The sequence below is a fragment of the Carassius gibelio genome, chromosome B8 (genome assembly GCF_023724105.1).
Source record: "Carassius gibelio isolate Cgi1373 ecotype wild population from Czech Republic chromosome B8, carGib1.2-hapl.c, whole genome shotgun sequence".
Classification (NCBI taxonomy): Eukaryota; Metazoa; Chordata; class Actinopteri; order Cypriniformes; family Cyprinidae; genus Carassius; species Carassius gibelio.
Genome location: NC_068403.1, coordinates 10,193,136 through 10,254,083, shown reverse-complemented (window position 1 = coordinate 10,254,083; position 60,948 = coordinate 10,193,136). Strand labels below are relative to the sequence as shown.

Here is a 60,948-nt window from a genome sequence, read left to right as displayed (position 1 = left end):
GTGAAGCCTGCCATAATGGGTATCAAGAAGGATACAAGAAGCAGCGGTGTTAACAAGCCATACATCAGTGTCAGTCTTGGAGGATACTGTTGTCTTTTTATGCACACCTGGTAGACTGCTTGACTGCACGCCAACTGCCACAGCAGGTGCTGCTGGGTTATAGAGAGAAATTCAAAATGATGTTTATTGCAGCAGCTTGTTATTGCGCTGCTCACAGCACCAGAGATTCACAATATGAAGATACTGCATGATTAAGAATATTATAAACCACGTACACCAAACGGCTTCTGTTCTGTGGTATTGATATTTTTCAGGTGAGGTACTAGCCAAAATAAGAAATGTACCTAATTTTTATAAACTGCTCATCCAGGATGCATTTATTTGATGAACACACAGTAAACCAGTAATATTTTGAAATATGATTAATATTTAAAATAAATATAATTTATTCCTTTGATGGAAAAGCAGATTTTTTTTAGCATCTTTAGAAGTTTTCAATGTCACATGATCCTTCAGAAATCATTCTATAATATGCTGAATGATTTGCTGGTCAATAAACTTTTCTTATTATTATCAGTGTAGACAACACTTGTGCTGCCTAATATTTTTGTGGAAGTTTTTTTTAATAGAAATTTTTTTTCAAAAAGTTACTGACCTTAAACTTTTAAATGGTAGTGTCTTGTATAATAAAAACGTATATTTCATGCTTTTTTTTCTTTTGCCTCATAGATACAGTCACCAGTACACTGCAAAGAAGATCTGTTGCGCAGGAAAAATATAATACCACTACAAATGTCTGGCCTTCTCTATGATTGAATCAGTATACGGAAACACCCAGCAGCCCCCCCCCCCACCTTTTCTCCTTCTCGTCCCCCTTCTCTCTTTCCCTTCCTTGAAAGAGGCTGTAATCAGAAGTAAGTCAAGCACGACAGAGAAACATTTAAGAGGAGTAATGAAAGGAGATTGGGGAGCCATTGAAGAATAACACCCAGGCTGCTTTGCCACTGTCAAATTGCATCAGACTCTTGGTAATAGATTCTCCAGCAGACACTCAATTTCATTCAAAGGGGAGCCCTCTTTATCCCAGTGCATCAAATATTTAAACACTTGTATTAGAGACAGTGTCAGTTCCTCAACTCTGAGCCCAGGCCACTGATCCCCCCGCCACCTCAGTTCTTTTTCACTTGATGTCACCCATTCTCAAGGTGTTATCTCTCGCTCCGGAGCTGCATATATAGGCTTTCATTTCATTCCCGACACTTAAAACGGTATTAGTCCCTTTTTTCGATATTACAGTCTTTGTTGCTGCCTTGACTTTTCGATTTCTTGGCGAACGGCTTAAGGATCTCTGGAGAAAAGGAGATTGAGGAGTCAGGGTGGAAGAGGAGGAGGAGAAGAGAGAGATTGGCAGCAGCGGAGCGTTTGACCAACGCTGTTCAGACTCAGTCTAGCTTGTCAAATCTTTGGACACAAAATGAATTGGCATATCTGCACCCTGCATAGAGATATCTTTCACAGAGGCTGATGCTGCCGAATCGTGGCATGTGAACCGTTAGGGTAAGTGCTGGATAGTCTGAAGTGTCTTCGGCCTAACATTTATCATTTCGGGGATTCGACTCTCTCAAGAAAGTTATTCATTCACCCTCTTAAATCACATCAGATTGAATCTCTCAGCATCAGGAGCTTTCCACTCTCCTATACATTAGAGCCTGCAAATTAGGAGAAGGTGCTAGACGACCCTCTCCTCTTTTCCATCTCCCTCTCTTTTACCACTCCCCCTTCTCATTTCCTCTCCTCATCCTCCTCCTCCCCCACGCCTCTCCATCTCATCTCCATCTCTCCCAGCTCCGTCTCCTTCGCCGAGGCCCCCATTAGTTTAGTGACCAACGTTGTATGAAAGCCAGCAGTAATACTGTCCCAATCCTCAGCCGACTGTGACAGCCCGAGGTAATGCCGTCCCCCCGGCTGAGTGGATGGAGCTCTTCCATTAACGCCTCTAACATGGTGACACCTAACCCAGCCTGATATTACGCTCACACACTGATTAGGGGCCGGGAATAGAGCCGGCGGAGGTCCTGGGCGACGGTAGACTAGCCGAGTGTGGCTTTAACAGAGCCAGACCTGTCTCCGCTGCCCCCGCCAGTCACTCACACAGCCGGAATTGTTTAATTGGGACAGTGGGCGTGGGAGAGTAGAGAGGGGGAATTTGAGTTTTAAAGGGATATTTCACTTAAAAATGAAAATTCTGTCATATTTTGCTCATCCCATATGTCGTTCTAAAATTGTTTGGCTTTCTGTTGGTGTTTGTGTTGTGTTGTCATATATGATTTGTATACATAAGGTATGAGGTATACATTTGATTTGATTTGATTCGACTTGACGAGAGTGAATGAAGAGGTCAGTTTCAGTCTTTTCATCACACAAAATGATCATGTCACTCAGAAGACATAATACAGGCTACAAGTCATGTATAATATGAATATATGGAAAAAACAACTTTTTTCAAAATATCTTCCTTTGTCAAATTCATTTGAGTTTGGAACATGAGAGTGAGGAAATGTTGTCCCTATTGTATTTTATTTTATTTACTCCATACATAATTCTCATTTTGTCAAAACATTAAAAGTGAAAGTAATTTTTGAGTTTTTTTTTTTTGTAGTTTTGTTATGTACTTTTGTATTTATATTATTTTTTAAATATTACATTTTTGCTGTTATTTATTTTTACTTATGTTTTAAAGCAATTTTACCTTCAAAACTAATTAAAACTTATTTCATTTACCACTTGTTTTTTTTTTAAGTTGTAGTTTTTCATCAAATATTTATATTTTATCTTGGCTTCATTTCTGTTAACAGAAACACATTTTATCAGTTAGCATCAACACCAAATGGAACTGCAAACATAATTTGTTTTCAAACTAGTTTTTCCTGTCTTCCATTGGTCTGACAAACAGGAAGTCTCTCCAAACTCGCTCTATTGGTTGAGCCAATGTTGACACAGTATGCTACACTGATCAGGATGCTCAAACAGTGCATGCTTTGTTAGCAAGTATTTAACATTGAAAATATTACATCACCTTTATGCTTTGATATTTTTTTTAGCTCTTCAATGACAAACTGTCCATTCAAGTCATAGACAGAAATTTACACAGCACTGAAAATCTGAAAATAAAGCCCCACGACACATGCACAAAAACCCTAAGGGGCATTAGCATGTGATAAAAATCATTTGTGTTTGATTTAAGAGTGCTGTCCTCGGGCAAGACAGTAAGGTGTTTCTATCACACAGGCTACACCTCATTGCCTGTGATTATTCAACTCTAGGAGAGGCCCCCTCTGCCCCAACACTTTCAGCCCCAAAATAATATCTCATATATGCATTATCCAGCCCCCACGGCAGCCCCCTCATTACTAAGGATCATTCTGGAATTAGATTCCATCCTTCCAATATTGGTTCCAAGAGCTGGTTCCTTTGTACTGTAGTCAAAGGTTAAAATACCAATCACGATAGCCTCGACTGATGGAGCCAGACATTTTAATATTCGCTTAGCTTGGTAATTGTGGAGGGACGTAATATAGTTTTTTCTCCTTCTCTGTGTCCTAAAGGTAACATGCAGTAACGTCAGAGAACAGAAGTGCGGCCTGGTGTGTCTGTAGGGCTTTCGAAGACATGAATATGGGTGAGGATAATGACTTTTCCCACACGCTTCTCCTACATTTGTGTTATAAAGCAATATATAGTCTGTATTTTTGCTTCCGGTAACTGTATGAACACAATGGCCCAGTATAAGAAAATTGATCACAAATTTGTTCAATGCATTCCACCTTCAACTTCAGACCATTGTTAGGTGTTTCTGTCTGTAGTAATGCAGGGGTCTTTGTTAATCACTGCTGACAGTGTGAGGAAGGCAGAAGACCGTTTGCGCTTGGGCAAGGAGTGTTTGTTGATCATTATTTTGGGAGTGTCATGTCAATGTCAGCCCTGTGGCGAGGAGAGACAGAGCTTACAGAGGGAGGCAGGGAGGAGGAGGCAGTGGGTTTGGGGGTCTCAGCCTGTCATTGCCTTTCACTGTTACTCACTTCACAGCCCATACACTCCTGTTCAGCCCCCTAAGCTCTGTGCGCCCGCCTGGACTTGACCAAAAAGACATGAGGATCTGCTGCATGTCCTTGTCTGTTTTAGAAACCCTCATGCATGTTAAATTATTTCAGCATGGAGAGAAAGACAGTTTTTTCTGCTGCATTTCTTGATTAGAAAATACTTTATGATGCTGGATTTTAAGACTGTATTGTTTGCATTCTGTTGTGGTTGCGGGATACTCTGAGTGAAAGAGAATGTGACTATGAATTTGTAAACAGAGGTGCTGCTGGGACACTGAGGGGGAGAGAACAGGGGAGTATCATATTTTAACCTTTTGTTTCCTGGTAGCAGGCGCCAAGACTCCTGGGAGGAAGCGATCAATGATGGACATCATAATGCGTCTCGCTGTATTCCTTGTCACACTCAAGCCTTCTGCCTGTGTTGGGAGTTCTTGGGTTCACACGCACACATATGCACAGATGGTGAGGCAGCGCAGACAGCTCATCACTTTGACACTTACTACAGTTCTCCATCCTGAGTCTGCCAACAATGTCTTCCTCTATATTTATGTATATTTGGAGAGAAAATAGCATTTTATTTCTATCTCCTCCAGAACTAAATATATGCAATTTATATAAAGCTTTCTGCCAGTGCATGACATTATTTGAAGCATCTTTACCTGCGACCGAAAGACGCTGCTCTCTTGCTTGTCCCGAAAACTTACAAACAGCAATTAAACTCCAATTAGGTTCATGGCTTTGCAGAATTAACTGAAGTAATTTGATTCACCACTGAATAAATGAATTTCAAAAAGAAGAGTACGACTCAATATTCAAAAACATGCCTTCTAGCATACAAATTTATTCGTTTATTTTCATTTAAGGACTTGGATTATGATGCAAGAGACTTAAAACACTTTGTTAATGATCTTGGAAGTCATAATTAGCGGGTCTGAAACCTCTATTAAACTGTGATTTAATTTACTCAAGCTAATACCTTAGTTCTTTATGAGGGAGTAACTTTATTTTGTGTTCTCTCTCTCTCTATACGAACAGTTTCTCATTATGAGACAGGATGGCCAAAGTCTTCAGTAAATGTATGCGTATGTTTGTTTTTATTTATGCTCAAAGTGTTTATAGCATTAATACTCGCCTGTTGACTTTAAGACTGCATTCATGTTTTTTTTTTTTTTTTATATATATATAATAAAATACTAAATGAAAATTCTGTAAATAGGCTAAATGAGATTCAAAACAGATTCAATTTATCGTTCAACTATGTTTGATAACAGGGAAAAGAAGAAGCATTAATCTTACAGTCAATAAGCCACGTTTTGTCACCGTTTTATATTTATGGTAGCTACTGTTTACACTTACACTGTTTGTAATATAATGATTTTCTCTAAAGGATGGCAGATTAAGTGAATTGAATGCCCCGCTAAAGGTGCTATATGTTGTTTAACCAGCAGATGGACACCAGTGGTTGTGTATTGAGTCCTTACTCACTTATACACATAAAAATGGTATGTTTGAGGCATTGGAAATGTTTGGTGTTTATTTATATGCTTCAGATAAATTGACATTCCCTATAGAGGCGCGGGATGGAGGTCTACATTTGACAAAACATCCGAGTCGGACAGAGAGGTAGAAGATGATGAATTTAAAGTTAACAGAGCGGGACGGGCTGAGAGGAGAGAGAGAGCGAGTACAGTGAGCCAGTCGCCAGCATTAACAGAAGTGCGCGCGGATCGGATGTTGACACATCGCGCGCATCTGCATAATCTACATCACAGCGGTGGCACGCGCTAAACAGCTCAACTCTTTAAACATCCATAGTTCTTTTCAAAACCGTGAAAAAGCTTTTCTAAGACGTCTTTTCGCGGTTTTTCTTTTAGTTATTACCGAACTCTTTTGACTGACATCATCTGGTTTCGAGTTGGATAAAGTAACAGTTTGATTTCCGACTGAGATAAAGATGTTTGACTACAATATTGTGAGTACTACAAGAAGTCCTGAATTTATTTATTATAATTTTTTATACTATATTTTACTAATGTGATATTTGCTGGACAATATGTTTTTGCAAGTCTTTCTTGTGTTATGCTACATGTTTAGTTTTTAAATGATCATTTAGTTTTACGTTTTGTTGTTGTCGCATGTTGTGAGTGAACTTTTCCGGAGTGCACTAAAACTTTGAATGCAAGAACGTTGTATGATATTACATTTTTGTGAAAGCCGCATAATTACATCTAACGGAATAAAACCTGTGACATAATCAACTTATAACACCTTAAAATCTGAAAGTTTAAGTTTAAATGTAACATCTGGCAGCAACCGAATGCTACTATTTATATCGAATTTAGTCTAAAGCAGATTTCAGATTCAGTATCATCTCTTAAAGGCAATATTTAAAAGTTTGTTCACCGACAATCAATCACACACACCGCTTATGCGAACTCGTAAAAATAGTAAGATTTTACTTGTTTTATTTTTATTATAAAAACAATTACTCTATATGTATAATTAATTAGCTTTTTGTTTAAGTTTTACAATTTGTATTATTTAGAATTGATTTATTTATTTATTATTACAAATAATAATTAATATGATGGGCTATTGTTGTGCTGTTGTTGTTGTCTTTAGATACGTAATTATTTCCAAATGATCGAGAGTGTATATAAATAACTTGTTATTTAAAACAATATATTCAGTATTAATTTTTTTTATAAAAATGTCTAGTTAAATATTTGATCCATTTAAAATTTGCAATACAAAAAGTTAGATATTTCAAGTGGGATTGACAAAAATAAAATTAAGAGTAATAATAGAGCTTTGATTAAATTTAGCTTCATTAAAAAACTAAAACAAAGGTAAGTGTAGAGCCGTTTAGAATTGATAAAGGCAGATTAATGCAGAACAACAGCACCAGCACCATGAGACAGGTAGTCTAAACAAGAATAAATTAAACTAATCATTTTATATAGTGATTTATTTATTTATTTTTATGAAAATGCATTTCATTATTTAGCTCAACCTTTGTTTAACTTTGTTTAACATAAAGGCTGTATTAAAAGACAAATTTCTGATAATAGCACCTTGTTGTTTAAATTCACACAATAATGTTCATCCTGCACGCATTATTAGGCATTTCCTTAAGGTCTCATTTGTGGTCTAAATATTTTAGCCACTTAATGTTTATGTTTTTTAAAGAAAGAAAATGACTGCATGAAAATATAGACTTTAAGGAATTGCTGCCTGTTTTCTTAAATAACGGCTGTTTTTTGTCCACCAGAAGTTGACTCATAATTGTGACTTGCATTGTTTTTTGTTTGTTTTACAGATTTCCGTCAGAGAATGACTGATCTGTAAGACTTAAGTCTATAAGCATTGAGTCGGGTGCTCTTCAGACCTCTTCATCACATTACACTGAGTTTGAGTGGACACTTCATTGCTCAAATGGACCTCCATCGGACTGCCTTTAAGATGGAGAACTCCTCCTACATGCCCAGCCCGCTGACCTCCCCTGCCCTCATGGTTTTGGCATCAACAGCTGAGGCTGGACGAGATGCCTCTGTACCCTGCCAGCCCCCTCGGCCGTTTGGAGTGCCGGTCACTCTTGAAAAGGACATGCACCTCCCGTTCCCCAGCGGCTCATACACCTTTGCCTCTATGTATCATCGGCAAGGAGGCTTTCCCACTCGCGACTTTCCAACCCCTCTGCTCCACCTTCACCCACAGTTTGCCCCACCCAATCTTGACTGCTCACCACTGGGTATGCTCAACCACGGAGCGGTGGGGGCCTTCCGGCCGTTCTCCTCCCCACCCGAGGAGCGTGATGCAGGGGCTTACCAGTCTGCCTTCCTCCCTGCCAAGCGCTTGAAGGGCTGTCTGGAACCAGAGGCATCACCCCACCTCCGCTACAGAGATGTGGAGGGAAAAGATTTTGACTTTGGGGGTGCTCATGTTCCTACTGGTTCACCACACACCCTAAAGGTAGCTGAGGATGCTGGGAAGAAGCTCTTTGGCTTGTCTGGGCTGTTGGTAGAGGGTTCATCTAGCCCAGAGGAGCACAAAGAACCAAGTAAGTATCTAATATCACATGATATTCTGTGTATTAAAATGTAAAAAAAAAAAAAAAAAAAAAAAAAAATATATATATATATATATATATATATATATATATATATATATATATATATTGGGTTGTTTTGATTAATAATAATAACTAAAAACATATAGCTAACACAGTAAAAACATAACACACCAACAAAACAAAAATTTAAGAAAAAATTAATAAATAGTTATGTTTTTGCAAATAAACTCTCTCAAAATATATAAACTTAGAGAGAGCACAAAGACAAAAAAAGCTCCTCTAAATATGTAAAAGTGTAAAATTACTGTTTTATTAGTGTAATGTATTATTATCAGTTTCAAATATATATAAATTAAGTATATTGTATATACGTTTATACATCATACAATATTTAAATATTAAACATTATTGTTTAACATTAATATTAAACTAAAAAATTTTATATATTATTTTCGAGGTCTTTTGCCCTTATTAATAGGAAAGTAGTGTGCATATAGATAAGCTGACGTGAGAGAATGGGATTTGGACAGCAGCCTAGAGCTATTATACATCCTAAGCATGTGCAAATCCCACTGCTTCACATCTATACATATCTACTTTATGATTTATATATTATTAAATAATTATCGCTGCTATTGGAATGTGTTATAAACAATGGACACATTAATATAGGTCGACCTTGGTGGGTGTAATTACACCAAGTACAACATATTCCTGGATCAACATCCATGTTGATCCTGGAACAACATTCCAATCAACCAATCAGAATTGAGATATAACTTTTCAGATTATATCTGTTTTAGGCTTCTGATCAGGGTTCGGTTTAATCAGCTATCATTTCCCACTGATTTTAGGAATAAATTATGGCTAGGGTTAGGTTTAGGGGTAGGGATTGGATATTTTTGGACAATGATGCCGATCCAGGACATAGAACATAGAGGATAGGCAAAATCACGGCGACCGTCTACCTTAGAGGACACTAAGATCTGCGACTATTTCTTGCGTGACTTTCAGAAAACTAAGTTTTGTTTGTGTGTGTTAAGTGTAACTTACAGCTCCTGATTTTGTTATATAAGTCCCATGCAGTCCACATATAAATGCCAAAAGTAGAACTAGTCTACCCGAGTAGGCTATAACCGTTAGGCTATGCACAAAATAAGTACCGAATCACGCACAAATGATCTAGAGATGACAAAGGCGAAGGATTCGCAAATCTCTCAGCTCCAGACAACTTGTCAATGATAACGAGCAGGAGATGCTGCTCGGCAACCGCGTCTCTGAGTGCGACACCTCCAACTCAATATCGCCCCCACGCCATCCATCCTGATTTGTTGACAAATGAGTGGGAGAGAGTGTCAATCTGGGCTGTAAGGAGAACGTGGCTGCTCATTACCTTGCTCTGTAATTGGCCGCCGTGGCGAAGGACCCCACGTTCGTGCGCCGCGGCGGGACGGGGAAAAAAGACGCGCAGGTTTAAATTCGTAGGACATCAGAACTCCTTGTGGGGGCGGAGGGGTAGAACCTGCAACATGAAAGCCACGACAGAGGGGGCTGATGAGCCACGCTATATCAGAGACGAATGTCAATAGGAAAATAATGACTGACTTTGACAGGTAGAAGAGATATTGCAGGGAAAAAGAGCCCCACATCAAGGCTCTTTTAGAAAAGTTTTCGCCTTATCTAGAAGTGGGTTACCGACATGCTCTTTTTTGAGACAGAGGATTGGGTGCATCCATACACTTCAATATGCCAAATTATACTTGGTTGTGTATGTGAGTGTGTGTATGTGTATGCTTGCATATTGGGCCATATTGTCCTTTCATGTTTATATATAGTGTGTGTGTGTGTATGTATACATACATATATAAACGTGTGTGTGATTTATTGATTATCTTTGTTTATTATTATATAATATATTATTATTGTATGTTATGTTTCTTTAAGATTCAAAAGAGTTTATGTTCAGTAAGTACAGCTGTTATGCTTGGGAATTATTTAGGTTCATGAACTGTAAATCAGAGTTTAGATTCATGTGGTCTGATAACCGGTACACAACCTCACACACATGCTGTTGTGTCATCAGAAAGAGATTTGTCATTTGTCTAATATCTGACCCCTGGGCCATGACTCTGAGCACTGTGTTATTCCAGTGCTTGTCTCTCAAAAATGTTCAAAAGGACAGAGTATCCTCACAGCTGTTTAAACAGTTAGATCTTTTATATTCTTTTCGAAGGACAGATGTCTTCACTGGGCCGAATCTTGTTTATTTTCCTTTGGGAGGCATTTTACATTTTTTGAGCTGATGAGAAAGAAAGAGCAACAGTAAGTGTGGGTAAATGCCTTGTGCCCCGCTGCTTTCTGGGCTTAGGCGGTGTGTGCTTGGCATAAAGTTTCTCAGACAGTGTATTTGTTGAAATTTGCCAGTTCATACAGCATTGTCAGACTCAGATTGTAAGTGACTTTTTTTCCCGCCGTTTACAGAGCCGTGCCTGGGTTTCTACAATAATTTTATGTATTAATGCCATTCGCAAAAACTCTTGACAAGATTTTGTGGAATGTAAAGAAAAAGGGGCAGAATACTTTTTTGTCAATGCAATGCAATGGCTAGGAAAGGAATGGAAATAGTAAGGTATTTCGGGTTTAGTATGTACAGTATGTATGCATATACACTACATGGTTTTAGTGAAATATGTATGTACTGTATTTATTAGGGCTGTCAAATCAATTAATGATTACTCACATCCAAAAAGGAAGTTTTTGTTTACGTAATATATATGTGTATGCTGTGTATATTTATATGTATATAAAAATACACACACATACATGATTATATTTAAGAAAAATGTACACATATATATGTATTTAGAATTATATATGTTTTATATTAAATATAAATAAGTATTTTATATATTTCTTAACAGATATGTGTGTGTTTACTTATAGATGTTATTGTTTTTCTGCGCCAGTATAATACCAGGAAGTACCAGTTATCAATTTCCAAAAATTCATTTTAAAATCTAATAATCCAAATAGATTTTAGCTGAGCACAGCTATCTCTGTCCATTTGTCTCTCTCCGTCTGTCTGTCTATATTACACAGGATAAAATCTTCAGTGATGGTGGTAAACATCAGGTTTTCAGTATGGCAGTATGTTGAGGTTTAGTCTGGGATCATATATCAGTGGCGCTCAAAGTCATCAGCAGGCTCTTAACAGAAAGCTTGAAGAAGTGAGTGTCACGTTCTTTCTATCAATTACCTCAAAGTTGAACATGTGTTGAAGTTATGTGTTAATCTGGTCCGGTGAGTCTAAGGGTGAATTTGCCCCTTCTGTTAGACGTGTGATCAGCGAATGTGTAGAAGGAAGAAACATGTAGAAATACATCTGAGCGCTGTTGCAATTGCTGCTTTATTAAAGAAGATTGTCTTAATTTCTTAAGATAATATTAATGTTCCTTAAGTGTTCCATTGAAATACAGGAGTGCCATTCCATACTATGTTCAGCTTTGGAGGGTTTTCCCAGGAAACAGAGCTGCCAGTGTTTGGAATTCTAATTCTAATTGGTTGTTTGGATCATCCTGCCAGTTTATCTGGAGTGATTCAATGATTCACAGTCAGAATGACACTTTTATCATTTAAGCTATTTGTCGTGTATTCTCTCTGTGCCAGAGACCGCTGTAAGATGTCTGGTTTTCATTGATGTTGGAAATTACATGGATCACCTCATTCACAGAGAGAGACAGAGGCAAACAAAAGTCAGAAGATATAAAGCTTATCAGTGGGACAGTAACAGCTCCGCTGACTGGTGCTGATTTAAAACCTGAAAAACGCCTCTGTTTATTGCTGCTTATTAGTATAGATGAGCCCAAATAAGCAGCCATCTAATCTACAGCCAAGGTGGAGGTGTACATCACCTTACCCTGTTGGGTTTGACTTTATTGCCTAGGGTGGTGAATTGAATTTGCCATTGTAAATATTAAGTCTTTTGTTTCTTATCATCCAGCAGGTAGTATCTCTAATCCCCATGATCAAACATGAATGGTAGAGGAGGGGCACATTATAAATCTGTCCAGACCCTTAAAAATGTTATCACTGCGTTGCCTGCTCCCTCTGTATGTGTGCCAAGAGAAGTTGATTCTTGTCTCCATGGCAGTACGGTCTTTATGGAGCAAAGTGATTGGGCGGCCTAATTAAGGGTGCCTTCAAGGGACAAAAAGAGCATATGTATGAGCTACAGCTGGCAGATGCTGTAAAATGTGGCTCATTGTGAAAACTGCAGATGGACTGTATTCAACTGGCTGCCACACAGATCATAAATCTGGGGAGATCGTCCAGAGTTGTATTGATCTACTGAATGTTCCTCTCATCCCCACTCAAGGGGATTGCAAGGGCCGTTTTGATATTAAGTTGTGTTTTGTAGAGTATATATTAAGATTTATTTCAATATTAATTAACCAGCAGGTTTTGTACAAAAAGTCCTGTAATAATATAATATAATATAATATAATATAATATAATATAATATAATATAATATAATATAATATAATATAATATAATATAATATAATATAATATAATATAATATAATATTATTTTTTGTATGAAGTACAATAATATAATGTAATTAATAATGGATATGTTGAATTTATATATTTTTGCAGGTGAAAATAACTTTGGGGGGGGGGGGGGTCATTTAGTTTCACTTATTCTGTTTGATGTTAAATGAGGCTAATTTGATATTTTGTCTCCTGCTGCTGAAGTAGTTTACTCTCCTAATATTCTCTTAAGTGGGGGAGCTTTCATCCTGGTCGGGGGCTTGATGTTCTTCTCTTGTTTTCTTCCTAATTCATCTTCTCCGGATGGAAGGAATGTGAATTAGAAGGGAGGTCTGTGTACCACCCATACTGTCTTAAAGCAAACTCCAGTCAGCCCAGCTCAGTTATTTCTTAGTCTGTGTTTAGTTACTGTATCCCTTTTTTTTTTTGTCATATTAATTTTATTTGATAATTACAATATTTAACACAATGATTATTACATCTGGTTCAGTTTCAGAGTTTATAAATAGGTTTTAATTGCAATGTTTTGTATTATTTAAACAGACCCTAACCCAAGGAATACTGCTATGAAACTTGAATACATCAAGACTATTGCCATCCTAATAATTTTCTTCAGTAGCATCTTGGACTAACACTTTACCACAAATGCTTCATCAGTTGGAGATCATAGTCTTACCCTTTTAAACCTTTGGTATAAAAAAATTCCTTTTTGTTTTCACTGTTGACTGCAGATCCGATGCATTAACATGCCTAACAAGGAGCTTGTAGGCCCATTACTGGCAGGATCAGCATGCTTGTCGTCTGAGGGCTTCACAGACTCGGGGCTCTCGTTAAAGCAGCGCTACTCCACCCAGGGCTTTTATGTGTTATTGGGAACGTGAGACAAATAAAATAGGGGCTTTAACCCTGGAGGCTCAGTCAGAGCTACGATAACAGTTTCTCGCACCCCATTATTAACAACTTTCTGTGCTTTTCTGCTTTTTTGAAGTAATCCAATGTAGATCAAGTACAGATTCTGTTTTGCATTTTTATTTGGATTGCCTTTTAATCTATTATTACATATGTTAATTACATTTTATAATTACCTATGTCATTATTTACTCATAAAACAAAAACAAAAACAAATGAGATGCAACATATAATTGTAGCGGACAAACCCATTGAAGATACACTACAAAAAGAGGCGTTGGAAGTCAAAATGTCTTGTTTTATTTCCATCTATCTGTTTTTGAATGCAATGAAATGACTTAATCACAGTGTTAATACAACAGCCCATGGAAAATCTTAATTAAATGCTGTTAAATAGTAATTTGGACTTATTTAGGCAATAGACGGCTCTAAAGTACATTGACACTGCACCTGATTGACCAGCACTGTGTGTGCCAAAGCAGCCCTCTCTGATCTTACATCAAAGAGCGGCAGGAAGAAGACTGGAAGCATGTGGGGCAGGCCGAGGCGGAGAGGGAGGGCTGCAGAGACTGTTTGGCTTAGTACAAAACAGCACATCTCGAGTCCCATGAGCCCACAAAGCAGTCAAGCAAAGGCAGAGGGCAGATATTTCAGATTTTAGATTAGTTCATGACTGACATATTTCTGTGTACGGAGGTCTTTAGAGAGCACCGATTGGGGCAAAGTGTTGTTTCTGTGAATGACCCTTCAAATGCAGTCCACCTGTTGGGCCTCTAACATCTGGGGCTGTCATTAGTGACTGATGCTTGGCTGATGTTTGTAATAATATCCAAATGGCTTTTCAGCCTTTTTACTCAAGTCACACTAAACCCACAGCTAGCACACCACAAACCGTGCGTTTTAGAGGTTTTTCTACACAATATTGAGAAAATATGGCACATGCCACTTTTTTGTATGTAATGGAGGAAATTGGTTTCACTTACTCCTGAACCTTAAATGAAAAGCACAGTAAAGTAATGCTGTTTTAATGAACAGCACCGAGGGTTTGTAAGCTCTTCTCATATAATAGAAAAATGCAGTTTATAGTTCATATAGCTCATATTTTTCCAATTACTTAAATTGAATCCCCCAAAAGGTAGGGAAAATACTGGCCATTGCATATGAATATTTTTCAGTATCTACTGTATATACAAATGTAACCTAGAGTAAACACGTCAAGGTTTTTGGCCTGTCCATTCTCTGAGGTCATGACCTTCCCAATTTTAGCCATTAAAATCATGAAACAATGGTATAATTAGTTAAGTTTAAATGCATTTTTTTTCTAAAATGCATATATAAATATCTATTTATTTTATTCATATTTTGCTGTTTACCACATTATCTATATTTTAAAGTGTAAATTCCTACTGTATTTTTATTAATATATTTGATTTAATTGTGCATGCTAATTTCCCCTAACAATGTTTTTTTTTTTTTAGCAAATCTCAAAATGAATGTCCATTTTATGATGACTAAATTCACTTGCAACATTTTAAACTTTTTTTATTTACATTTTTTTATATTTGAGGTATGCCCTTTTCTGAAACTTTGGCTATGATTTCAAAGTCTTTATAAACATTAAACACTTGATTCAGTGGTTTGCAGAATTTCATGGTTGACCCCCATGCATCTTGGGATATGTGTGTATTTGCATGGGGGCATGACAGAGCCTGGGGAAATGTAGTTTAAAATCTATTGGGAATTTCTGTCATAACCATAAATCAGTCCTTTGCTAATTGGTAAGAAAACAACAGTCAAGCAGTATATAATGTTTTATGTGCCGCTTATGTTTTTTACTGCGGTACTAACGAGGGTCTGTGTCACAGAGTGGACAGGGAATTAGCCTGAAAGATGGCTGCTGTCCATAAGCTACAGTGTTCTTCAGCTTCTGTTGCTTGAGATGCTCCTGATTTGCATGTGGCAATTAGTATGCTAATTGGCCTAATTAGCCCATGGGACCACACAAGCACTGTGGCATTAAAAGGTTTAGTCTCATTATGACTCAACAATTCCCACGAGTTAGCGGAATCAGAAGGCCGTCACATTCTCCAGAGCATATCTGTGGTGAACTTTTTTTTTTTGCTGAAGCGTGTTTTGTTTTAATTACTCTTCATCTGAAATTTATTTGAAAGTGTGATGCTTTGTAGGCATTCAGGCAAGACCTTGTCCAATAGAAAGAGAATTTAGCCTCATTAGCAGATGCTAAGCGGGCATTCGATAGCTGCGTCCTGAGCAGATGAGATCGGAGATTGAACTTTTAGCTCAAAGTGCCCTTACTGCTGATTTGTTTCATGACCTGATTGAACAAGAACAGAGACCTGTGGATCTATATACACTCAGCTGGCAGTGGCCTTTGTTCCTCTCTGCAGACACGGAGTATTGGCTCATGGGATTGCTGGGCTATTGATGGGGGAAGGATGAGGTGAGCACACACACGTACACACCAGGAGAATGACTTTGGCAGGCTGGGCAGATGAGGAGCGTCGCCTATTGTGTTTACTCAGGGCTGTGTGAAGGGCTCTGTATGTTTGGTTATCCTTGGCTAGGTGAACAAGGCAGAGACGCTGTCCGGCCATGACCTGAAATAATGTCACCCGTTTACTACAATTAAAAAAGGTAGACAGACGGGACACATTGTAAAATGGGACAAATACATTACCTTAGACTAAACGTACAATATAATAAAAGCACTTAAAAAAAAAGAATAAAGTACAAATTAAGGCAATAAGGACTTGATTTTTATTTTACTTTTGCAGCAAAATCACTTAACATCAGGAAAATTTTGATTGTGAATCTATTATATGAGCGGTTTTACTCTTCTATTCATTTTACATGGGGCTTGCATATTACAGTATATTGCTTACAATAACCATTAAATAAGCATCAAATAAATTAAATAGACAAAATAGGTAAAGTTTAAATAAAATAGAAAATAAAACATGGGCTATGTGTGTGTGTGTGTATAACCTTATATATTGCTAGTTTTTATAAATTATGTATTTGTTTGAACTTCAAACTTTGATTTGGATTTAGTACAGTAATTGTAAAATCTGAGAAAACTGAACAAGATTTCTTTTTCACTTCCTTTAATGCTGTAGAAATGGATGGTTTTACTGCCTCCAAGACAACACAATCTGATTCTGTCACTCTCCCTCCTTGCTCAGAATTTCTACCCTACACTCATTAGCTGTCTAATTAGCCTTTAGCTACTTAATGAGCTGAACAATGCAGCTTTAGTGGAGCAACAAACTCCGGGCATGTTAGTGGGTTGGGGTTAAGGATGTTTGGATGTTGTGCTGAACTGGTTGCCTGGTGGCCGTGTTCCCATTGGTTGCTTGAATTATGCCTTGATCTGTGGTCTTTCTCAGAGTTAAGTTTTGTAGGGTGATGGTGTGTTGCTTTTGTTTGAGTTAAAATGGTGAGAGGAAGATTTGAACTGGCTTCTTATACAAACTGCAAACATGTATTTATGTATTCATTTAACCATTTTACTTAGCAAAGTACTATCGCATAGCCTGACTTCAACCAATCAGAATAAAGTGTATTACACGGGTTATTCTGGCCATATATATATATATATATATATATATATATGTATATATGCACTTTGTTCATGATGCAATTGGATTCAACTAACCCAGAAGTTGCATATTAATTCATGCAGTCTGATCAGAGCTTGTGGAAGAGGAATACATGGGTTTGTTGCATGTTGTTGCAAACGCAACAATGCATGTAACATATAATTGCATTTATCAGTCAATGTGCCTCTAGGGTTTAAAAATCTGCCAAAGCCACACTGACATATAACGTCTTACGTAAACTGTCAAGAATCGAATTCCCAAGCATACATGAACAAAAGTCGTCCAAAACACAGATGCCGTTTCAGCTCATAATGGGCTTCTAGACGTTCAAGATGAAGTCATGTTTTTCTGTGCCGCAGGAGCTCGTCTGTGTTAAACTCTCTTCAGACTGGGTGGCCCAGTCCTCCCACAGCAGGTGGAAACCAAGAATTGCTATTAAACGAAGGTCAGAGGACTGTCATTAATAACAAAGCGTTTGTTTTTTTCCCTACGTCATGAAAAAAATGGCTACATTTTATGGAAATGATCCAAAGCGAGGTTATGGGAATTTCAACATTAGTCGAAATGGAGTTAAAGGGACAGTTCACCCCAAAATGAATTATTCTATTATATTATTATTATTATATGATCCCCTAACACATCCTCGCAATTCGTTTTAAAATGTTTGTTGATTAACTTATCGTTCCAAAGATTTTAAGACCCTCAGATGATTGTTTCATGGCCAAGGACTATACCAGTGCCCTGTATTACATATCTCAGAAATACATATCTTTTTTTTTTTTTTTTAAATCTGAAACATTCACCCAATTATTTTTGAATCATTTCATCAGCTATTTCCTCTGTGGAGCGCAACCATATAACCATCTTGTCCAATGTTAGACTTTCTCTCTCTCTCTGTGTGTGTTTGGCTCTGGTAGAGACTCCAGTGAGGCAGTTGTGTGCTCAGGCTGACTGTGTCTCGCTGGCTGGCTCTGAACAAGCACAGACCTGTTCTACCCCGGTGGCCAATAAAATTAGAAAATCAACCACTGTGCCACCATCCACAGGCCAGCCAGATAAATACACTTGTCTCTGTGTGAATGTGTCAGCATGGCTATGTCGATCCAAAGATTTCATCCAACTGAACTGTTCAAAGAATGATACAGGAAATCATTAAAGGGATAGTTCAAGCAAAAATGAAAATTCTATCATTATTTACCCATGTCTTTCACCTTTTCATTCAAGCTGCTTTTTTTCCATGCAATAAATTAATGAAAACGAGAGAATGACACATGACTTCAGAAGAATTATTAAATATTTTCATTATGGTATATGGAGCTTGAAAGCCCCTGGTCACTGTCCACTTTTCATTACATAGAAAAGAGCAACATGAACATTATTCAAAACATCTAATTTTTTCACAGGTGTTAAATGACTTGAGGGAAAATTCTTTTTTTTTTTTTTAAGTTCCACAGTGCAGAACTGTACTCAGGTGTACATAATCAGGGTAATCAATTTTGCTCTTTCATCATTGGGTTATTATTAATTTTCAAAGAGCTTCCGACTTTTGTGAAAGCCCTGTTTCCCTATTTGAGGATCCTCTGATCACATCCTCCAAAAGCTATCACAAAATCTGTGTTATTCCAAAACAAGTTCATCTTCAAAGCATCCCAGGCTTTCTTTACCTTGTCAAGGTATCTTTATTTGACACAGCGAGTACTAGGCTATCTGATCTTATCAGCACATATGTGGGAGTCGGTTGCATTAGATTGAAATGGATTATTATGGTCTATCGGCGTCATTAGTCTGAGCTGCTCACACCTGCTCCATAAGAATGTATTGAATGTGGGTGGTTGATACTTATATTGAGGCAAAATAATGACAATCATAAGGTTATTCTGTATTATAAGAACATAGCTTAGCACTGTAGAGATATGTGAGCAATACTCAAAGACCTGCGTTTGTGCATTAATACATGGATTTAAGAATATTTGGTTGTGTGTGTGCATTTCTAATTGTTTGTGTGTGTATGTGTTTTACAGTGAGGCTTAGTGCAGTTCAGCCCCTCAAGCTCAAGGTTTATGAGGTGTTAGCTGTCACTTCATTGACTCCCGACTGGCCCATTACAGGCTCACATAATACACACATACATATTATACATAAATATATATAACAAGCACATACAGTCGGAAGTATTTCGATTGAGTGTATAGAGTGTATGTAGATTTAGTATAAATTGCTAATACAATTTCACACAATTACAAAGAAACAACATAACATTGTATTAAACATGAAATTATGAAATACTGAGACATTTTATAAAAGGATTTCCTTTCAAAAGCATTTTATTGATCTAGGTTAATGTTAATTTATAAGTATGCTATTGTTAATGTATTGTATTGCTATGTAAAAAAAAAGTATAGTGTATATATAGAAATTAACCTATCTATATCAATAAATGCTTCAAATGAATTGTTAATTCAAGATACCTAATGCCATAACTATTCTTAATATATACCCAACCTTGTAGAGGATAGTGTGGATGGGCGGTTGTTTGAACACTAACAAAAACCTTAAACTTAAAATGTATATATATATATATATATATATATTTATTATTATTATTATTATTATTATTATTATAAATGTGTATATATATATATATATATATATATATATATAATTGTTTTTTTTTTGTTTTTTTTACAAGCTTACACACCACTAGTGGCCTTCTCAACAAAATCTTCCACAATCGCATTTATACGCATGTGTTTACACACACACACACAGGTGTAGGACACAGACTTCAGTTACTCTGTCTGTGTGGACTTTAGACAGGATTGTCTCTCCTGTCCTCTGGTTTGCAGGTGTGGGTCTTCATCTTGGCCAGTTTCTCAGACTTGGTTTATTTGAAGTGTCTGCCTTCACAGCCTGTAACTCCTGCTGATGAGTTCTTGGGGAGACCATAAAAAAGCAGCACCCACCCATCAAATAATGGGAGTTTATCTGAGAGGGGAATGGTGGTCTATGACCATCACATCACAGATGAGTCACGACACAGGGATGGATGAGGGTCAATGAGTGTCATTAGAATATCATGCTGACTGCATCATATTGTTGCTGTGTATTGTGTACTTGTTCCTCCAAAGGTTTAACCTCACACAATCTTGTTCATTTTCCCCCAATGTTATTTTCTTGGGGTTTTCTTGCTCCCTTTTGAACACTCTCTTTCACATAGTGCTCTCCTGCTTATCACTACTATTGATCTGACTGTCTCTGTTATTTAAGATTCCCTGAATGCTCATTAATTAAGCCTGCTGAGAAGATCTAGAGAATAATTCCCACCCTCAATATCAATTACTGTGAAAATAACCTTTTGAAGAGACCCACTGTATTGCTGCATGCTTTGGATATTAGCAGCTATAAAGATATAAATATTTTGCTTATAAAATAAAATGGATATATATATATATATATATATATATATATATATATTTATTATTATTATTATTATTATTTTTTTCACAATGTTCTTCAAAAAAAATAAGAACTTATTTACTTACTTAAAAACTTATTTTACTTACTTACTTATATATGCCTTAATGCATATATTTTGAGATTTAGCACAGCACTGGTGGTCTATAGTAAGCTCTCTTGAGTATCTTAAAGGATTGCATGCCTAAATATCTGCTTTTCTTGATGATCTGGACACATTGTATTGATTTTCTGTAGATGAGCCGGAGAGCCGTGGTTACAGAGGTTTGTTAAAAGATTTCTCAAAAGGATAATGCATGTATGGTCACACAAACAAGTGTAATTGTGTTGAGTTATTTTAGGAATACATAACATATGGCTGTGATACACAGGGTCAGGATATTGCAATGATCATGCATCTATATTGTTTTGTGTGTGTGTGTTTGTGTGCATGAAATGGAAATTCAGTTTTTTACGATTCATCTGTGCCACAGTTATTATAGTTCACTAAGACTAAAATGATAAAAAATGAAAAAAATAATAATTACTCCAAATAAAATAAAAACCTTATTAATTTTATGTAATTGCCAAGGCAACTTTTTTTTAAGTTTAACTACAGCTGAAATAAAAATGAAATACAGTATAACATCATGAAACTGTCAATATAAAATAGAAACTATTACCACTATTATTGAAAATATAATCATATCATAATGATAGTATAATTAAACGGATCCATTTCATTGGGTTTGTTTACTTATTTGAAGTGTTTATGTATATATTGATTGGTTGTTTAAATTTGACAAAAAAATAGAATAACTCAATCTTCTGGTGAGACTACAAACTATGCCTGACTTGTCCAGTTAATTACTTTCCGCAAACTCTCATTCATCCAATCACTTACTTAAAACCTACCCCCCCCCCCCCCCCCCCCAAAAAAAAGAAGACTTTAATTTCATAAGACATTCACTTGAGTCTGAGCTGAGTGAATCATTTGTATTTGTTGTCACTCACTTGTCTGCCTGTAGAGCTGAACCTGGTCTTGAATGTTTCTCCAGGGCTGAACTCTTTGACACAGCACACAGTTAAAGGCAGCAATCAGCTCTCCGGAGTGATGAGTGCCACAGCTTTATCGGGCAGCTGTATAGATGTCCATCCCTCATCTTTATGGGGACATTTATGATAGAGGGATTTCCAAGACACTGATCACTCTTCTCTGTATCCAGGACCATAACCTACAAGCCCAACCTATAGTTTCATACTCTTCCTGTGCCTTATGTTTTATTACAATACTATATATTGTTAGTAAAGCTGGAAAAGACATTTATATCAAAATTAAATATTTCCAAGGTATGTGTACCACCTGCCTTTCTTTTGTTGTTTCATAGTCATGTCAATTTTCCTTTTGACATTTGAGGTGTTTTACCCTGGTTCACAAAGGTGTACATTTTTAGATAAGCTTTCCATTGATGTACGGTTTATTAGGATAGGACAATATTTATTTGGCAGAGATACAACTATTTGAAAATCTGGAATCTGAGGGTGCAAAAAAAATCAAAATATTGAGAAAATCACCTTTAAAATTGTCCAAATGAAGTTCTTAGCAATGCATATTACTAATCAAAAATGAAGTTTTTATATTTATGGCAGGAAATTTACAAAATCTAAATGGAACATGATCTTTATTTAATATGCTAATGTTTTTCGACGTAAAAGAAACCTCTATTATTTTACTTTTATTTATTTTTTATTTTTTTTTGGCTATTGCTAAAAAATATACCCCAGTGTCTTAAGACTGGTTTTATGGTCCAGGGTCACATATTTAAATATTCAGTAAATGTTCATTAACGAGACACTGATTGTCCAGTAAACGTATGTGGGGCAGGAACAGAACAGAAGGAGCTCATTGACTTGACAGTAAGGATGTTAATGGAAGCCATTTTCGCTTTAATCTAATGGATCGCTTTATAATATCGAACATGCAAGCGTGCAACATCTCTTTCTCCCAATTGTAGCCGAGCTCTAGGATTTAACATGGTAATATTTTCTCTCTTCCTTCTATTTCAGACATTGATTACCCTCAATAATAGCAAACGTTGACTTTTTTTCCACATGTACCTGGTCCAGTGCCAGAGTGATTATGCTGCTTCTAAGCCGATTAATGAAATGTCTGAATAAAGAATGTCTGAATCAAGAAAATACCTTTTGAAAATGAAGGAAATTACTTTCCACAGCAGATGTGTTGCTACATTGCCTATTATGTTGCCTATTAAATAGCCTTTTTCAATGGCCCATTATTTTCCTCAATAAAAACACTCACTGGAGCTTGCATACTCCTGCACTTCAGAAAGCATATTGAAGGAACGATGAAATCCCCTGTATAAAATGAAACATTTGATGTGTTAAACACGAACCAGACGGGTTTAGGCTACTTGACGGGGCTTCATGGCAGGTGTGGAGTTGGCCAATTCTGTTTTATAACTGCCACTCTCCTCAGAAAGTCTGCCAGGGAACAAGCCCCCTGCCAGTCGCCTGCCTCTCGCATGCCCTCGGATTACTGAAAGGTCGCGCCCATTACAGAGTTATTGAAAGGCAAAATCATGGCAGAAATCGTTAAGGGACCTACCTTTATACTTGGCTTCAAATGTCACTTCTATTCTATTCTATTCCATTCTATTCTAGTTTCCCAATTGAAAAAGTTTCTCATGGATTACTGAACATAAGAAACTGATACGTGATCACAAACCTAGTTGGCTGTCTGAATTCTGAATTCTGACATTTTGAAAAAGCCATTGCAACCAATACAGTCCACGTCAATCAATTACCAAGAGGGCCACGTTCATCTGGCCTCCAGTAATATGACTGTTTACCCCTTTGCATGCGGCTCTGTGAAATACAAGCCTCTTGTATTGTCTCTTTCGGGCTTGTGACATATTGTCGTAATGTGACAGAAAGCCAGGATGAAATGTGGCATTTTGGAAAGGTCAGTTCATGGCCGTCTCAGAATTCGTCTCCCATCATGACGGCGGCAGTTGTCATATGGATGTTGGCATGTGCAGTCATCCTATAACTTGGAGAAAAAATTCAAGTGGGACCATCTAAGCATGATGACTTCCTGTTTCCTTCAGACATACTTAATTAAAATTAGTAGCTTTTAAAGTAATTTTCTGTTATTTTTCGTGAGTTTTTTTAGTAAGAGTATGTTAACAATTTTATTTTGTTGTTTTTTTTACAATTCACAATTATTCTAAAAATTTTGGGTGAAGTGATATATATGTATATATATATTTTTTTTTGTTGTTGTTGTAAATTAATACTGTTCTTATGAATTTTGTTTCATGCTTTCCACATATGTTAAGGAGTACATTGAAAATAAGAAATGAAAAAAACTCACAAGAATAACTGAAATTAAGTATTTTAAATGATAAAAGTTATTTTAAATTGTGTTTATATTTCACAATATTAATGGTAGTGTAAATATAATTAAAGTTTAAAACAAACAATATGGGGGGGGGGTATTTATCAAATCTTTAGCAATATAGTCTAGATATAGATTATACAACATAAAATATCAGAATTACAGAATTAATATACATTTTTTCCCACTTTGATTTATGCAGCTACACATTGGTTTAGGTTTAAGTTTTTCCATGTATATTAATTAAGGCAGTGTATCCGTGTTAAGGTATAACATTATAATTTTGGAATTTCTCTGAAATTCCCCTGATGAGATTCCATCCAGCAGGAGGAGGGGGAAAAGACGTGCTTGTCCCAGAATCAAATCAAATTCCTCTTATCATCTTGTTATTTGCCGACGTTATCGGTGCAGGTAATGTGGTTATAAATTCAATTTCAGCCATGGGATTTCATTGTTTACTGATGCTGGTTGCCTTTAGGCAGAGATGCAAGCAGTTAGTACTTGTCACTGAATTTATTTGAGCTGCACCGTAGATGAAATTTAAAAGAGAGGGGACTCACAGGGGGCCGACTGGTAAGGGCATGGCTCCAGGTGACGTTTACATGCAGATCCATAGTTTATTCGCATAGTTTTATTAGCTTTCATTTGGCCACTTGTTAGCCTGTTATGGCCTCACTTCGAGACAGTTTATATCTCTGCAGTCAAGTTGATAAGCTTCTTTTAAGTGACACATCTGCCTGGACTAGATGATTTTTATCATGTATAGAATTCTATTTAATGCTCATTGTTGGTTTATAATAATAAAGCATGTCTCTTTTGTCTCTCCCCTGTCTCCAGGTAAAGTCAAGGCCTTATATGACACTCAGACGCCCATGTGTCCCATCTGTCATGCTGTGCTGCGGCCAGGAGAGCTGCAGGAACATATGGAGCAGGAGATGGAGCGACTGATGCAGCTGCAAAACAGGTACATCGTCCACTTCATCCTCAACACACCATTGACAGCAGTCATTTATATATATATATATATATATATATATATATATATATATATATATATATATATATATATAAATATATATATATATTTTAGGGCTAGGCAAGTTACATGCTATTATCATCTTAACGCATTAATTAATTAATGGCGACAATTATTTTATCACCCATTAACTCAGTTTTATTATTATCAATATTTTGAAAGTTTGTTGCTCACTTGCTACTACATATATATATATATATATATATATATATATATATATATATATATATATATATATATATATATATATATATATATATATATATATATCCATGCATAAATTAAAGCATTTTAATTTATATATTTATTTATTTATTTTTTAATTTAATTTATCATTTAAATCGAATACTTAAATCGAGAGTATCCCAATGGTGACCCAAATTTTGTGGCTTTTGGATCCATTTTTTTATAATAAAAAGAAAAACCGAACAATAACTTGATTTATTTGTTTATGTAAACCATTTTGAAATAAATAAATACATTTTATCTGATCATAAATACATTAATATCTAATATTTAATTATTTAAATCAAAAAATAAAATAAAAATATTATAATATAATATAATATCCCAGTGTTGTCTCAACTTTTGCTTATCTTGAATGTATTTTGTTGCCACAATTAAAAATGTCTAAGAAAATTCAAACAATAACTTTATGTAAACCATGTAGAAAGAAACTAATACATATAGGAATATATTGATATCTAATATTTAATTATTTCAACTGAAAAATCTAAAAGAAAATGATATATATATATATATATATATATATATATATATATATATATATATATATATATATATATATATATATATATATATATATAAATTTTGCCCCCCAAAAAATTAGTTATTTATTTAATTTGCTTCGTTACTATAGTTGTTAACCATATAGAAATAAATCCTCCCAGTCATTAATTGTTCAAACGGCTTGGTTGCGGGGATGATGAAGCCTAATGTAAATGCAATAATTGTATTATTTATTATTTTTATCAATACTAGTTTTATTTAACATTTAAATAAATAAATCTGCTATCACACTCTTTCCCCCCTAATTCTTCACCTGCATTTCTTATGGAGATGACAAAATGAAACCTGTCATGTTCCTCTGTAATAAACAAGATACAATCCATATAATGACTGAGACAATCAATAATCTATCAACCTCCCTCAGCTTCGCTCATGTCTTTTGTTTTTTCCATCCATCCAGCTCAATCTGAGATCATCAGCCGATCAGTCGAGAGTTGATTTGATTTTTTTTGAACTGCCTCAGTCTCTTTGTGTCGGCCGGAGCATGTAGACCGTAAAGTGCCGCTGACAGTCAGCATGCTCTTCTGTCACTCTTATTCAAATCTCATCTAGGCTCATGAAAATGCATCGCTGCCCATAGTAAAGAGATCAAAACTGGAGACAAGAGCAGGAGAGATGGAGGAAGGGCAGAATTAAAGCAGATTGAGCCAATGAATACGTACACACACATGCAAATGCACACAATCTCCCTGTAGCCTGTCCCTTCCAAAGGCACATTAAATGCTTCCAGGTCTTGATGGCATATTTATCTACAGCCTCTGGGCATGTGCACCATGCTTCCACCCTTCTCCCTGTCTCCTCCATCATTGCAACATCACAAATTACAAGCTGTTACATTGTTCCTGACATTTCACAGCCAGTCAAGCTCAAGGCAGTCCCTGTGAAAATCATAGCAAGCTAATAATGCGTTTCCTCAACGTTTGCTATCAGCATCAGACGAGGCAGGGCGGCACATTAGCCACTCTGAACACATGAAAGATTTCTCCAATAAAGAAATTATAGCCATAATCTGCTTAGTGACAGAGCTGTGGACAGTAATTGTGTCAAATTGAACTCAGCCCCAGGGTGTGTTAGAGCCTTCCTGCTGTACAGGACCTGAGTGGAGACAGCTTTTTTTATACACTATTTTTATTTGACTGTGAAGGAAATGTTGTTTGAGAAAAATATGCAAACTGATCCTTCGTTTCTGAGCATGTTTGCATATTCTGATTCTGAGTTTTGTATTTAATGGGATTGTGGTGATGAAATATGTGTTAATAACACTCTCTCCTTTTTACAGTCAGGGTCCTGCTCAAAAGGAGTGTTTCGCTGCTGGGCCACATAAGGTACAGACTCTCCAATGTACTTCACAACACTTGTTATATACAATTTATTTATGTCTACAGGCAATAATAACTGCTCTACCTCTCTCAGTCTCTGTTCTCTATGCACATAAAGAGAGAGGGTTCCTCCTCCGCCTCTTCTCCTCGTCCCGCTGATGAGGCAGTGCACTCCGACAGGTACCAGGTGAGCACGAAATGCACGTTATATACATCTAACTTCATTAGCTTGCACTTCTTTTGAAGAGCATATTAAAATTTAATCCGTTTGAGGTAGAAGAAAACAAATTAAAGTGGACTTTTCCCCTTCCTGATCTACATGTCAATCAAAAGTTTGAGACAGACCTCAGTGTAGTGCTGCCATCTATTGGACTTTAATTGAATTCAAAATAATATTAATGTTCTAAAAATGTTACATTATAATTTTAATCTACTTACAAAACTTGAAATTCACTATAGCATTTATAAAGACCGCTGTCATGCTTTCAATGTGGAACTAACCACAATTAGACGGACCTTCTCAAACCTTGTAAACGGTAACTTAAACAATGCTCGCACTCTTTTTGCTACTATTGAGACACTGTCAAACTCCCAAAGTCAGATTCCTCTCTGAGAGCAAATGCAATTTGTTTTCTTTCATCTTTTCTGAGAAGATCAATAATATCAGAAAGGCGATTAACATCCTCAAGTTATGGAGAGGTCAGACAGATTCAACCGCAATTTCAAAAATAAGTTACTGTCTGTTTTTTAAACGATTGATAGCAACATTTTGGAAGAAATAGTACAGCACCCTAAATTATCAATTGCTATCTTAACACACTTCCCACATCTTTTTTCAAAGGTGTACGTAACTGTTTAGATGCAGATCTCTTAGAAGTGAACGCCTCACTACTTTCTGGGACATTTCCAAAATCCCTGAAAACTGCAGTTGTTAAGCCCCTTCTGAAAAAGGGCAAACTTGAGAACACCATATTGAGCAACTATAGACCAATATCAAATCTTCCTTTTATAGGCAAGATTACTGAAAAGGTAGTCTTTAATCAGCTGAACAACTACTTTAACTCAAATGGATACCTGGACACTTTTCGATCTGGTTTCTGACTGCATCACAGCACAGAGACTGTGCTCATTAAGATAATAAATTATATTAGCTTTAATTTTGATTTTGGCAAAATATCAGTCCTAGTACTACTAGATCTTAGTGCTGCATTTGATACTGTTGATCAAAACATAATTGTTATGGGCTTTCTGGGATGGTACTCAAAATGTTCAGGTCATACTTAGAAGGGAGAGGTTATTATGTGAGTATAGGAGAGCGTAAGTCTAAGTGGACGTCCCTGAAATGCGGAGCCCCACAAGGCTCAATTCTTGCACCACTCTTGTTTAGCCTGTATATGCTCCCACTAAGTCAAATAATGAGAAAGAACCAAATTGCCTGTTTATCTTTCTCTCATTCACTTTTAACACTGCACAGCTATGCTGATCAATACCCAGATTTACCTAGCCTTATCGGCAAATGACTACAGCCCTTTTGCCAATGTATTGATGAAATTAATAGTTGGATGTGCCAGAACTTTCTTCAGTTAAACAAGGAAAAAACTGAAGTCATTGCATTTGGAAACACAGATGAAGTTCTTAAAGTGTTGAATCTAGGGGTCAAACAACTAAAAATCAAGTCAAGAATTTTGGTGTGATTCTGCAGACAGACCTTAGTGTCAGTATTCATGCCAAAGCAGTAACTAAATCAGCATACTAACATGGCAATAATTAGATGTTTTGTTTCCAGTCAAGACTCTGAGAAACTTGTTCATATCACATCAGTCCTCAGGTCCTTACACTGACTTCCAGTTACATTTAGGATTGATTTTAAAGTACTTTAACTTGTTTATAAACCACTCAATGGCCTACCTAAATACATTGCAGATATGCTCACTGAATATAAATCTAACAGACCACTCAGATCATGAGGATCGAGTCAGTTAGAAATACCACGGGTTCACACAAAACAAGGAGAGACCGCTTTTAGCTGTAATGCTGCCCGCAGTTGGAACCAGTCTCCAGAAGAGATCAGATGTGCTAAAACATTAGCCACATTTAAATCCAGACTCAAAACTCATATGTTTAGCTGTGCATTTATTGAATTAACACAGCGCTACGTCTGAACCGATTGTACTGTATTTTATATATAATAGTTTTCTTTTTTTTACAGATTTAAATTAATTTTAAACCAATTTTAAACCATTTTAAACGGTTTAAAATTCCTTGTTTTATTTTGATTGTTTTTTATTATTATTTTAATTTATGTAAAGCACTTCAAATTACCATTGTGTATGTAATGTGCTTTATAAATAAACTTGCATTGGCTTGACATGCCTTACTTTCTAAAGACTGCTGATACATTTTTCTGACAAAAGTTTTATATAATTTATACAACATAAAACCTAAAATGCATGATATTTATTCTAAACATTATATATGATCACTTGATATTTTAAGTTGTTTCAGCTTTAGTGCAATGCCTGTATAAGTCAAATATATAATTATTTTTTTTAATTTTTTATTTACTATATACCTGAATTGTTGTTTATAACCAATTTTCCACAATATGACATTTGTGAAATTGGATATTCTGTGAGAACAAATGCTGTATGATGGCTTAAAGGCTTATCCTTTAAAATAAAATGTTGGGTGTAATGTTTTATGAGATTATGGATTTTGAACCTTCCTTTTTGTTTTGTTTTTCATCAGACATTTTTGCGAGTACGAGCAAACAGGCAAACAAGGCTCAATGGTACGTTGTCAATTACTTTCAGTATCTCAAAATGCTCTCACTGTATTAAGTTTTTTTTATATATATATATATATATATATACACAAGTTCCATAATAAGACATTCTTTGAAAATGACACACAGTTATTATTACAAACACTTTGAATCACACTTCTAACACAGTTTGAACATTCAAAATTAAGGCACCACCCCTGACCTTTGACCTAGCACCCTCACGAGCAGAGCAGATTATTGACCTTTAACCTTTTTATATGTTAACAGTTAAGGAGCTCTGCTGGTGCAGGTGCTACGCCAAACAGAAAGGGAAATCTGTTCATGTTTGGCCTGACTGTGGATTCCCACATTTATCTTCTTGCCCACTGTCTGGTAAGCTGTTCTCCACGCACTGCACATGACGGCAACTCAACTCTTTATAAATTTATTTAAATCAAGTTTTGCATTTTTGTAAAATTAGGTATGTGAAGAACTTTATCTAGAATGCCAACCAGAACTGATTTAAATTCATCTTAAAGGAGAAAATGACTTTAGAAACATCTTCTACAGATGTAGAATGAGATGATGAAAATTATATTTAGTAAATTTATATTTAAATTATATTTATATTATATTTAATTATATATTTAAATTATATTTAATTATTATAGTATTTAATGTAATATTATGTCCTTGACACAGTTATACAGAGTATTGAATCTCTGTACTGTGAAATATTGATACTCTATCATGTTGAATTTTTTATAATTTATCAGGACTGTTAATTTTTATGTTATTTCATTAACATCTAAAAAAAGTTGCATTGGACGATTGGTCACAGCTAATTGATCAGATTTTCTCTCTAATTAATGATCCCCTCTCTGTTATGCTCATCTTCATTGTGATTGTAACCGCCTCAGCTCTGTTTCTACTATCTTCTTTGACTATATTATGAGCTGAGACTCCTAAAGATTAATGTCCCTTAACATCATTAGCAGCTCGGCAAAACAGAGATTTTAATGGAGTGGTGGATACCGTTCCACAATGCTGAACTTGACTTCTTCTCTCTGTGTGTGTGTGTGTATTTGAGAGAAGATGCAGAGAATTCTGTATATCTTGTATTTGTCTTTATGTTATAATCAGATAAACAGATCAGTCCAATTCCCTTGCCATTTATTTATCTTTTGTAGTCCATAGAGGCCTTTCTGTCTTATCAGTTTATGACAGCTTGAGATCGTATATATTTCCATCATAAAACTGCCACTGGAGAAAAATCAAATCAAAAAATTTATTTATGCTTAATATTTTTAGATAAGATAATATGAAAGTGTCAAGCATCAGTAAAAAAATCAGTTGTTGTTGTTTTTTTTCATAGTTTGTTTTATTTTACAGCACGCATTGGGAAACTTAAAAGACGGAAAGCAGAGGAAGACCAGGTATGATGAAAATGCATCTTATTTCTCATTGTGCATGTGTTCATTCAGAACAATGAACCTTCCTTCCCCTGAAGTCTGTATCTTCTCTAGATTTGCTTTCACTGACAGATCACAGACTGTTTGTCTGTACTTGACATAAGACCTGTTCTGCTAAGTCAGTCGTATGATGCACAGAATAGGACAGGTAGATGTGGCCAGAAGGATCAGACATAATATTTTCTGTTTCTTTCAGCTGTGACCTAATGCCGAGAGGTATTCAGGGCAGGTAGCAGATGAAAGCTTTGTCTCGAGGCCGGTGGAGACATTTCTACCAGAGATACTGATATGTGTGTGTTTTCTACAGAGAGACGGCGTGTGTGCTGTTGAAGATGGCTCTGTGCTGTCAGCTGGGAGGGAGTTTGAATGGGCCGAACAGAGAAGAATACAGATGGTTTCTGTTCTCAGAGGCTTCAGAGGTACAAAACACAAACAAACACTTCACAGTGATTCAAATACATGCCAAATCCTCAAATACATCCTTATAAATCAATCCATGTTTATAAGGAGTCAGATTGGAGTCAGGTATCAGATTAGAAAAGCAAATATAAAAAATAAATAAATAAATAAAAATACTACAATAAAAAAGCAACTTAACTTAATGAAATCAGTTGCTAACATACCAAAACTCTTTACAGAGGAGTACCCAGTCCAATTATGCAGTGAGACAAGCTCAGGGGAAAAAAGACAAAAATAATAATGCAGTACTGAAATGTATTAATAGAAAACCGGTACAAATAAAAACAGATTATTTTATTCGATCTCCATGTGCTACACTGGGAAAAAAAGTGTATTTTTTACTTTGAAACTATTTTCTCTCAGAAGTAATGGCAAGTAAAGCAATGAATTAAATCTTTTAAGTAGAAATAGTGTTTCTTGTAAAAATGTACTCCAGTAATCATATTTTTTACAGTGTTTATATTTTTATGTAAACTAGTATGCATCATGCTAAATAGAATAATAGTCTGTTCAAATTGAATGCAAACATCAAGTCTATTTGTAGAGTTAATGCCAATGCACGGTGTTTCCAAATTGGTTACCTATGAGGTTCGGTGAGCGCCTATGTAAGCAGCAAGGCAGCTCACTTAGTTTTGCAAGAGCTTGTGTGTGTGATTAGTTCACAACAGACACGTGAGGTAATGGGAGTGGTGTTAACTTCTTGAGAAGGAGATTACTGTAAAATCACTTAGACAGGGGTCAAAAACAGACTCCGAGCCAATCACAAAGGACTCAAAGGTCATTTAGACCCTTGTGTCCTTAAAAACACTTAAGCACTTTGCAGTTCATCAGTAGGGCGCATTTGTATCTCAACCTATTTGTGAATATTTTTGTCTGTTTTTTGTCATTTATTCAATTCTCATATGAAATCTCTAAGGTTTGGTGAGCAGCACACTGAAAGAACATCAGGACAGCGATGCCGATCTGGATGTGGACGGTGATGATACTTTGGAATATGGAAAAGCACAGTATCCTTGTTTTTTGCTGTCAGTCAGCACAATTTATGGCACAGCAAGGACTGGCAGTGATCTTTTGTGTGTGTGTGTGTGAAAGCATTTTTGATAAATGTTTCCTTAGCAAATGATCTCAGATACACAGAGGCGGATGTGATTCCCTGTTCAGGAAATGAACCCAGAGATGCCGAGGAGAGGCAGGCGTTAAGAGGAGCTGTTTTAAAGTATGCACACACACAAAGAATATATTATTCGTTTTTCTTTGCTACTTTAATAATACTGATTCCTTTTTATTTATTTTTTTCCTTTAAAAGTGGCGACACAACCAGCAGGTCATCTCCAGAGCAAACCAAGTTGGCAAACCCAGGTGAGCCAAATTTTTTTTTAGAGATGCTAATTTAGTGAAAAATGTTTAATGTAGTTGGCTTACACACACACACACCATGTGTGTATGTATATACATATATAATACATGTGTTCAAATTATTCACAATACTGTACTATGTCTGCAGAAACTCCTACTACAAGCAATGGAGAGTTTGAGAACAAAACAAGCACAACATCTCCAAGAACCTGCAAGAACAGCGAGTTAGAGATGTAAGTATACCTTAAAGTCAGCATAAAAAGAAAATTCATCCTATTTTCTAAATCTAAGTTTTACATCTTATTGTGAACTATTCATTCATGCATGTTTCATTTGTAATTATTTAAATTACAATACAAAGACCGGATCTGTCAATACTTCTGTTTTATCCTGACTTCAGTGCACGATTTTTAAAAGTGGTTTGTGCATATATTCCAGACACTCTGAGCTGTGATGCTCATGTGAGAGATACACAGGTTAATATTCAAGTGCCTCCACCCATTCCCCTCCATCCTTCTCCTTCCCCACATCCATGTCATTTTCTTGGAAGAGATCTCTGCAGGATCATGATACAGAACTTCCTGTTGGGAAATTGTAACTTCTTTCCTAGTGCACTGGGACAGATTTTCAAGCATTACTAATCATGCAACTGAGGTCAAGTTTGCTCATGGAAGGGACACATGAAGAATTATTTATGGGTGACCCTTTCAATAAGAGCACACGAATCGGTTCTTTCTCAGTGGGGCTACATTTTGCCAAGTTCACTGAAGCGTGTTTGACTTATGTTTCGGAGTGAATCATTAATCAGCTTGATTAATCCATCTATCAGTCGAGGAGTGTCATATTGCAGGGAAACTATGAAATACTTTTTCTAAATGTAATTATTCTGAATGTATTATGTGTGAGTGATTTGTATGTATCTGCATGTCCACCCGCAGATTAGAAAAGTTGCATCATCACAAGCGAAAGAGAAAGACTTTTCCCTTTTTCTGTCACACAAATTATATTATATTATATAGGCCTTTATCCCATGGTGCCTCATAATTTTCATATATAATAAAAACAAATATCTGTGTGTGTGTGTGTGTGCGCGCGTGTGTGTATTTATGTGTATATATTTATATATATATATAAATACATACAAATATTACAATTTTAAATTTAACACAAGACTTCTGTTTTGCAGCATATTTTTGTACCTGATCCGTCACAACTCTCCAGTAGGTATTTAGCCTGAGGACGGGGGCAGTTATTTCATATTTCCAGCAGACAGCTACAAGAGAAAACCAGCATTCATTATGCTTATATTTGGCGGCTATTACATGAGGCATTTTTGATGGATCACTTAAACCCCCTGCTGTCATAGTTCAATTCCTGAGAGCTGATTAAATGGGGATGCGTTGGCCAGGATGTTCCTACCGGGGATTAGGGGGCTCTGAGCGAGTGTTATTTAATTGTGGTGAAGTGGAAACACTCGAGTGAGGAAGGGTTAGTGAGGCGGGAAGGAGGACCGTTCCTGACAAATGACTGTGTGCCGCGGGGCGCTTGCTGCCCGGCCCTGTGTGGACACGCTAATAAAGCAATTACACTGAGACAATGTTTGCACACTGCGGTGACATGTCTGTCCCTCACCTGCTGTGGGAAAGGTCAATACAAGGGGCAATCTTAAGCTGTTTCTGCCCACACTAAAAGTTAGTGGAATTGTATTGTACTTTTATTAGGTTTATTAAGTATGACAATTCCCATAGTACCTTTTTGTGTCTTTTCTTTGATTATTTAACCGATCACACTTTGCATCAGTTTACTTGCACACAGACCTAGGCAGTAAGTGTATGCTCTTCATTTTTACTGTTCAATATGGCAATACAATAGGGATGCTGACTCTCATTTATTACAGTGTTGAATTTTGCTTCTGAATGTACCTCATTTAATGATGCAATCTGTCTTCTGATTACCGTTCATGTGTAATTTAGAATTCATAACATTTGGCCTTCAGCGAAAAAACCCTCAGCACGCTGTGACTTTCTAATCAATCTCTGATGGATTTGTTCTTTGTTTCGTTTAGCTTACCAGATGACCCCTCCCTCAGTACGCTGGAGGCCCTGAAAACACGCATCAGAGATCTGGAGAAGCAGCTCACGCGAGGGGACAGATTCAAGTGTCTCATCTGCATGGTAAGCTTCACCTTGCATTTTAATTCAAAACGGACTAAAATGAAATTAATACACACTAATTACTTTGCAAATGTTTGTGGTCAGTAATAGGTTTGTTTAATGTTTTGGAAAGAAGTCTCTCATGCTCACCAAGGCTGCATTTATTTATCCAAAAATAGAGTAAAAACAGTAATATTGTAAAATATTATTCCAATACAAATAACTGTTTTCTATTTTAATGTTTTGAAATTGCATCCTTTCTAAATAAATCATTGCAACATGCTGATTTGCTGCTCAAGAAACCAGTAACTAACAGAAAAATATTTTTTTCTTGTGCACATCATTTTATTGTGTACATAAACTTTTTTCAGGACTCCTACACAGTACCCCTGACCTCCATCCAGTGCTGGCATGTCCACTGTGAGGAATGCTGGCTTCGCACCCTGGTGAGATGAACATGTATCTTACTTTACTTAAAGAAAGCGTTAGCACAGGCATGTGAATTCAACACGTGAAGCCTTTGTTACTATCAGTTGTTATTGATTTGTCAAATTATCTTTCTCGCAGGGAGCAAAGAAACTGTGTCCACAGTGCAACACTATCACCTCACCTGGGGACCTGAGACGAGTGTATTTGTGAAAAGTTACAGCCGTCCTGTCATCTGCCTGTTTGCATTCTACACAGACAGATCATTTTAACTGAGGAGTACCTTTCTGGGCTGCTGCAAAACTTAGAGGACATTTTGCCCAACAGAGTCATTGCCCGAAGGTTCATGTCGGAATGCAACCCAGTTACTGTACATGAAGACCACTGTGTTCATTTCTTAATGAAATGTTAAAGATTTAAAGCAAAGATCTGCCGTAATAATATTGTAAGGACAGTAAAACGATCACCAAATGTTGTTTCTATGTAAAAAAAAACAAAAAAAAACATTGTTTTATAAAATATTGTTAAGTTATTCTCAAAGAAAATGTTCTAAAGCAATTGGTCAAATAGTTTTGTGAATGTTTACACTGAAGAGTTCTTTTCTAATTTGGATCTAGCAGTGTTAATATTTGAAATCGGAAAGCGGTTAACTTTGAAATCATTCATAAACAGTGTTTTGTGTAGAATGTGCAGAAAAGCAATGAATCTTGTACATTTATTTTCCATGCTTATGTAACTGTAATTTAATAGTGAATGGGATCTTTTAAATATGGTTTAAGATAAATGATAATTTAAGCTGTTACATAGGTGATAGTGTAATCGTTTATATTATGCATTTTTTGTCTCATGATGCCCTTATCCTAAGCATGCGTTAAAAACTCAAAACTCAAAGACTAAATATGATGCAAAAATACAAAGCCATTCTCACAAGGTTTGCAGATCCAAAAAGTGCTACTTTTATCAAACAGTACACATGCATAAACAAAAATAGTTTTTACTATAAGGTTCAGCAATGAATATTCTGAGTGGAAGTAGTCCCCTGTGTATTTCTGACCTTTTTTTTTTTTTTTTGCTCTTCTACTTCAATGTAAGATGCTGTGTAGATGGAATTGTCTGCATTCTTGTAATGAATTAATATTTAACCCCTAGCAGGTGATTGGCAGGTTATTGTATTGATATGTACTGTACAGCAGAGCTGGACCCTCAGCAGGTGGAATTGATTCTTAATGCAGGATATGGACGATGAGGCTGATCTCTGCTTAGCCTTCCCTCCTCTCCACTGCCAAGCAGAATAAAGGTCTGTTGACACTGAGTTACTATAGGTTACGACATTATGACTCAAGGAACTAAGCTCAGAACTAACAGAAGAGGAGCTCAGTTTCCTTTGTGGTATTTTAGCAATAGTTTTGTTACCGTCTAGACACTCTAGTAAAGTTACTACAGGTAACTGAAAGATCGTGAAGCACTTTTGATAGAACTGAAATAGAATGCAACATAAAACCAGCTTTGTTTTATGATGATGCATTTTGTACAGACTCATCTGTTTTTCTTTGACAAAAAAATAAACTAAAGTTGTTGTCTAACAGATGTCATTGTCAGCCTTAAAATGGTTTTCGTTATATACATGAGTCACCACCAAGGCACCAGCATTTGGACATAAATGTGAAGAGGTCGTTTATGCATTTTACAGACATTTTATTCTTTAAATGTATAAATTTCATCCGTTATTGTACTGTATTCCCTGGGAATCAAACCCATGGTGCTGGCATTGCCCACACTTCTATTGTTTGAGATGAGACAGTAGCAGACAAAAAATAACCAGCTCTTTCCTTTCGGTCTATTTATTGCATCTGAAGTATTTTAACACCACCTGGCCAGTTCATTCCTGCCATTCTTAAAGATTCCTTTAATGAATGACCTGATAAAAGGATGTCTAAGGCTGATGTCCTGACATATCTCTAATTAGCAGCAGTATATGGACACTCGTCTGTGTGGATTTAGGTTAGCGCTGGATTAGCCCAGCCTTGTGTCTAATGCAAAAGGAAGTGAACTGCTGCACTACTCTCACAGTGTATTTTACTTTAAAACTCCCAAATGCACTCAAAAAATATATATTTACACGTCCAGCCCCAGAAACCTAACTAATGGAATTACTTTTTGGATGCTTTGTAAGGGAGCAGAAATGCCATGACTCTCCTAATACACAGCCAGTAGTGAGGAGATGTATGTAGAAATATGCCGCTTTTTTAATGTAATTTTATTGCAGACTCTGTGGAGACTTATGAAGTAATGTTCAACTTTATTTGACAAAATTCGTTTTTTAATTTAGCTATGTGAAATTGCAGTTCATTACTCAGAGTGAGCAATAAACTCAGGCCTACACCTTTAAATAACATTTGGCTGACTGAATTGTATGATATTATATGATAACAATAATATAATTTCAATAATTATTGTTTAGCACATTGTATCTTTTTTTTTTTTTTAAGAAAGATCTGAACACAAATATGCTAGTGAATCATAGTTTTAAAATTACAGATTGCTTAAAAATACACAAAATATGATTCAAGGTGTAGTTTGAATTTAATTTAATTTTAGATTTCCATAATAATATATTTAGAATTTACAAAATCATTATAGAATTCGAATTTTGCCTTATTTGGTTTATTTACAATGCATTACAGGCAAGACTGGAACTAGTTGTCACAATTTTTAGTTATATATTTATTTACAGTGTACAGTAGTTATTTTATATACTGCATCCTATTTAGATTTATATAACATTTCTCAGAATGGATGTTGGTCTTGTCTACAAAATGCATTTTCACCATTATTTCTCAGGAAAAACAAATGATTATGGCTTTTCTAAGTTTAGTATGATTAGTAGCCTCTTATCTCTGTCATAACAAAAAATACACTAGACCTGCTATTTGATTGGCTGAGAGAGAGTAAACGGAGGAGGTGGTAACTGTCACTGGCAGTAAGCTGTGGCAGTAAGTCAGTGAGCTAGAAACACACACTAACATACTTCACCATCTAACCAGCATAGACAAGGTAAGAGCTGTCTTTCCTTTTTTCAGTGTTCAAGATTTAGAGGTCAAAATGTAGCGTTTATTGTTATATAAATTATTTTAATAACAAATGGTTTTATTACACAGTAATCAGTCTGAAAGGATACTGAACACATCAGATTTTTATTAATTTAATTTGTAGATGCATATTCATTTGTGCTTTTAAATAAATTTTTTTATTAAAATATGAATTTTAGTTTTGAAATTTTATGTTGTCTTGAAAAGAAAAGCACACTTTAAATATTTCAATGTTTAATAATTTTATTATTAAATATTAATTTTATTTACATTTTACATTTTATTTATTTAATTTTTATTATTCTTTATCATCATCATAAGACAGAAACACTTGAAGATGCAGTAGCCAAAATATGTCATTATAGGGATATATGATAGAATAAACAAAGAAAAGTGAAAATGAACAAACTGCTGGTAGGCAACTGTATATTTATTCTAGAGCTGTGTCCAGTGTCCAGTTGGTTTGTCTAGTCTCCAGCAGAGTCCCTAAAAAATAGGCCGGATATGATTCCGGACATGATTCCAGACAGACACTGTAGAAAACATTAAGACAGGCTTTAGGTCAGTGGGCCTTTGTCATTAGGCTAAAGGTAATCCTCTTCATTGGCCTAACCTGACTTCATTAAGATATTTTCATGGCACTTTACATGAACATGTAAATCCTTTTCCACCATGCAAATAATGTAAATGCTTTGCTAAATTGCATTATTATGAAAGACAGACTCTCCAAAGTTCATTTATAACACTTCACAACTTTTTTCTTTAATCTGTTTTAAGCCAGCTGGAACATGAACACATTTAACATTTAAAGTTATATGATGACTTCCATGGTTCCATTCTGTGTTATAAACTATGCAAAATAACTAAATTAATAATAAAGGCTTCTTAGCCAGGAAATAGGGTTATATTATTTTGTTTTACTTTGTGTGCCCTGTTCTCAATTACAAGACCCAGTCCACAGACCTCAAAACAGAATCACTAATCACCCGGATCAGTGGATTAGTTCCTGAGCTTCTCTCTTGGAGGGACGCAGGCATGCAATAGGCTCAGTGTCCACCCATGTTAACTTCTCTAGCTTATAGCACTCTCTCTCTCTCTCTCTCTCTCTCTCTCAGCTGAGCACCAAGACAAAAGCATCCTACTTGACCTAATCCGTGCTCAGTATGAAAGGTTTTTGTTTGTTGTGATTGAATAATAAAGGCTTGTATGTACGATTTAAGAAATGACACATCTTTTCTAGCATTTTATGTCAGAGTGCAGTACAATGCTACAGTGTACATTAGAACTCTTAAAACTAAAACTAAATCTCTCTTGAACTATTATGGTTTCATGGTCCTCAGTACAAGTTCATCTGTAATTAATGTGTAATCTATTTTTCATTTTCTTTTACATTTACCTTGTTCGCATTGTGAGGATGAAGCATGTCACGCAACCTACCCGTGTGGGCATCTGTCTACTTGGCTGCTATTGTAGCGACAGATGGATTTCTACCAAAATACTAAGTCTGATTGAACACGTGACTTTTGATGTCAAAATATATGGGTAGCATTTCACCTGGCTTTTAAAAGATGCTATGCCTTTTTAGCTGCATTTAATTACACTACCTTAATTTACATATATATATATATATATATATATATATATATATATATATATATATATATATATATATATATATATATACTTTTATTCAGCAAGTATTCATTGATCAAATCTGACAGTAAAGACGTTTATAATGTATAATTTATTTTAATTAAATACTGTTCTACTGAATGTTCTATTCATCAAGAATCCTGAAAAACATTTTTTAACACAGTTCACAGAAAAATACGAATTTGCACAATGATTTTCAACATTGTTGATCATTTAAAAAGTGCATCAAATCAGCATATTAGAATGATTTCTGAAGAATCATGTGACACTGAAGACTAGAGTAATAGCTGCAAATTTAAAATTGTCATAATATTTCACAATATTGCTGTTCTAACTGTAACATTTGAACAAGAGTAGCCTATACATTTTAAAATATTATTTTATTTTTTTAATTTCCCTTTTATCTACAGACTGTGACTTATTGAATTTTTTTTTTTTTTTTTTTTTTTTTTTTTGCATATACTAGGTTTGAAGATTTAATCACCAAGAACTTAAAACATCTTACATACCTTTTATCTAACAAACCTGTTTTGATTGTCTCACAGAGAAATGTCAGGACCCAGGCCTGTAGTTCTGAGTGGCCCATCAGGAGCCGGAAAAAGCACCCTGTTGAAGAGACTCATGAAAGAATATGAAGGGGTTTTTGGATTCAGTGTCTCGCGTATGTGACATTACAGACAAATTAGACAGATGGTTAGACAAAATACAAGTAAACAAACAACAAGAATGCTGGATACATTTTTTTATACCTTGATATTTCTTTCTGCAGACACCACCAGAAATCCTCGTCCAGGAGAGGAAGATGGGAGAGGTAAAGCAGAATTCCCGACTTAACAACTATGAGAGGCTTGCTTTATCATAGAAACAATGTCAAATATGAGTTCAGAAATAGAATAAATAAAAAAAAGAAATATATACCTGATTGTACTTGCCCAGTGTAGAAAGGGGGGTTTTCCCAACTACATTCCCATCCAATTTGAAAGCCCCTTCAACCTTAGTCCATAACTGTCTTCTTTGTTGCTTCTTACTCCCAAGTGAACTGTTTAATTTCCAAACATATTACCACATTTCACGGGGTAAATTTCTCTTTTTATTCCCCAAAGTGCCTTTGTCATTTTCTCTAGGGCTGAATTGTCTCCCACTGCTTCTGGGGGCTACCTTACTTCCTGTAGCAGACATCCTCTCCTCTGAGACATCTGAAGGTGTAGATTTGGTTTCCATTATTGGTCATAATTAGTTATTATTGATTATTGGCATATGTAATGTGATGAGAAAGTAATGGGGGTTACTTTCATCTTCTAAAATCTAAACCTTTGTAAGTGAATTACAATTCAGGCCAAAATGACAAGATGCGATTGTGGACATCACATCACATGTTCTCTCTGACATGAATGCCAGTGTGCACTTTGGAGTAAAAAGCCTTTGAAAATAGCCCCCTGGGTTCCCTTGGTTTTCTATGTGATGTGAACTGACATCACACTCCTCACAGCATAAAATTCCCAGAGACGATCATTAGCATCACTACAGAACCTTAAAATCATTTAATGAACAAAAATATTTCTAAAATCTGTTTAGGTCACATGGGCAAATTGTTTTTATTTTCTCTGCACAATTTATACAAATTCAATGGATAGGCTGTTTAAAAAGCAAATAACTGAAAGCAGTACAGATTTATTAGAGATATTTAAGGTGGAATTGAGAAAGACTGCATCTAAAAATTATTTTGTGACTATAACCAGCTAATTGTATTAGCTTGCTATTCTTATGATATTTATTTACAGATGTTGTTATGCTAATAGGAGTCTCCATTGCAGTGCTGCCACGGATGATGTCAGTGTTTTGCCCTCCTGTAGTTGTGAATTGTTTGTCTTGTGCCTGCAGAACCATTAGGTCCCGCTTTAGATCCCCTCTGATGCTCTGTTGTGGAGTTAAACCAGCAGAACGGTAGGAATCCAGCACTGGAGCTTTCTCATGGACTTTACATAAAGGACATCTTCGTGAGATTATTTTATGTGCAAATACAGCTGTTTTTGAATTTTTGAAGTTTAGATTTTAGAAGTTTCATTCACACCATTCCCATCCCATCATTTAGTAAGCGCAATCATTTTAACTGGTATCACAGGAACGGATATTCTGAAATAAACATTTGGCGCCCTCTGCTGAGCATAAAGATTTCTGTTTTGATGGGCAGTGAAAAGACTTAAAATGTCACATAGAACTTATTTTATCATTTAGTCATCCTCTTATTTTTTTAATTGTTTTATAAACCTTTCTTTTAATAGTTTACGAGTACATGGTCATTATAATATATAAAATGAACACCCTTTCAGCACATCTGATGAATGTCCCCTTGTTAACAGCCACAATTTGTTTGGATTTACAGTTAATCTTCATTCATTTCTGTCCTCAACCCAGATTACCACTTTGTCACGAGAGAGAAGATGCAAGATGGAATTGACAATGATGAATTCATTGAGAATGCTGAGTTTTCTGGGAACATGTATGGAACCAGGTACATTTTATTTGTAAATCGACATTTGTTATCTGATCCCATTATCCTCTTAATTCAACACAGGTTTGCTGCTAATTCTTTGTCTTCATACCAATGCCCAAAAGTAATTATTTTGAAGTAGCTAAAATTGCCCATTAGCGTATTGTTAATAACAACAAATACATTTTAATGTTATTGCTCATCAAATTTACTATCACTTGCAGCAAAACATCCATAGAAGATGTTCAGGCACAAAACCTCATCTGTATCTTGGATGTTGACATACAAGGAGTGAAAAACATTAAAAAGACTGATTTGAACCCCATTTATATCTCCATCCAGCCACCTTCAATAGAGATCCTGGTAAGCTGACAGAAACATTCTCAGTTTCATTATACAGCATTTTACTGTCAAAATACAGGAAGATGTTTTATTGTCCTACAGGAAAAGCGTCTGAGAGACAGACAAACCGAGACGGAGGACAGTCTACAGAAGCGTCTGGAAGCAGCGAGGATTGACATGGAGCTCAGTAAGTGACACTTCCAGTAAGTCGGTTGTGCTTGAGCAAAACCTTTGTTCGCTTGCACTTTTGCTCCTCTGTAGGTAAGGAACCGGGAGTTTTTGATTTGGTGATCATTAATGATGACCTGGAAGAAGCCTATGAGAAACTCAAAAGTGTTCTTATTGAGGTAAAACTATTTTATATCTGATTCCATATAGTTTTTCCTAATTTCAGAAATAAATAACACTGAGTGGTTGGGTTTTTCAAACAGGAAATTGAGAAGGTGCAAGATGCCAAGAAATAGGAAAGGAAAAACTACACTTTTGACCATTCTGCCCGACAACACAGGACATGAAGCCTTTTTTTCCAGCCTTGTACGGTGCAATCATGGTGTTGGTTCTCATGTCAGAATATAAAAACTCTATTCACTTAAACGGCTGATCAAGACGGGTGCTATGTTCAAAGGAGCGTGCTATAGAGCTTTTCTCTGTGGATGAGAGAAAATCTATGCATGTATGTTAAAATCATCTCACTTCAATTGAAGACTCTTCTCTTAGTCTCTCGAGCATGTTTGCATCTTGAATACTGAAGGGAGAAAACTAATAGATACGAGTTCAGTTGATATTGATAGTTTGTTTATCATCAGCATATTAGTTATAGTAGAGAAATGATTTTTTTTAATATGTATGATATTTGTAGAGAGCTAAGCTATTACAGCAGGCTTGACTCTCAGTAAGTCTTTTACAGGTTTGAATATTCAACTGAATGGTTAGTTTGAGTGGCACCTTCATGTTTCTAAAATTGTAATGAAAATAAAATAATATCACTTTGGGTTAGCTGAAATAAAATAAAATGAACATTAGATACATTAAATCATTTCTCTATTGTCGTTTTTCTAATTCTCTTTTCTCTTTTAATGTCAAAGTGTAAGTTAAGTGAAATTAAGTAAGTTAATAATCTCCTGATTGATTGTGTTATTAATAAATCTAACATTAAAATATGCAAAGATATTAAACAGCACAAATCACATTTTACTCTGACATCAGCGGTTCAAACTGACACCGTGAGCGTCAGTAACCATGGCAACTGCAAACATTGGCGGAAGTGAAGGTGAGAAACATGTCGTGGTTTCTAAATAAAATGTTAGCTGAAAAACAAATATGATATAGATTATAAAAATGCTATTATCAAGATAAGATTTTTCTGTTTTAAGTGTGCATTATAAAACAAATGGTAAACAACCACAATCCGACAAAAGCTGTTTTATTACTGTAAACAAAACGTGTAGGCTACTGGCAAAGTAATTACATTCGCGTCCTTCTACGTATTATTGGATAGTGTGTAATAGCTGACGTTTTTGATGAATTTCTTCAATTATGGTAAGTTTTTATGTTCACACAGTAGAGCTTTTCTAAATGAACCAGAAATAATGTATGACTTTTGCTTATACAGTTGCAAGCACTGTATCTCATAATGTATGACACGTTTTGATAGAGAAAATGTTGTGAATTCGTACATCTGAATCTATTAAATATATCTAGATATATCTTTGTTCTGGATCTGGACAACTGTTACGAAAAGAAAAACAGCATATGCTGGTTTATTTCGAAGCATGGCCGCTGGTTTGAGCTGGTTCTGAGCTAGCTGATACTGAGCAGGAGTTAGTTACTAAGGACCAGCACATGACGAGCTTAAACTAGCCCATGACCAGCTAAGGAGCAGCTCAAACCAGCTGCCATGCTTCAAAACATACCTACCAGCATATGCTGTATTTTTTTCCAACAAGAAAAACGTAATATAATATATTTGTCCATTAGTAACACGTACATTAGCTGATATTGTTCATCATCTCCCACAGTTTGTGAGATGCTTGAGTCATGTCTAGCAGTAAGGAGCAGGCCTCCATCAGTCAGGTGATGTGTTTCCTCCACGAGTGGGATCAGGGCAGTAAGACGGTGCGCAGTCGAATGCTAAGTGACTTTCTGGCCAAGAACACTGGAAAGACGTGTCCTGAACTGGAGCTGGAGTTCGCACAAGTTGCCAGCCTGTTCCTTGCTCGGCTCACTGCCTGGATAAGACTAACGTATCCACACCTAGGGTCATGTTTTCTATCTGTGCTCTAAAAATGAGATACCTTCTGAGTATCTGACTAAAACTTAAGTTGAACTGAGAGACATCAGTCCCTGCCATGTATGCCTCCTTACATTTTTTCTTTCCAGTTATATGTTTGGTACATGTCTAGACCTTCAGCTGAGAGCAGTGGGGGTTTTCCTGTCTGCTAACAGCAGGTAAAAGACAAAATTAATGCTGTGGATATAATTTTTGTATTAAGCATGCAAGATCTTTGTGCAAATAAAACTCCCTAAAAGAAACAGTGTCTATCCTAACATGGTTTCATTTTGTTTGTTTGCATGATCAGTCATCAGTACATGATTGAGTTTCTGGAGGTGGGTGGAGTGCTTACCCTGCTTGAGATTCTAGGACAAGACAAACTCAAGGAAGGGGATAAAACAGAGGCTCTTCACCTGCTCCAGATCATCGCCAACGCAGGCCAAAAATATAAAGAGCTAATCTGTGAAAGCTATGGTACTTACACAGCACAACTGCACAACAAACTACCAGTCAAGAAGTGAAACAGCTCCAGCTCATTTTTCAGTGATGTATTATGGAATTATATTTTGCAACATTTCCATGAAATATTGTGAGGTTAAAACCTTGCATGATGTAATCAGGATCAATTTTGAAGGTTGGAGATTTTGACAAGCAAACTCTGACAACTTTATATACACACATACTCATTCTGTATACTGGCTCATGAACTGATTTCAGCTCTCACATCAGTTCCTCTCTGATTGACAGGTGTGAAGGCCGTAGCTGAATGTTTGGCCAAATCTGAGACAGAGGGGACTCAGGAGAACGCAGCCGCCCTGCTAGAATCTTTGGCACATGGAAACCCCAAATACCAGAATCAGGTGTACAAGGGCCTGATCGCCCTGCTGACCTGCACCTCGCCAAGAGCACAGCAGCTTGTTTTACAGATCCTACGTATAGTTCAGGTACAACGGTGATGCAGGGTGACAAGAGCACCAAAGGAATCTTGAATAGTAAAAAAAAAGTACATGTACTATTGTTTATGCATTGTTTGCTTTAACTTTATTATACATATATAAAAAAAAGATTTTAAATTAATTTATAAGGAAAAAGTATATAGCTGTTTTGCAGCTCACTTTAATTGTCTTGCAATTTGACAGTTTAATTTTTGAAAGTACAAACATTTCAGATAGTTCTGGATAGAATATGAGTTCATGAAAACTGCACTAATAATAATTATTTAAGGACTAGATACGTAATTGTATATATAATTTATACAATTTGTTTTGTCCAGCCCATTGTAAAAACAGCCCATCACAGCATAGTGGAACCCTTATTAAATATTCTGAGGTCCCTACATTTAGAAGTGCAATATGAAGGCAAGTGAACATTTCAAATTTGACATTATTTGTTATTGCTTACCCTACTGTGAATCCCAACTTTGATTTGTACTTTTGTTTTTACTTCCAGCAATAGAACTGATAACAGAGCTTATGCAATCAGAGGTTAGACTGGCTCTGCTCAGGGGTCTGGTGGCTTTTCTCAAACCAACTAAACAGAGAAATCCCAAACACAACATCCTGGAGGGTATGATCTGTTGCTCATTTTCTTTCGATTAAAGCAAGGCATAAATGTTGTGTAACTGCCAAGGTTTTTTTTTTTTTTTTTTTTTGCAACTGAAATAGTGGTTCTCCGATGACTATACTGCTTTGCATTATGATCACGTTGCAGCGTGGAGATGTCCTTAATTCAACCTCCCAAATGTTACCTTTTGGGCTTTGTATTTTAATTTAGAGCAGATGTAGATGAGACATGAAACAAATATGGATTGTGGCTTGAATTTGCATAGTTCTCAGTTATTGATTTGTTTGTCATAAGAGTAATGAAAAGTCCTGTGTTTCATTTGAAATTCAGCTGAAACAATTAGATTGTTTTGTTAGATCCAGAGGTGGCCAAAATGACCGATTCACTCCCTGTGTTTCTCCAGCAAGCAGCTACTGCTAAAACCATCAGGTACTTACATTCAAGACATACTGCATGGAAAAAATTATATAAGGCATGCTGATTAGCATGATTATTATGTACTGTATATTGACATGATGTTACAGGATTCTGGCACAGAAAAGTGAAGAGATATCCAAAGAGCTGCTCTCTCTCAGAGTGATCCACAACTTACTGTTTGCAATGGGGAACCAGGAACATGCTGATTCCCAGAGACAAGCCAGCCTGGCTTTGGAGGTTCATTTAAAACTACCTCCTACCCACACTCACTCATTCTTACATATGCTGATTCTGCATCAGTCAAGTAAATGCAGTACTGGGCAAGCAATAGACCAATGAGAATCTGATATTAATGTGTAATGTCTGTTTAGCATTTTGTGCGCATGTATCCAGTGGTGGAAGAGCATGTACACAGAGCAATGGGCACCAGACTCTTTGAGTCTTTTATGGTGAGGCCTTATTGTGTGGTTTTATATCAAATAAAAATATCAAGTCAATATAAAGTTAGTTAACTTTAAAATGTGTTTCTCTGCATGTTGTTTATAGCACAATGCTGATGTCCCACATTTGAACATGGATGACATTCAAGCTGACATTTTATGCTCAAATAAAGTGAACATTTCATGTGGTGAGTTGACATACAGTATCTAGAGAGAAATTGCTAGGTTGTATGTTTTTTTTTCTTTATTTGAAAGAAACCAGTGCTTAATTACAATGTCCTTTCATTTTCCTTTTATTTTTCTACAGTGCTTGAGGATCTGAATTCAGATTCTTGAACACAGCTTGAAACAGCCTTTTCTTGTTGTTGGTGTTTTTATCCATAAAATAAGGGATTACAAATAAGAGTCTTCTATAGCATATTTCTTTGGTTCAATTAAATATGGGTGCACTAGAAAACTCAAGCATTACATTATAAAATAGTAATATTTTAATGATATTGTAATGACTTTAAAATAGATAAGATAGATTGTCATGTAAGCGTCATAACAAATTATGCTAACTTTAGCTAATAGCTAAATTTAGCTATAACTCTTGAACGTAATAAGAAATTTTCGCCAAACTTGGTACTCATCTGTATGAGCTCATTTTTTGGTGAAATAAAACATAATGGAACTTTTGGCCACTTGGTGGTGCTATAATAACGAAAAACTAAAAATGGCTACAATTACTGTACACTATGTTAGTCCGATTGACATGCAATGTATTTGTCAAAGGTGCCACGAATGTCTAGGAGGACATTTGCATATCTTAAAAAAAACATGCCCAATCAATTTAAAGTACCTATTAGACAGGGTTCCATTCGGAATGAAACTTGGCAGTCCTATTTGTCTCCTGGCCATAGAGGTCTTTGGGAAATTTGAAAGAAATCGGTCAGCAGGTATTAACGAGTTTTGCGCCTATTGCAATCATGGCATTTTATGCATGTGCACAATGTTCATATCATATAAATTTCCTCATTCTGGACAACTTTGCCTCAAGAACCACTGCTGTCAATCAAATCGTTTGTTAATTAGTCAAGATAAAAAAAAAAAAAACACTTTTGCAAACTAGTCCAAGGTTTTTAACTCACCCTTAAAAAAAACCCACTGCAGTGTAGCCGCACTGGGTTGTACATAATAATTAACTCAAATGATATATAGGGGATTTGAATAATTAATCAGGAATATGATTAATATATATCTCATATGACAGTTACACTAAATTTTATTGAAGATGAAAAATAGCTCAATTGCCTATACCAATAACTCATTACAGGGCACTGTAATTTACTCATTAATATGTCAATATTCCATTCTTCATAACAGTTATAGTGATATCTCTTACTGTAAATTACTGCAAATCAAACAGTGGTTTGTCCAGCAAACGGCCGTAAGATTAACTTATAAATTTTCAATAAAGTTATCACTTCTTATAATTCAAGGAAAAATATTCTCTGGCCATGAAAACATTATCCTATCATTATGATAAATTTAGTTTCTCAATTTAAACAGCATGTAGCTAAGATCACACTTCATTGACTCGTAATGTGAGCGGTGTAGAGGCAATCATGAATATATAGGTTTTTAATAATTGAACTAATAATACATCAAACTACAAATCACACAGAGTAAATACGCGTACGACAATACAGACAGTAAACTTTGTACAAAACATAACGGAATCCAAATAAGGGAGAGAGAGAGAGAGCGAGAGAGAGGTGAGAGAGAGAGAGTGAATGAGATCACAGAATGAGCTCAGGTATGAAAATCAAAGACAGTAACCCTTAGAAACCAACACGAATCAAATCATAGACCAACTTTAAAGCAGCATTTAAATCTCCATAGAGAAAGATACTTGCATGGCCCAGCGTGCGTGAGCGTGGTCTTTTTGTGACGCTTTGTGCACTGGTCTTTTGAAACGCTGGAGCAGCGTGGTCCTTTGCCTTCCAGCCCGGGGCTGCTGCGGAATCGCGTGGTATTTGAAAGGTTCAACAAACAATGTTCCAGAATTCCTTGTGTGGAGAGGCGAATAGTTGAATAAACTTAGTAAAGAAAAGAAAACAAAACAACGAAAACGAAAGCTTCCGAAGGGAGAGGGACGGCGATATTAGAGCAAACAAAAAAGCAAGCACTACCTAGAAAGGACTACATAAAGGCATCAGGCTAGCAATAGAAGTCTCTTCAGATGCTTTTTGAAGACCGAATAAGAGGACATTGATCGCAACGATGGGCTTAAATCACTCCAGAGCTTAGGACCTCTAAAAGAAATATTAAATTGATGTCTTTTAGTTTGTGTGTAGGGTAAGACAAAAGTGTTATTGCTATGTCTAGTTTGAAATGAGTGTACATGTGAGATAGGGATAAACAAACTCTGAAAGGAGTCTGGTAGATCTTGTGTCCTATATATAGACTTATGCATAAATAGACATGTTTGATAAATATTTACCTTATCAATAGGGAGAACTTTAAATTTATTGTAAAGGGGTGCCGAGGGTGCATATCTATTTGAATGAGAAATAAATCTAAGATATTTCTTCTGTATGACTATTAATTTCTTCAGATAAGTAGGATAAGTTTCTGCCCAGACAATATTGCAATAATTAATGAATGGAAACAAAAAGCTATAATATAAGGTTAAAAAAGCTGAGAAATGAACTAAAGGACAAACCCTCCTCAATATACCCAACATTTTAGCTGTCCTCTTAGATACGAAGTTGATATGGTTCGACCATTTAAGACCACTATCTATAATGACTCCCAAAAACTTGGTATGCTGAACCAATTCGATTTGAGTGTTATTAATAAAGATTTTAGATAATTCTATAGGGTAATGTTTGTTAGTATTACAAAAAATCATAAAGTTGAATTTTTTTATATTAAGAGTAAGTTTATTCCATTGAAACCATTCCACAATGGAAGATAGTTCCTCATTGACCGTTTTGATTTAAATATTAAAATCTTGGTTAGAAGCTACAAGATTTGAATCATCTGCAAATAGTACTGGGAGGAGTTTGGTACAAATAGTGGCCATATCATTAATATAAATTAAAAATAGAAGAGGCCCCAAAATTGATCCTTGAGGGACCCCAATCATAATTTGTGACTTCATGGAGGTATAGCCTTCCAGGTATACATATTGCTCTCTGTTAGCTAAGTAGCCTCTAAACCATCTCAAGGCAACATCCTCCACTCCATATCTACTAAGTTTAGCAATCAAAATATTGTGATAGACTGTATCGAATGCCTTACTCAGGTCCAGGAAGACTCCAAGAGCAAATTTTTTATTGTCAAGAGCTGAAGAAATATAGTTCACAAGTTGAATGAGGGCATGCTCAGTAGAGTGTCGCTTCCGAAAACCATATTGATGTTTGTATAAAATATTATTGGCATCCAGGTGATTAAATAATCTAGATAAGTCTTTCCAAGATTTTTGATATACATGGGATAATTGATATTGGCCTATAATTACCAAATTCCTTGGAGTCACCGATCTACAAAATTAGTATAACCCTAGCAACTTTAAATCCTGAGGGACAATTCTAGTTTTCAAAGACAGTGAGAGAATATGAGTGAGAGGTTTAATAATATAGTCAACTGTCTCTTTAATAAGAAGACTTTTAATGCCATCATGACCATAAGCTGCATTTTTAAGTGATAAAATAATATTACGAACTTCTTGAACAGTTGGAGGGTCAAAATTATGGAATGAAGGATACTGACCTTTAATTAAAGAACAGGGATGTATATCCGAGCCATTCATATTAGATGTTAGTTCAGAACCAACCGATATAAAAAACTCATTAAAGCCATTAGCAATATCAACAGGGTTGGAGAGAACCCACTTCTTACTGTTCATTACTACAGGGGCAGTAAATGGGGATACGGTTCAGTAGTACGGTTCAGTAAGTGATTAATGAGGTGCCATATTGTCTTAATGTTTTTAGAAGCTTGTGCAAATTGATTTGAATAGTATGCTTTCTTTACTTTTCTTACTAAAGATGTGAAGTGGTTTTTACATTTCTTATAATTTTCAGTATTAATGGAAGGAGGATTAAAAATAGACCTCCTATAAGGTTTTTTTTTTTCTCGGCAATGCTTTTTTAGTTCATCAGATATCCACGGCTTCCCCTTAGAATATTTATTTCTGGATTTTATACTCATCAGCGGAAATGATAAATCTAAGGCCTTATTAAAAGACTTTATTAAGAATAAATTGTATGCACTATTAACGTCTTGTGACACAAGTACCTCATCCCATATGATATTGCCAATGGCAGACTTAAAATTATCAATGTTGTTTCTAGAGAATTTACGATATGTATTTGGCCCATTCTTAGGATAACTAGACATTAATTGGCTGGACTGGATAAACTGAAAGACAGGAAGGTGGTCAGAGATATCACACATCAGGAGGCCTGAAGTGACCTCAAAATTATAAGAATTAAACAAAATAATATCAATCAGAGTAGCAGATGAGGAAGTGATTCTAGATGGTTTTGTAATAAGAGGGAAAAAATTAAAAGAGAAAATATAGCTGCAAGCAGCAATTACGGGGCCAAGCACTCCAACGGCAAATGAAGGAGCTAAGCATCGCATGAAGCATCACACCAAATACATTAATGAGCAATAACGTAAATTTGGAATTATTGTAATTGAAATGGCTAAAAAAAATCATAATACCACCTCTAGTAGCATGATTACTTGGCATATCAAGCTTGACCAATAGGTGGCACTGTTATAAAATCAATTTGGTGTACTCTGTGTGACTTTTCAATGACACACGGTGTCAAAAAAACGGTTTTGTCTATCGACTCAAAATCCATAACTTTGAGTCAGCATAGTCTGAAGATCATTTGATTCGAATTTGGTGAAAATCGGACATACGGTTGATGAGGAGTTCGAAAAAGTATGTTTTCAACATAAATCAAAATGGCGGACCGGAAGTTCAGCAAACACTGGCATATTTGGTATCTATGTTATCGGCATAAGCCAGGGAATATTTTGAGCCCAGTTTCCTTCAAATAGGCTAATGCAATAAAAAGTTATTAGCATTTTAATAAGTGTAATTACTCATGGTTAATGAATGGTTTATTACTCTTGACCAATAGGTGGTGCTGTCACCAAATTTATGTGGCATGGTCAGTGTGAGGTGGTGATGACACATACAAAGTTTGGTGCAAATATGTCAAAGTGTTGCAGAGATACAGCCTCAAATGCATTTTGGCACCCTTCCAGCAAATTCGTTGATGCGCTTAATGAGAACCGTTTCGTATATCGACACAAAATCCATAACTTTTTGCCAGCATGGTCTGAAGATGATTCATGTCAAATTTGGTGAAAATTGGGCTAACGGTCTAGGAGGAGTTCGAAAAAGTAGGTTTTCAACATTAAGGAAAATGGCGGACAGGAAGTATGGCACCTCGCACCTTCGGTGCTTGGCCCCTAATAAGAGAGGGCGGACCTTGTTCGGTCAGCTTTTATGGCTTGAGATGGTTCACACCACTGTTCGCGTGAACAACCAATGAACGCCCGCGATCTGAAGCGGGAAAAAGTTCCTTTGTCTCTGGGGAAACACCCACCCTACTAACTTTGGGGCTTATCAGATTTCAGCAGTGATATTCTAGCAAGTTCGTAATTCAAGATTAATACATTTTACATTAATTTGCTTTAGATAAATGGGTCCGTCAAAGCATGACGATTAAACAGATACCAAAAATAATATATATAAATGATCAAAACATGAAGTTACATTCAAATGCAGAATTACACACATTTAAAAATAAACACACGCTAATAAATTGCAGATAGTCCCAATTTATATGGGAAACATCTCAATGCACCAACAAAACAATACTTAATACGTTTAGAATACATTTGAGTAGATTTTACTATTCTCTTTCTAAGAGTCAGCTTTGATTCCTGTTCTGTTTTCCAGTGGGATCATAAAGTTTTACGACCTGGTCAGGAGTAGAGTTACAACCCATGGTTCTATTTGAGAACATTAAAATTAGGAGACACATTTCCAATTTATAAGTCAGCAACTTTAACCATTTACACAGGATTAACCATTTTTATGCAATACACAAAAATTCTAAATACATATTAATAAAATGACAAAGATAAAGAACTTTAAGAAAGGTTTCTTTTTGTGTGTGTGTGAAATGTGTGTGTGAAATGTGTGGGGTTTTGTGTCCCCTTTGAGGCTCGCACGGGTATCGTAAATAATTTAAATCCAGCCAGGCTGGTGCCAGGCCAGGCATTTAGTGTAAAAAGGTTTCATGTTATATGCCTGAGTTTAACTGATGAATTGATGACCTGCATATGCGTTACAGCAGTTTGAATTTGGACAGCTATAACAGGGTCATTTAAAATTTAGTTGTTTACCTAGTTTACCCAAAAGCCTGTAAATCCTAAATGAAAACTACAGGATATTATGCAAGTTCATACATCATATGATTCCAAACAAGCTTGGAATTTTTTTTGGAAATCGGGCATAAACTGGTACTAAATTACCTTGGCTCCTCCAAGCATTATCATTGCAGTAGGTGGATGTGTTTTTTTTTTCTTAAACAGTCCAAGAGATGTCAAATAAAGTGTGTGCATCTGTAATAACATGTGCCTCACATGGCTCCGGCCTGAATAAAGACCTCCTGTAACGAATCCATATTTTTGTAAGAAAAATATCCATATTTCGAATGTATTAAACATTTCTCTCTTACTTCGTCTGACTGTCGTATGTGGAAGTCATTCCGGCGGATGACATAGGATGTTGGTGTAACGTGATTAGTGATGAACGCAGAAAGAACAAAAAAAAACTGTGATCACGAATTAGGACAAAACGAGAATTTGTAAAGGAAAAAAAAGTTCAATATGTGCCAAGAGGAGACTTTGCTTTGCTAAAGCAAGAAAACCTTGCTTCTGTATACAAACTTGTGAGACTAGCATATCTCAGAGGAGCATGCTGCGCATACAGTATATCCTATGTCATCCGACAGAACAGCTTGCATGTATGACAGTGAGCGGTGGAGAGAAAAAAATGTGTTTATTATGTTTGAAATATAGATTTTTTTTTAATACATCAATTTAATACAGCAGGCCTTTATTCATATATCTTTCTATACAATCATTAATTTTACCTTTATGTTTGGATTTAGAAATTCATTATATCTTCTGTATCTTCTGCTTCATTATTAAAATCTAAAATAAAGTGCATCCCACCAACACCAAACAAATTTTGGATGACTTGTATGCTGGTACCCAGTATCCATTGCGGCATAAAGCATTTTTGTAGTCATCATTTTATAGACTTTGTCATAACTGCAGCTCACTAACCTGAGAGAGAAGCAGAATAATCTTAACAATAAATTTCAGGGTTCAAGAACCCAACCAATGCAAGCACTGCCCAGAGGAAAGTGTTATTGCTCAGATGTTTCCCTTTCATAGCTCAGGAGATAAGATGGTGATCTCAGTTGTTTCATTTAAGTATCAACTTAGTCTCAGTAAAATTGCTTAGAATAAATACAATGGATAAAAATTAAGATTGACAAAATACATGACGTATGAAGTCACCATATTTGTTGGTTGTTGAAACCAATCAGCAAATGTTTTCTCAATACATTTTTTGAGATGAAAAGAACATTCATTAGTTGCATCAAGGTTGTCATATAATGATTTTGCTTGAAATTGATTCAGTGCTAGTAAGTTTGACTGCAGTATGACATCCAGTGGTTTTTGGGACCTGACCATCAATGCTGCAGAATTATTTTTCTGTACCTTCCCCCAGATCTGTGCCTCAATACAATCTTATCTCAGAGTTCTATGAACAATTATTTGGATTGGTTTGTGCCCTGGCATGCACTGTTAACTGTGGGACCTTATATAGACAAGTGTGTGACTTTTCAAAATCATTTCCAATTGACTGCTTTGACCACAGGTGGACTCCAATCTAGTTGTAGAAACATCTCACGGATGATAAGTGGAAACGAGATGCACATGAGCTCAATTTTGAGTGTCATGGCAAAAGCTGTGAATACTTATGTATATAAATGATTGTTTTGTTTTCCATTTTTAATACATTTGCAAAGATTTCAGATTGTAGAATTTTAAGCAAAATTATGCATTTCATAAATTTTGGAATAAGGATTTAACATAAAATGTGGAAAATTTACTTTTCAGTATGCAAAAATTATTAACTTCTGTGTGTCTGACACAGATATCATGAATAAGCATATGAATCTCAACAATAGTGACAAACTCAAACGCTTCATGATGCAATGCATTCTGGGTACATAAACTCATCCATGACTGTTTGTCGCCACTGCTGATGTTTTTATGTGGAGTGTCTTACGTTTGTCTTGCTGGCCAGAAAAAAGATTTTGACGTACATTTTTCCATCATGAAAGCTGATTAACCAAACATTTCTATAAACTATTAACAACATGTCTTTATTGCACACTAATTCAAAAACAGCACATCCATCATTCTCTATTAGCAGTCTTCATTATGAAATACTACTGTAACTGTTGACAGAGAAAAATCTGTCTAACAAAAACACACAGATGAGTCTGGATGAAGCCCAAATCCAGCATGTAGAGGCTGTGTGAATGTTGTGTTGAATGTGTGTAGATGTGTGAGTGTATGTGTGTCAGAGACGCTGTAGAAGGACAGAGTGCCGGCCGGACAGTCCACATACACTCCTACTCTACTAGATGGGAACGGAGCAGGTATATCTGTGCTACTTTTAGCATGTATTGCACAGTAACTGCTATCTGTGCATACAAGAGTCCAAACCTTTTCATTGTATCCAAAAAAACAATCATTATTGTCCCCTTTTCTCTTTATAGATTTATATACAATCGATGTATAAACCACACCGCTCCATTCTACCTCCCAGTAACAGCGTCCAGTAAGACTCTCTCTACTCAGAACATTACAATATTCATCAAACCTATCTGGATGATCTGGATACACCTGCTTCTCTTTCACATGAGTCGCTAAACAATTTCTGTTAGACAAAGCAAGATGATGATGTGCCGTGTTTGAATCCATAGTGAGACAACAGGAGTCTGTAGATGAGACAACAACATGGACATTAATAACACAGTGTAGGCGCTGAGTGAGTCTTCATGTGAAAACGTCAAAAAACAACAACTCCCACTTTAATCCGAGGGTAGGTTGCACCAACTGGATATAAAAAAATCTGCATGTAAGCCTTATGTGGTGTTTAACTACATCAAGATTAGTGATAAAAATGTACACTTGTTGACCAATCAGGGTACAGTAGATGATGCTCCTCCTAGCAAACTCATTGTGCCACCATGATGTTGTCAAAGACTTTCAGTTTATTTTAATCTTCACAGACTATTAGTTTTGTTTTCATGGACTTCTGATTGGTTATCTTCAGTCACATATTTGTTTAGTTTTCCTGCCACTATTTATTTTGTCATGGTATCTGTCTGTCTACTCAGCTCAGGTGTTAATCATTATTTAATTATTTAGTTTTTTATTTTAGTTCCTGTCTGCACACTCTTCAGTTGTTCTGAATTTGCTTGTGTGCTATCACATGGTTACACTATTTGAAGTATACTGGACTTCTTTAATGAACCCTGTTTGATTTTTATTCATCATCTTTTCTTCATCTCCACTACATGTGACAGATGCCAGTGTGTTACTATGGTAAATTTACATTTACTTCATCCGATGCTACATGAAATATGGTGAGAATAGTAAAAATAATTGCTTGCAGGATGAAATGAGAAATTATAGAAAATCTGCAGTGATAATTTGTTGATTTATTAGTTCAAACAACTCTGCACTGCTGAAACCAAAGATTTTAGGAAAATGTTTTAAAACATTGGCGCAGTCTCTCATGACTCTTTCACGTCATTGTGAGACATGTCATTGTCTCAATGTTTTAATGGATTTTATTTTATCTATAGGAAACTCAATATGCCTAGATGGTACAACAGTTAAAAATTTTAAGCAGGGCATTTTGTTCAGAACAGTTTTACATCCAGGGCCCGTATTCATTAAGATTCTAAGAATCCTCTCAGAAAACTTAATTTAGCTTAAAAACTTTTACGTAGGAGTCTTAGCTTAAGAGCGATTCGTGACCGATCTGAGAGCAGCTCTGAGTAAGGAAAAGACAAAAACTTTCATCTTAGTGAGGAGGCGGGTTGACCCCGTTGCTATGTATGACACAATCTTTTGAAGACTGTGATTGGTTGGTTGTACAAGAAGAAAAAAAAGAGTGATTTTAAGTATAGGGTCTATTCTTATTCTCACTTTGAATTTACATGCATCATTTTTCCTATTTGACCGTTCTCTCTCTCTCTCTCTCTCTCTCTCTCTCTTACACACACACACACACATTATTTGTGTGTATATAAATCCTTTTTTTATTTACCATGCTTTTAATTTCCTATAAGGTATTTGATTGGCTTAGAATGATAAAAAAATGTCCACTCTTTCCAGTTACAGTGATGCTGTCCTATTTAAGTGGTGGTTTGAATGTTGGTTTTAATGTATCCAACATGGAATCAAAACCAAGAAGGACGAGAAAGCCAAACTGGACAGAGGAACAGTTTTTACTATTAGCCCAGTTAGTGGATGAACACAAGGCCATTCTTAAAGGAGAATTCGGGCTGGGTGTCACAGCAAGGGACAAGAAGCAGACATGGGAGCATATAGCACAAACTATTAACGGTTCATTCCCCCTGCTTGTGCGCACCTATAAGCCTGCTATATTCATAAATGCAGTTTTTTAAGCCTGCAAGGTGGGAATGTCCAGTGGAAACTAAATGAACTGCGACACAATAAGATGTTCTGAAAGTGCTGTAATTGTTTGTGTGATCACTCTTCTTACAGAAGGTTGTGACAGACCCAAATCATCACTATTGCATTGTTGCATTTTCCCAGTTGCCAAATATCATAATGTAGTGATTACTTTAATTTCTGGCGCTATGGCATTTCTGCGCTGTCAGAGATGTTAGCACGTCTCTAATAAGATCAGTCACAAACAGTGTTAATTTCGTTGACTAAATATTTTCATTATTTTCGTCACAAATATATTTTTGCGGAAGAAAACGAAACGAAAACTAAAAAAGAAGGCACTGATGGAGACTAAAACTATGACTAAATTGATTGACATTATCGTCAACGAATAAAGGACGAGACGAAAATAGACTGTGACGAAAATCAAATCAGCAGACGGGAGAGATGCGAGGAATGAGCAAAAGAACCGGCAAAATGGAACAGGCGAGACTGCATGAGAGAAGAGAACCAATCCGAGCCTGACTTATTGAGACGTGAAGCGAAGGTTTTCAGTTTTTAAATGAGCTCCCGGGGAGACGACATTCGAAAAGGTGATGTCTAAAAGAGCGACAAAATGTCCACAGCTCACTTCACGTTTGACGACGAACAAAACAAAACAAAGTGTAAAGCACGCGGAGCGCTCATTCGTGGCAAGAACAACCAATTTGAAAAGACATTTACAGACAAGCCACCCGGACATTTTCTCAAATGTAATTTCACAACGATGTTCTTTTGTTTATTGAGCTAAGCAAAATTGGAAGACTGCAGTGCGTGGATGTTGTAGCATTAAATATTACGAACTGAAAAGTACTTTAAATTAGCCCCTATCAAGTTAGATGAGAGCACAATACTAATACGTAATATTATGATACATACATTTGATTAATACTAATGTTTAGTATATTTTATAATGTTCTACTTGTTGACAACATCACAAATATTTCTATATTAGTCATGTGAAACGTGAATGTTCACATCCTATCATTATACATACTAATCTAGCAATATTGTAGTATTTAAAACATACAATATTGCTAGACAAATGAATACCTTATAAAATCTTGTTACTTTTTTTATCCACCCAACTTATTAAATATTTACTTTAAATGTATGCACTTATTGTTCAGCTCAGCTGTAAGCTTTAAGGTCCTGGACCTAACTTTATTTTTCTTTTATTGATGGTCAATTGGCAGCTAGTTATTGTTTACATTATCATGATAGTGTTTGTTGCTGCATAAAAGCTTTTGAATCGAAATATAGACACAGTTGTGTTGAAATAAAGTTGAATTTGTGTTTTATATATTTTGGTTAAGTTTGTTTCCTATACCAGCTGTAAAAAATTGTCTAGTAAATCTGTTACTGATTTTAGTCTTATTTTAGTCGACTAAAATACCAAGCAATTTTAGTCGACTAAAATAAGACTAAAATTAAAACAAATCAGATGACTAAAACTTGACTAAAACTAAAAAGAATTATAGTCAAAAGACTAAGACTAAAACTAAATTAAAATTTCGTGTCAAAATTAACACTGGTCACAAACATGATCCCTGCACGATCTAATCTATAGCGTCTTATTAACTCACTGTCATACATTGTCTGCAACACATTTCTTCTGCCTCTTCGTCTTTCTGCCATTTTCTCCTCTGCTAAAGAAACTCTTAAGTCCTCGTCTGTGCTCCTAACAAGTTTGACCTTAAGACCTCTTTTAAGGGTTAAGATGCTTTCTGAATTACTTTTTTCTTTAATTTTAAGAGTAAACGGCCACATTTCTAAGAATTTTCTTAGAATTTTGTCACTAGGAGCTACTTTTTGCATTAAGATTCTTTATGAATACGGGCCCAGGTGTATATCCAGCTAGCGCAACCTGCCCCAGATGACTGTCATTTGATTCCTCATAGACTGACCTTTTT

At 35.8% G+C, this 60,948-nt stretch overlaps 4 protein-coding genes across 50 annotated transcripts in view; 3 read left to right on the top strand and 1 right to left on the bottom strand.

Annotated features, from left to right (window-relative positions):
- The first annotated feature begins 5,881 nt into the window (after positions 1-5,881).
- On the top strand, positions 5,882-37,486 carry rnf220b (ring finger protein 220b). Its single transcript, XM_052564023.1, has 16 exons — positions 5,882-6,072; positions 7,420-8,160; positions 24,963-25,089; positions 27,251-27,296; positions 27,385-27,477; positions 30,039-30,081; positions 30,343-30,447; positions 31,447-31,490; positions 31,834-31,945; positions 32,902-32,992; positions 33,115-33,201; positions 33,292-33,344; positions 33,490-33,574; positions 35,407-35,515; positions 35,866-35,940; positions 36,062-37,486. The coding sequence occupies exons 2-16, from the start codon at positions 7,536-7,538 to the stop codon at positions 36,131-36,133; spliced, it is 1,767 nt and encodes a 588-aa protein (XP_052419983.1). The 5' UTR covers positions 5,882-6,072; positions 7,420-7,535; the 3' UTR covers positions 36,134-37,486.
- Positions 37,487-38,888: 1,402 nt separating this feature from the next.
- Positions 38,889-44,528, top strand: guk1b (guanylate kinase 1b). The gene is made up of 8 exons (XM_052562709.1): positions 38,889-38,974; positions 41,208-41,323; positions 41,432-41,473; positions 43,078-43,174; positions 43,378-43,516; positions 43,598-43,682; positions 43,757-43,842; positions 43,927-44,528. The coding sequence occupies exons 2-8, from the start codon at positions 41,212-41,214 to the stop codon at positions 43,957-43,959; spliced, it is 594 nt and encodes a 197-aa protein (XP_052418669.1). The 5' UTR covers positions 38,889-38,974; positions 41,208-41,211; the 3' UTR covers positions 43,960-44,528.
- A 127-nt stretch (positions 44,529-44,655) lies between these two features.
- Positions 44,656-48,724, top strand: armh1 (armadillo like helical domain containing 1). Its single transcript, XM_052562708.1, has 11 exons — positions 44,656-45,738; positions 45,875-45,943; positions 46,075-46,241; positions 46,515-46,711; positions 47,041-47,125; positions 47,217-47,333; positions 47,687-47,759; positions 47,855-47,984; positions 48,119-48,196; positions 48,294-48,375; positions 48,495-48,724. Exons 1-11 carry the CDS (start codon positions 45,533-45,535, stop codon positions 48,521-48,523), a joined length of 1,233 nt encoding a protein of 410 aa, XP_052418668.1. The 5' UTR covers positions 44,656-45,532; the 3' UTR covers positions 48,524-48,724.
- Positions 48,725-56,654: 7,930 nt separating this feature from the next.
- LOC127963352 (NACHT, LRR and PYD domains-containing protein 3) overlaps positions 56,655-60,948 on the bottom strand; it is a 45,538-nt gene continuing 41,244 nt past the window's right edge. For all 47 annotated transcript variants that reach the window (XM_052563203.1, XM_052563224.1, XM_052563204.1 and 44 more), the window contains one exon: positions 56,655-57,291. In XM_052563203.1, the coding sequence (XP_052419163.1) occupies positions 56,768-57,291 (524 nt within the window). In that variant the 3' untranslated portion in view covers positions 56,655-56,767. The remainder of the gene's footprint in view (positions 57,292-60,948) is intronic.

Coding starts and splice junctions, on each gene's coding strand:
- rnf220b (XM_052564023.1), top strand. CDS start 7,536: ATGGACCTCCATCGGACTGCCTTTAAGATGGAGAACTCCTCCTACATG. Junction 25,090..27,250: donor CTGATGCAGCTGCAAAACAG/GTACATCGTCCA, acceptor TCCTTTTTACAG/TCAGGGTCCTGCTCAAAAGG. Junction 35,516..35,865: donor TCAAGTGTCTCATCTGCATG/GTAAGCTTCACC, acceptor AACTTTTTTCAG/GACTCCTACACAGTACCCCT.
- guk1b (XM_052562709.1), top strand. CDS start 41,212: ATGTCAGGACCCAGGCCTGTAGTTCTGAGTGGCCCATCAGGAGCCGGA. Junction 43,683..43,756: donor GAGGATTGACATGGAGCTCA/GTAAGTGACACT, acceptor GCTCCTCTGTAG/GTAAGGAACCGGGAGTTTTT. Junction 43,843..43,926: donor TCAAAAGTGTTCTTATTGAG/GTAAAACTATTT, acceptor TTTTTCAAACAG/GAAATTGAGAAGGTGCAAGA.
- armh1 (XM_052562708.1), top strand. CDS start 45,533: ATGTCTAGCAGTAAGGAGCAGGCCTCCATCAGTCAGGTGATGTGTTTC. Junction 45,944..46,074: donor TTCCTGTCTGCTAACAGCAG/GTAAAAGACAAA, acceptor TTGCATGATCAG/TCATCAGTACATGATTGAGT. Junction 47,985..48,118: donor AAGCCAGCCTGGCTTTGGAG/GTTCATTTAAAA, acceptor ATGTCTGTTTAG/CATTTTGTGCGCATGTATCC.